Source organism: Poromitra crassiceps (assembly GCF_964638095.1).
Source record: "Poromitra crassiceps genome assembly, chromosome: 4".
In the NCBI taxonomy this organism is placed as follows: domain Eukaryota; kingdom Metazoa; phylum Chordata; class Actinopteri; order Beryciformes; family Melamphaidae; genus Poromitra; species Poromitra crassiceps.
The window spans coordinates 68,769,890-68,830,927 of NC_139626.1; the positions used below are offsets into that span (position 1 = coordinate 68,769,890).

The window sequence follows — 61,038 nt, forward strand, 5'->3', positions numbered from 1 at the left end:
ATTGTGGAAACATGTATTTTTCTTTTCAAGGTTCAGTATCAGGGTCACACACTTCCATATCATTTTCAACAATATTTTCTTAAAAACTCAAACAATCACTCCAGAACTACTAGACAATCTAAGTTCCTGCATATTCCACTTTGTCGTACCACCAGAGGGCAGTTATCCATCAAATACAAAGGTGTTATCCTATGGAACAACTATATCCACCTGATGGACAGCTCACCCTCCCTACCCGTCTACAAAAGAAAACTAAAAGAACATCTGTCCTCAATGGAATTGTGTTAATTTTTTTTCTGTTGCCATTGTAATTTTTATTTCTTTTGATGTATTGATCAATTAAGTCTTGTTTATTTTGTTTTATTTTTTATTTTTTTGTACTATCTATGTATTATTATCTGTACTATCTCCTTGGTTATAATATATATATCTTTTAGAAATATATATAAATATATATTTTTTACATGGTGAGGTTCTCGATAAGCCCTTCTAGGGTTTCTTACCTCTCCAAGCACTGAAATGTTTTGTATTTTATTAATTTCCCCTCCAGGTGTAATACGCTTGGCATGTATTGTCTTTACAGTGCAAAAATCAATAAATCAAATCATCAGATGGACCAGGATTAAATTGAGGATTCCGCGGCAGCAGGGTACAAGGGCACGTTTTCAGACAGCAGCCCGTCTTTATTGTCACACGAACACCACAACACATGCATGCGGCCACTACACACACTCATGCTGACGGTGGCCGGTGAAATATGTCCTCTGCATTTGACCCATCCAGGCTTGTCCTTTCCTCCAGGGGGCAGGCCAGGAGCAGTGGTCGCTTTTTCTTTCCAGCGCCCGGGGACCTTCATTGGACCATCATTGGACCAACTTCAGATGTTGTCGTCACTGGTCGGATGACGATCTTCTGCATGTTTTTAGTGGGGGGTTATGTATGGAGGAACCCCCTGGGGGGTACGGGGAGAACATGCAAACTCCACACAGAAAGGCCCTTTCGACGAGATAGCCGACCTGGGCAGTGGGCACTGAAGATATGGGGGGGTCACAACTCCAGCGCCCACAGCGTCCCAGGTGAGAATCGAACCCAGGACCTTCGAGCTGTGAGGCGACAGCGCTTACCACTGCACCACCGTGGTGCATGTTTCATTTCCCGAAACATTCTTAAACAAGAAAGGAACATAGTGCACTGCAAAATATTTTTAATTACATTTGTATTTTTTTTTTTTTTTTTTTTTTTTTTTAATCTAGGGGGTGCTGCAGCACCTGCAGCACCCCTACTTCCCGCGGCCCTGGCCTTACGCCAAAGAGGCATGGCACAGTGCCAGAATAGGCCAGAATGGGCATTTCGGCCTTAAATACCGACCTAATGATATCTTCCGCCCTGGCGTTTATTTAGCGCTTAGCGCTTTTCAAAACCAGGCCTATTCAGTGCGCCGGATGCGCGGAGCTCTCCTCTGCCATCTCACTCTCTGTATGTCCCCCTTCTCTCTCTCTCACTCCCTCTCTCTTGCGCATCAGACAGGCACAATGACTGATGGGAAAAAAGTTGGCCGGTTCTATTATTGTGCGTAATTGCATGGACTCTCCTCTGCCATCTCAATCTCTGTCCCCCCTCTCTCACTCTCACTCCCTCTCTCTCGCCTCGCACATCAGACAGGCACAAAGCCACACATGTTGAAATCTCCCAGTATGCATTGAGGCCAATCCGTTTGACAAGAAATAGCAACCAAATCAGCTTAAATAGGGTAAGTGGTAGATCGAAATAATGTTTCTCTTAACACAACATGCAATTGTGGAACATTTCAATATTGGACAAAATAAAATCGCCAAATCAAAACACAACCCTATGTGAAACATATATGTAATCCTGGTGGTATATATATCACTCGCAGATTTAACGTGATTTAGATGAGTGACAGCTGTAACACGGTTCTACTGTGACTTCCTACTGTGATGTTGCTCCTCCAATACTTCACATTTACTTTTACAATAAAAACACATTTCTGACTTTACATTGTAGTATCTGGCCTTCTACTTTATACTATTTTATAGTTTATACTATCTTATAATTGTCTTTTATTCCTAATATTAAGTTATGTACAGAGAGAGAAGGACTAGTTAGAGAGGTCAACTAGCTGAGAACAGATGGGGACAGCATGTAGACATTCCAGCTCCTCAGAGCCTGGGAGATGAGCAGTAAAAGCAGAGGCTGGAGGGCACACACAGGAGTTAACAAAGGGCCTGATTAGAATCAGGGTGGGGGGATAGGAGAAGATCACACCTTTACACACAATAGACCCTTCTCACGGGGGCCATTTTGTGTCGAGAAGCCAGGGTAAACACAGGTGCAAGCAAAACACTAATGAGGGTTTCCAACTTCCATGATTGGAATTTGGAAACCCTCATTAGGGTTTTGCTTGCACCTGTGTTTACCCTGGCTTCTCGACACAAAATGGCCCCCGTGAGAAGGGTCTATTTACAGGGTTCTTGGGAGGACGAAAAACAACAGCTGCATTGTTTATGAGAGGACAGGAACTAAGGGGGGCTTTGTGGGTAAGAAATCTTAAAAGGAGATAGGCAAATGGTCAGTCTTTTGATTCAGTAAGAACAAAGGGGCCAGGATGGGACTCAGAGGTGAGATAAGGATGTTGGAACAAAAGGACACACACAGAAAACGAACACATACACATTTTTGAGCAGCATTGTGATTGGACAGAGAGCGAGGAGAAAGTGAGGTGATTGGACAGAGAGAGGGGAGGAGTGAAGATTGGTAGGAGGTGACTTGGGAACATCAGAGTTTATTTAAATCGATGCGTGCCAGGGAAGGCCAGAGTAAGACTTTTTTGGATCCTCTCGATAGACTTTTTCTTTTTCTTTTTAGGCTATCTTAGTCCTTCAATGCTGTTTATTTCCTTTCTCAAATAAAGCCTATTTTTTATTGAGACCTGAAACATTGCCTCTGGCTTCTTCTTTCTTCATTTTTGAACACTTTTCCACACACCACTACCTCAAGAGAAGACAACATAATGTAGGCTATATTTATTTGCATCATCCTACCTGTGCAGCAGGGGAGGGAAAACGATATCATTCTGGACAAGCTTTCACCAATCTAATCTCATCATGACATAGGAATAGGCTATATTTTTCTAGCCAATGCATTTAGAACATTCTTTTCACTTTGATCTTGCTATAGTGTAGCGTATTTACATGCTTGCGGTATTTAAACTGCAGTTAGATTGGTTTGAGAAGCATAATACTATGGAATAATAGCCTATATATGGAGACAGACGGGGATGAAAGGGGGTGCTCAGAGCGCTTGGCTTTTCTGATTGGACTGGATCGCTCAGTGGAATTGGAGCTTAAAAGGGAAGCTTGTGATTCGTTTACTGCACTTCTCCAATGACCAGATTGTGCATAATTTTATGATTAAAAAGCTTATAATGCTTGAGGCCGCCTGTAGCGCCGACACCAACATATCGAGTGGGCTGGTCCACGCCCACCAATCTGCGCTGCACCGGGCGCTGGACGCAGCTCATAGGGCGATGCAACGATAGAGCCTGATGTGTATAGTTTTTGGTTCTAATCATAGACTGTCACACAATCCTAATTACTGATAGATGGTTCAAGCTATACGGCAAGTAAAAACTGTGAAGATTCTTGGACTTTGGCTTGACAATTAGTCAAGTCAAGTCAACTTTATTTGTATAGCCCTAATTCACAAGCATGTCCCAGAGGGCTTCACAGAAAATATGTCTAGCTAATTCTAGCTGACACAACAGTAGCAGATTACAGTAGTAATGATAACACATTGAACAATTGATGGAGAAATATAGAAAATATAGAAATATAGGAGAGAGCAGAGGAGAGAGCAGGAGAAGGGAGGGAGAGCAGAGGGGAATGTGAGAGAGGAGAGAGCAGGAAAGTGATGAGGTGGGGAGGGAATGGGAAGTGCTGGGGAGTATAGGAGGTGGGGAAGGAGCAGGGGAAGGGGGAAAGAGGAGAGAGCAGGAGAGGGGAGGGGGGAGGGAGAGCAGGGGGATGTGGGGGAGGAGGGAGCAGGGAGAGGGAAGAGGTGGGGAGAGAATGGGAAATGTGAGGGAGGAGAGAACAGAGAAGGAGAGGTGGGGAAGGAGCAAGGGAAGGGGGAAGGAAAGAGAATGGGTGCCATGCTTTAAAATAGGATGGATGCCATGCTTTAGAATAGTGGGGGGGGGGGGGGTTCGGGAAGGGGAGGAGGTGGGGAGGGAGAGCAGGGGGAATATGAGAGAGTATATGGAGAGAACAGGGAAAGGAGGGCTAGGTGACACAACAGTAGCAAATCAAACAAGCATATGATAGAGAAATATATAAAAAATAGTTCATTGTCATGGTCGAATCATATCAACAGGGTAGTTGCCAAAATCGGCAGAGCAGTTGCCATCACCCGAAAGTGCGCACCGTATCGTACATCAATGTTGTTTTGTCAAGTTGTCTGTTCTATGATTTTATGTCACTCAGATTATTGCTCTGTAGTGTGGTCATCTGCATCCAATGGTCTACTTGGAAAGTTGCAGGTTGCTCAAAACAAGGCAACTAGTCTAGTCCTGGGCTGCTCACCTAGGTCTAGCATAGTGGAAATGCATGCACGGTTCAACTAACCTACTTATATTTTCATAGAGTTATTAATACTCAGACACCTACATTTCTTTATAATAACCTTATTTATAGCTCAAGTACTTCTACACACTCCACTAGAGAAGCAAGTGGTGGTCTAATAACTTTACACTTGCCTAAGACCAATTATATGAAGCTTAGCGAAAATTATATAAGAGAGACTTGTAGGCTAATGTCATTCATTCACTCTCTTTTCATTCATTCAGTCTCCTAGGAGAAATCCTCTAGTTGACACACCATTGTTCGTTATTATGTTAATATATATCCTTGCTGCCTGGTAAGGTAATGGTCGAGTCACCTCTCCACTGGTAAGGTATATTCTCATTCTTCTTTTGGGGGATATTCAATCCTACGCTGGCTGCATCAATTTACCCCTGCTGATCATGATGTCATAATCAAACTGACGTCATGATGGGGTCTAATCGTCAAAAATATATCTATATTTATGTGCCTACAGGCTCATGTATCTAATCATCTAATAAATCATTGTCATTCAAGAAATGGTCTCTCTGGTTGAAATGAAGCTTAGTGAAAATTCTATAAGAGAGACTGTAATGTCATTCATTCACTCTCTTTTCATTCATTCACTCTCCTAGGATAAAACTCTAGTTGTCATACCCACTCCTTAATCACCCTGCATTTTCCTGCTTCTAGGAGAAACCCTTAGTTGTCACGGGCACTCATTCATCCCTTCTGTCGTCATTCACATCTTTCCCGGTTAGGAGAAAACCTTTAATGTCACGCCCACTCATTAACCCATTCAGAACTCAGCTCATGCATGGGATGCCTCAATTAAAAAACGTTTATCAATGAGTTTGTTCAGTCATCACGCAGCGCCTCTCAACACAGCGCCTGGCTCGATGGGACTTATGGGAGATGTAGTCCATCATTCCCTCTATCAAAGCATTCCTCAACTCATTGCTCCGTCCAAACACATCACTGAGTCAAGTTTCTCCACTCAAGAAGAACTTCAGCTCATGCTGTTTCAGCACCACTACGCAACTTGTGACGTCATCATCTGCAGCCCCAGTCCACCCAGCACTAAGCACGCTGGGAGATGTAGTCATCACTCCACTCTATCAAAGCTGAGTATTCCATTCCATTTCGCACTAATAAGCAGGCTAATCATTCACGCTCATTCACATTGCTTGCATCACATGATCAAATTGCTTGTTTAAATTTCTATCAGCTGTTTGCCAAACTCTGCCTCAATTAACAGGATATTTCTCATCGTTAATTTAATTCATATCACATTATTCACTCGAATCTCATTCACATGGCCAAATCTAGTTTGTTCTTGATCTATAAATGGTATTTACATTAATGTCATCATGTAAAAATGTTCATGGGTTTAAATCAACGTAAAAATCTGCATGTGCATCACGTGCGTGATAAGCTAAGATCTGTTGATAGATCTAACTTTGGAGCAGTTGTTCGCATGCACGTTCTCACTCAGAATGCTTAATCAGCCCATTCAGTGGCAGGATGTGCGTAAGCATGCGCATGAATGAGTGTACTGCGATCACAGTCAAATTAGGGCTGGGCGATATATCGAATATACTCGATGTATCGCGGCTTGTGCCACGTGAGATGTAGAAATGACTATATTGCGAACATTCGAGTATAATTGTCACGCATTGTTTATAACTTAAGCCGCCGGCATGACTCGCTTCACGTTTCCTCTTGCCAGCTCTCCCTCTCAAGGGAGAGCTCAAGTCACACTCAAAAGGGAGGGGGAATCACATGGATATGTCAAACGCGTCAAACCGCGTCAGACACACCCATCCTTAACCTATGTCTTAACCTATGTGCGATTCGAAAACACGCGTCCGCACCATAGACTAGCGAAACATGGCCGCCCCCCAGTGTGGCTGTTGACAGTTTCAAATTATAACAAAACAACCACTATTGCAATTTGCAATACATGTCCCGCAAGGTTTCTGAGATTAGGGGAAAGTCTGAGCTGGCGTTACGCTAAACCAAACCTGGGGAGGAGTTGCAGATTTGTTTGGCGTTAACGTTAGCTGTTTTGGTGGCTAACGTTAGCTAGCTGGTTGTGGCCTACCTAGTAGTTCAGCAGGCAGCGCTCTTGTTGTGACCAAAATCCCCGCATTTAAAGCACTTCATACTCCCAGAGCTGGCGTAAACCATAGATAACCTCATCCATTAGCCTACTCAAAATGAAACGTCCAGGGTTTGTGTCTCCAAAAGCAACTAACGCTAACGTTACATGCAAGCTAACGTAGCTAGCTGCAGCTACATAAAAGTCAACATCACATACGTGTCTTTTCTTTAATCTAGACTAGAGGCATCATTTTTCAGTCAAAAGTGAGACGACACAGATATGATGGCGTATAGTGAGGCTTTCCATGCCTCACTATAGAACTGGCCCCAATGCAAAATTCACAGCTTATATGTTGCCGTCATGCCAATAAGAGTCTAAATAAATAAATAAATGTTTTATCTGCAGACTAAGCAGCTAGGCTTTCGGTTCTATAAAAGCCATTATTTTTTGTATTGACTATTGAGTGATACACTTTACTAAAATAATCATATTATATCACAATAGTGATGTCAGATTTGCTTAGGTCAGAGCTATGGAATATTAAATCATCCATCTTTGCTCACTACATCTGCCCTTTCTTTCTTCTTCTTTTTTACCCCAGGTGTGCATAAAATACAGGTTAAGAACTTATGGAAAAGTCATGGAAATCCATTGGTCAAAATGTGTATGAACCCTGAAGGGTTAAATTGAGCATTTATGAGAGATTTAAAAAATATCGAGATATATATCGTGTATCGCGATATAGCCGAAAAACATCGCGATATTCTTTAGAGGCCATATCGCCCAGCCCTAAGTCAAATGGCTCGCTTCAAGGTTCCCTTCATGGCTACCGGGACCATGTGTTGAGACTATGATGTTTAATACGCTCAAGTCAGCATAATCAAAGAAGCAGGTGTTCTTGGTCTCAAGTTGGGACTTAAATTAAGGTCATGTAATATATTTCTGTCAGTCACATGTGTCAGCCATTTTGTAACTTTCTCATAGTCAGCCATTTTGTTCAGGCTGGTGTATTCCGTTGTCCTCTGGCGCTGTTGCAGAGGGTTGGCAGGGTATGGCTCATGGAGTTGGGCTTCCTACGTGGGAAAGCTCACGTTATAGCTGCCTGTCCTATCTCTTGTCTTCCTTTCCCCTACAGGTAGCTAACTGATGCTCGGTTGATGTCAAATGCTCTGTTCTGCTTGCATGGGTCCCAAATAATTTATGTACCCGGCAGCAGGTTCATTGTCATGTCTTAAATCTTTTGCATCATTTCAATTTAATTATTATTTATGTAACCTAGCTTGCTTCTGAACCATTTAAACATGTCAGCATTCGTCAGTTCTGTCCAGCGTATTTTAATTCAGTCATGTTGTCTGAGCTGCTTTTCCCTCAGATTTGACTGGCTGGAATGCCAGTGGCGGATGGCGTGATGGTTGCAGCTTTCCTCTCCAGTAGCTTTCACCAGGTCTCAACAGCAGCCATTGCACGCTTCCACGGAAACTTCAGCAAGTATTCATTTGCATCTGTTAACCTAATCCATTTGCATTGCTTACCAGTGTTGGGGGTAACTCATTACAAAAGTAACATATTACATGTAATATATTACTTTTAGCAGTAACTCAGTAATATAACTTATTACCAATAGGATTTAAGTAATATTATACCAGTTACTTTGTCAAGTAACACAAGTTACAAATTTAATTACTTTTTTCTAAATCAAAGCACATATTTAACACTGCCGTGGACGAGTTAACTGGTCAAAAAAAATCCAACGGTTGACTGCCGTGGACGAGTTAACTCGTCAAAAAAAAAAAAAAAAAAAATTGACCGGTGGGACGTGCATCTAACCCTTTTACATCTCCTATAAAACTATGGGAGCCACCGAACGTGTACAACCCATTCCACCGACCCACTAAGTGGCGACAGTGCTCTCCAGACTAGAGGAAGCCAAGCAAAAACAGCAGCTTGAGGAAGCCATTCTCATGAAAATGGATTGGCGAAAACGCTTACGCTTTCGCGCTGGGAGCTGGCGGTGGGGGATTGCAAATTTGCATAATAGATTATGGGTGCAACACACTTTGAAACACCAGCAGAAAGCCCAGAATCGCACGCAGCTTCATTCCAGCTGAGCTCACAACCGAAAACCCAGAAACGAACGAGCCTCATTCTCATACTGTAGGCGAAAACGCTTTCGCGCTGGTGCACAACGGTGGCGCACAACGGTGGGGGGTTCCAAAAATAGACTGAGTGCAAAACACACTTTGAAACACGCAGCATAAAGCCTAGAATCGCACAAAGCTTCATCAAAGCTCTCAACCGAAAACCCAAGAAACGAGCGAGCCCCATCCAGACTCGCCGACGAGGGGCCGCCAGAGAGGGATGCTGCTCAGACAGGCAGCAGAAACTCCTTGTGACAAATGCTGCAAAGCCACCAGAGACACGCCCACGGAGGGAGGAGTTTGAAGGAGAGGGGGTTCAGAACTATATTGTTTAGATGTCTGATGTCTCACTGATGCCAAAAATAAATGGTTAAAGTGACTGTTCTGCCTGTTTGATTGAATTTCACAAAACTGCGATTATCTCAGCTTTCTGTCTCAGACGCTGAAACCATGCTGTACTCAACGGCTAATATCTACATAACTACTAACTCTACAAACTAACTCTTTTAGACAGAGAAAGCACACATTCTATTAGTACTTTTGAGATATTTTGTGTTCACAAAGTCCAAGCAGAAAATAATCCTCGGCTCTTGTAAGATGAGCCAGAATCCTCAAAAAACCCTTTGGCAGAAGCTACCTACAGTAAAAAAAAAAACGGCTGGCAGTGAATGTGTTTAATGTGTTAAAGATAGTCATTTCCTAATCAAATTGTGTGTTTTGATGCAAATAACCAGATGACAACAACAAAAGAAAAGAATAGGAATTTTGGATTGTTTACACTGACTTCAAGTCGGTTGAAATTATTTTTCGGGATGGTTCCGGGGCAGCGATGTCATTCTGCTGCTGCTGTTGTTTAAGTAATGCAAAAGTAGTGTAATAAGTAACGAGTTCCTCTACACAGACAGTAATATTGTAAAGTAACTTATTACTTTAAAATTAAAGTAACTAGTAATATGTAGTATATTACATTTTGAAAGTAACTTGCCCAACACTGTTGCTTACAGGCAATACATAAAGCAACATCAAATGGTAATGGTAAATGGCCTGCATTTATATAGCGCTTTTATCCAAAGCGCTTTACCCATTCATACACCGATGCAGGGTGCCTACACACCATCGGGAGCAAGGAGGGTTAAGTGTCTTGCCCAAGGACACAACGACAGCAGCTGGGAGGGAGCGGGGATCGAACCGCCAACCCTTGCGTCATTGGCCGACCCGCTCTACCTCCTGAGCTAAAGCCGCCCATCAGCCAAAATAAGCATTTTCCTCCATCCTGTCTAACCTAATTGCTTACTTGAATATAAATGTACGTATATTCATGTATATATGTGCTGATGTTTTATGTGCCATCATGCTGTTTCGATGCTCAGCTCAAGCCCAGTATCCAAGCGTCATGCTTCCCTCAGACGAGCTCACCCCGTCACGATGATGCCATTCTTTTATTGTTCAATTATGCTTCATTCATTCACCCGGCTTCAGTCGTCCCCCAGTAACCTGCAGCTAATTGCAGTAGCCTACCTTGCTCAGAGGCATGCCAGTACTATTAACCATTCTTGTGTTTGTCAGGAGCAGTAACCCTGGCATGCTCCGCTTTGATGGTGAAATGAGGCGGAGCAAATGAGGGACCCCAGGTGACATGAGGAGATCATCCTAATAATCCAGTCATGTTTAATTCTGTCTGCTCATCAAGGTGCATTTTTCAGTCTACAGCTGTTCATCTGCTAATATCTTGTTGATCAGCTCTGAAGTTGTTCTGGCTGATCACTCACCTCATGAGTTGTTTAAAGTGTAACTTACCCCCAAAACACTTTTTTTCAGCTTTTAACCAATATATATGACTTTGGGGGTGGTGTGTGAAGAATTCTGGTCATAATTTCCACATTTGAGACCAAACTGTTGCCATTCTACCATTTGTATCATTTTTCAGCAGCATAACTGGCATAAGTGCCCTCTATGGGTGGAACACTGCTTTTGTTTTGCCCTCAAATGAATGGGAGATTTGGTACCTGATGTCACGTTGTCCCCAAAGACTATGGGATTTCAAGATAGTTACTCCCCTACTCCCCCTGTACCCTTTCCCGGCTCCTCACAACTTCAAGCCTATTGGAGGGAGGGAGGGGTTATTGAGGGGTTATTGTGTGTTTGCAGCAGCAGCCTCCGAGCCCCCGCACCAAAGTGAGCCTCCCCTGACGGCATTGACTTTCATCCCCGCCGTCATTTCCGCAAACAAATCTCATCGCAGTTTAGCGCACATGTAAAATATAACGCTATACTACGACGTGACAATGTGACAAAGCTGCTCTAAACACATCGGCTACTATAATATATTTCTATAATTTATTTCCTGCATCTCATACTGAGATTAGATCGGTATTAAGTTTGGACAGACTGAATGGATTGAGCCGAGGAGGAGGAGGGGGGAGCTCTGCAGCTCTGCCCTGCGCCCGAGAGGAAAAATCAGAGGTGCAGTAACTTTTAACAAGAATCACGAAAAGCCCCCAAACGAAAATTAAAAACGGATTTCATGGCGCGGTATATGGCAAGTTGGACGAGGGAATGATGTGGAGAAATCTCGCATTGTGATTACATGAGCGTGAGAGCGGGGCATTTGTATTGACTATTGTGCTGTGCTGCGGTCTCGCGTCACTATCTCTTTTAACGATACTTACATAGACTACATGGGAGTCAATGGAGTGAATTTCTAGTTTGCCACTGAATGACAAAATTGATATAACTTTCAACTATTTTGAGCAATGCTGTTTCCATACAGGCCACCAGCGTTGGCTAGTTGTTGATATTTATAAAGATATTGCAGCTCTCATATAAATTATTTTCGAGGCGGTGGGGAAACTGTAATGGCGTCGATTTCCAGAAAAACATTCCTGAGCTGAGCACAGCCAAAGAGTATAGTATAGACAAGAGGAGAGGTCATTTCTTGGTTTTTTCCATAGGTTTTTTCAAATCACCGTTTTGTTACATATCTGGGGGGTAAGTCCCCCTTTAATAGTGATTCAGTAATTCATCACTGTTCAATAGTTTGTTTCAGGTTTTCCAAGAATAACTCGGCTCTCAGCACCATGAGGCAGTTAATTCAGTGCCATGATGCCACAGTGCCAGTTACTGTGCAGTCCACTGTCCACAGTTCTTCAGCATGTTTATGATTACCTCCACCATACTGTTGTCCACAGCCATGCTGCCTCATCCAGGATCTCACACTCATTCTCCTTGTTCACAGGTCATCCAGCTATGTTCGTTTCATTCAGGATCTCACACTAATTCTCCTCATAAAAGCATTTAAAGGATGGCTTTTCCGGTGTGAATATGAAGATCTATTAAATGTAACGCACCTATGGAGTTGGAATCCGTTGATTTTTTTTTAATCGGTGGTTCCTAGCCAGAGAAATCAAAGAAAATCCACTCTGTGGGGTGGGGTGGGGGGCAGAAATCCTCCACTCCCCACAATGCACTGGGCTCGTGGCCTTCTAAGTCCACGCCCAGCCAGCTTGGCCAAGTTGGCCGGTGATTTTACGGGCACTTGGCTGTCATAAAAAAAACATTCTTCACACAAACTTGCTACTACTCAGCTTTACTTCGTTTGTTCATTTAACGATAATGGCAAGGGTTGAATGTGTAGTTAGCTCGCGCACGGCGAAGAAGAGGAGAGGAGCAGAGGAAACGGGCAAAGCGCTTATTTCGCATTGTTTCCCAACAGAGCGCTGTAAAACACCACTACGGCTAACGAGTCCCAAACAGGCCCGTGGCTACATTATAGCTAGCTTGGATCTGCGAGTTTGCAGTCGCCATTTCAAAGAGGAGGACTATGAACGTTCTTTTCTAGCCACGGAGAAGACTGAGGGAAGACTGGTTGCAATAAAAATCTATATCTCTATGTCGATAGCTGCAATGTACATATTTTATTCATTTTGATTTCGTTTTAAAATGCTTGATTTTACCTGTCTTCTTTTCAAGGTTATGGATGTACTTGAATTTGAACAAAAGGGCTTGATTTGCAAGATAATCTGGTGTAACCCTTACACATATTTCTGGCTAAATTCTCTGTGTGTGACTTCGTAGGATTTGCAAATGTTCCCCTTTAGGTGACCGTCACCTTTTTCTTCCCAAAATGTGAGGATTTCTGAGTGGTTTTATGTATGCCCTTGTCACCTTTTCACCATCCTCGCTGGCCAGCAGAATCTACTCCGTAACTACATTTTCACTTTCCAGGACTTGGCATATATCATCAATTTCAATTTGTGAATTATAAAGTTATATTTTTTTTTTACATCACTTACCACAGCAAGTCAAGGATTTGAAATCATTATGCCTCCGCCGGCGATAGCCAGGCCGGAGGCATTATGGATCCGGGTTGTCTGTCCGTACGGATGTCCGTCCGTATGAGGTTCGTTAACGCTATATCTGAGGAACGCCTTGACGGAATTTCATCAAATTTGCCTTAAACATCCACTTAGATTCAAGGATGATCTGATTAGATTTTGGTGGTCAAAGGTCAAGGTCACTGTGACCTCTCAAACGCCATTTTCAAGCTTGTTAACGCGATATCTCAGGAATGCCTTGGCAGAATTTCATCAAATTTTCCTCAAACATCGACTTGGACTCAAGGATGAACTGATTAGATTTTGGTGGTCAAAGGTCAAGGTCACTGTGACCTCTCGAACACCATTTTCAAGCTTGTTAACGCGATATCTCAGGAATGCCTTGGCGGAATTTAATCAAATGTGCCTCAAACATCGACTTGGACTCAAGGATGAACTGATTAGATTTTGGTGGTCAAAGGTCAAAGGTCAAGGTCACTGTGACCTCTCGAACGCCATTTTCAAGCTTGTTAACGCGATATCTGAGGAACGCCTGGACGGAATTTCATCAAATTTGCCTCAAACATCGACTTGGACTCAAGGATGATCTGATTAGATTTTGGTGGTCAAAGGTCAAAGGTCAAGGTCACTGTGATCTCTCGAACGCCATTTTCAAGCTTGTTAACGCGATATCTCAGGAATGCCTGGACGGAATTTCATCAAATTTGCCTCAAACATCGACTTAGACTCAAGGATGATCTGATTAGATTTTGGTGGTCAAAGGTCAAAGGTCAAGGTCACTGTGACCTCTCGAACGCCATTTTCAAGCTTGTTAACGCGATATCTCAGGAATGCCTTGACGGAATTTAATCAAACTTGTCTCAAACATCGACTTGGACTCAAGGATGAACTGATTAGATTTTGGTGGTCAAAGGTCAAAGGTCAAGGTCACTGTGACCTCTCGAACGCCATTTTCAAGCTTGTTAACGCGATATATCAGGAATGCCTTGACGGAATTTAATCAAATTTGCCTCAAACATCTACTTAGACTCAAGGATGAACCGATTAGATTTTGGTGGTCAAAAGTCAAAGGTCAAGGTCACTGTGACCTCTCAAACGTCATTTTCAAGCTTGTTAACGTGATATCTCAGGAATGCCTTGACGGAATTTTATCAAACTTGTCTCAAACATCGACTTGGACTCAAGGATGAACTGATTAGATTTTGCTGGTCAAAGGTCAAGGTCACTGTGACCTCTCAAACGCCATTTACCAGCTTGTTAACGCGATATCTCACGAATGCCTTGACGGAATTTCATCAAATTTGCCTCAAACATCGCCTTAGACTCAAGGATGATCTGATTAGATTTTGGTGGTCAAAGGTCAAAGGTCAAGGTGAGCTCTCGAACGCCATTTTCAAGCTTGTTAACGCGATATCTCAGGAATGCCTTGACGGAATTTAATCAAACTTGTCTCAAACATCGACTTGGACTCAAGGATGAACTGATTACATTTTGGTGGTCAAAGTTCAAGGTCACTGTGACCTCTCACACACCCAATTTCCAAGCTCTGTAACGCAACATCACAGGAGCGCCTTGACCGAATCTCTTCCAATTTGCCTCAAATGGCGATTTGGACTCCAGAATGAACTAATGGCGGAGGCATAAGTCCGCGTTGCGGTCGTTCTAGTTTGTCATTCACACTGTCTACAGTCTGCCCTAGCGCCCACAACTAAATCGGCAGCTTCCCCTCTCGAACCCCCGGATCTATCTAGTGTTCCTGCGGAATACCATAGTATAGGAGAAGCGTTCAGTAAACAACGTGCACTGTCTCTGCCTCCACATAGACCTTACGACTGTGCAATTGATTTACTTCCTGGTGCTCCTCTTCCCAGTAGCCGGCTATACAACCTGTCTAAGCCAGAGAGAGAATCCATGGAAACGTACATTCATGAGTCCCTGGCTACAGGCTTAATCCGACCCTCGTCCTCTCCACTGGGGGCAGGTTTCTTTTTTGTTGGAAAGAAAGATGGATCTCTACGCCCTTGCATTGACTTTCGGCACCTGAATGACATCACAGTGAAAAATAAGTACTCTCTGCCACTCCTTGACTCTGGTTTTGTTCCTCTGCACTCAGCAACTGTGTTTTCAAAGCTGGACCTCCGAAAGGCCTATCACCTCGTCCGAATCAGAGAGGGAGACGAGTGGAAAACGGCATTCAACACCCCCATAGGTCATTTTGAATACCGAGTTATGCCTTTTGGTCTCTCGAATGCACTGCCGTGTTTCAAGCCCTGGTGAATGATGCTACGTGACATGCTTAACCGTTTTCTGTTTGTCTACTTGGATGATATCCTCATTTTTTCCCAGAACTTGGAGGAACACATTCAACATGTCCAGATGGTGCTCCGCCGGCTGCTGGAGAACAAACTTTTTGTGAAAGCGGAGAAGTGTGAATTCCATTCCAAGTTCCTGGGGTTTATTATTGAGCAGGGGCAGGTGAAGACAGATCCAGCTAAAGTCGAGGAAGTGGCAGAATGGCCTACTCCAAATACCCGCCAGGCCCGGTGGGCGTTATTTCTGGGAAGATTCAATTTCATTATCACCTACCGGCCTGGTTCTCGTAATGGTAAGCCTGATGCCCTCTCTCGCCAAACTGATCCAGAAAAGACCAGTTCCCTGCCTGAGCTCATCCTACCTCCTTCGTGTGTCATCGGAGCAGCTACCTGGCAAATTGAGACGCTTGTTCGAGAGGCCCACCGTGTTCAACCGGACCCAGGTAACGGTCCAGCTAACTGTCTCTTTGTCCCAGATTCAGTTAGGTCTCCAGTGTTGCAGTGCGGCCTCTTTTCCAAGTTGTCCTGTCATCCGGGCATCCAGCGCACCCTCGACTTCCTCAGGCGACGGTTCTGGTGGCCCTCCATGGCAGCAGATACGAAGGCCTTTGTGTCTGCCTGCTCGGTCTGTGCCCGCAGCAAAGCCTCCCACCAGCCTCCAGCTGGGTTACTGCGGCCCCTGCCTGTGCCTCGCCGCCCTTGGTCCCATATTGCAGTTGACTTTGTCACCGGGCTACCTCCCTCTGAAGTTAACACTGTAATATTAACTATTGTTGATCGGTTCTCAAAGGCGGTACACTTTGTTGCTCTTCCTAAACTACCCTCTGCCGCAGAGACTCCTGAGCTCCTCGTAATGCATGTGTTTAAGCCCCATGGACTTCCCCGGGACATTGTGTCGGACAGAGGGCCCCAGTTCACTGCCAGGGTCTGGAGGGCCTTCTGTACGGCTGTAGGGGCCACAGTCAGCCTCTCCTCTGGATACCATCCCCAATCCAATGGGCAAACAGAGCGGGCCAATCAAGACCTGGGAGCGGCTCTGAGGTGTATCACCGCTCGCCATCCATCCAACTGGAGCAAACAGCTGCCATGGGTGGAGTATGCGCACAACTCCCTCACCTGTTCAGCGACAGGTATGTCACCCTTTATGGCCTCTCTGGGCTATCAACCACCCCTTTTCCCCAGCCAGGAGGAGGAAGTGGCGGTTCCCTCCGTCCGGGCTAATCTCTGGCGTTGCCGCCGGATTTGGAGAGAGGCACGGGCAGCGCTCCTCCGGACTGCCGCACGCAACCAGCACCTGGCTGACCGCCATCGCACCCCTGCTCCCCCTTACCAGCCCGGCCAGAGGGTTTGGCTTTCGTCACGAGACTTGCCTTTGAATGTTGAGTCCCAGAAGTTGGCCCCTCGCTTTGTCGGCCCGTTTGAGGTGGATAAGGTAATAAACCTAAAAGATTCATCCTACTTTATGTGTCTCTGCTCAAGCCTGTGTCTTCCAGCCCTTTGTGCCCTCCGGCCGAACCCCCACCACCCCCCCAGTACGTTGATGGCGGACTAGTCTACACGGTGCGGCGGATTCTGGATTCCCGCCGCAGGGGCCGTGGTTTTCAGTTCCTGGTGGACTGGGAGGGTTATGGTCCTGAGGAGAGGTCCTGGGTCTCCAGGAGCATTATTTTGGACAATTCCCTGTTGAGGGATTTTTTCCAGGACCATCCAGATAAGCCTGGGAGAACGCCAGGAGGCGTTCGTTGAGGGGGGGTGCTGTCAGGGGACAGCAGTGTCTTGTCTTGTGTGTCTCTTTTCTCCCTGTGTTTCCCCCTCCCCTGAGTGTTTGTGGGCGGAGATCTGCACCTGGTTCCTGGCTGCTGCACGGCTGGTGGTGATCAGCTAATCACCAGACGCCTCTACATATACCCTGGTTCTCCAGTGACTCGTCACCAGATTGTTTAGTCTCCATACGTGGTAGTACGCCTAGCCACTCTCGTGTTTGCTCGTTCCTGTATTTCCCTGGAGGAAACATTTTTGACTCATGACTTTTCCTGTGTTCAGGTCTGCTGATCTCTGCTGCCAGCTGTCTACAGTTCCTGTGTTCAGGATCCCACGCCTGCTGCCTGAATCTTCAGCTTTGCCAGCCTGCCTGTCTCCTGCTCATGCCTACAAAATTACCTTGTGCAAATTAAATCTTGTTACTGTTACTGTTACTGTCTCCGTGTCCGCTTTTGGGTCCTGCTCTTTAAGCTTGTGACATGTTGTATGTTATGATGTTGACTGATGTCCATTCGGCCCAAAGCTAATTATCTACAAACTCCATTCACTTCAATAGAACGTTAGCTCCATGTTAGCCGTTAGCGGGTAGACTGGACATTTTATTTCGGGTAAAGCATGAGAGGTTTTTATATGGATTACGCCAGGTCTGGGAGTATGAAGTGCTTTCAATGTGTGGATGTTTGCCACAACAAGCCGTTTGGGGAGTGCTTACACGGATTGTGCGAACACCACTGCTGCGCTGCCTGGAGCGATAACCACTGGTGAAAGTGGGCCGGAACCCTCCGGTGCGCAGTTCCTTTAAGACTTTCTGTGCCTGAACGCCGTTGGGGGAAGACATGCAGCTGCCTCCTGCCTGTCAATCAAAAGCTGATTGCTGAAACAGCTCCCGCTGTAAAATAATTCTGGGAGCAATATCCGGTCTAGAACGTGAGCAGCTGTGTTTACGCTGGCTTGATGCTGCCTGGATACTACTCAGCACTGCAGCCCATGACTGCAGTGCGTGCCTCCTCGCATCACATTTCCTTGTCGAACTCTGACGTTAAAAGTTTGCTCGTCACAAACTAACACTCCTTTTGGGAATGTAGCCTAATGATGTTATGGGTGCCCAAACTTTTTTGACCCAAGATCTACTTTTCAAGTAGCCAGCCTCCCGAGATCTACCAGTCCAGTTTCAACATCGCAAACGCACACACATCGTTTCCAGCCTGCAGTAACTAACCTCACAACACTTTCTCGTTGTCCCACAACCACTTGACATTAGGGCTGTGAATCTTCACTGGCCACATGATTCGATTCGATTACGATTCAGAGGGCTACGATTCGATTCGATTACGATTATCGATGCATCTTAAATCGATGCATCACTTTTTCCCCCAATACATGATTTATTTTTTCTCACTTTACAATAATTGCATTGTATTATGATCCATAATTAAAATAAACAACTGCATGTACTTCCATTATATTTTATGTCATTATTTAAAAAGAAAAAGTCCCCCCCCCCCCAATGTCATGCGATCTACCACACTACCTTCGCGACGTATTGGGCACCCCTGAATCTATCACATCCGCTAACCTGTTGCTCGTTGAACAAGTCGGCATTTATCACCTCAGCTGCACCGTTTACAGACGGGTACATTCGACGGGCTGTGTTGTGTCAAGCTAGACGTAACGGGGGAAGAGGACAGCAGAAGGAAGCAGAGAGAGAGAGCTTTTACGCATGGTTTCATGGCGCCTCCGATGCGTAAAAGTCCTTCATTGTTCATTCAGGAATGTTTTCAAGATGGCATTTGATTGTCTTGTCTGCCCACCCAGTGTCCAATTCGGTGTCTGTTCTTTGATTCCTGGTGGGAATCTTTTGCTTTGGATAAGGATTTCTCTGCTGACTGCATGGATTTCTTCTGTGCACACTCTACTGTGCTTTTTTCCCTCTGTCTCCTGCATTATGAAAAGCTTTATAAATCCAAGCAGTAGGCTAATTCTCAGTAATTTACTTAGGTTACTGTAGGCTACATATTCACCTTCCAGACGGCTTCTAGAAGAGAAAAATGCTTTTAAATGAGCCGTTGATAAAACTATTCATAAACCTTATTAATAAAAATGCTTATAAATGAGCCATTTAAATTAAATTAATTAAATTGACAAATGGAAGACTGATGCTGATTTGCAAAATGCAATTTAAAATGTGCATTTTTTAATCCATTTTCATATTCTTGCTTATACATTTTCATATTATTTGTCCTTTGCATAATTCATTTCGCCTTTACTTTACCTGTTTACCTTTAACTGTTTTACTTAAAGCACAATTATGCCACACTGTAATATACAGGTTAATTAAGTAGGCTACTAACTTGCACAATAAATAATTAAATAAATAATTTGCTATAGACTACATGATGTCAAAAATATGCGTGTTCAGGAACGCATGAAGCTGGGGCGGGAGGACAATGACGCGATGAAGGTATATACAGGTAGTTCCGGCAAGAATTTCAATCTACTTTCACCCCTGCCGATAACGCCAGCTAACCTAACGTGGTTCACTAGCCACAGCTAGTCTCAGCCACAACTAACATTAATGCTAAACAAATCTGCTGCCTATACTCGTCGGGTTTGGTTTAACGTAACGTCAGCTCAGGCTTTTCCTTTCCTCTGGGAAAACCTTGCGAGACATGCGTTGCAAATCAGTAGAGGCTTTTAGCGTTGTCGAGAGAGGACAGAGTGAGCGTCCTGTGTTTGCTGTCAACTTGCCAGCAACGGAAGTGAAATTTGGTCCGCCATGTAACTTGGCCGGCCAGTCGTTTGAATGCAGCAACGTTCCGTACAAACACAGATCAGTCCGTGTAAACCATTGCGGGATTACTCCCTTTATAAATTGAAAATATGCGGGAATTTCCAAAAAGATGCGCGAATCTCGCAATCCCGCGCTGAATTTTAAGCCCTGGTATACTATGCTATTCTTGCATAAAAACGTGTTTTTATCCTTATAGAAAGATTTTCCAACAAAAACATACATTTTCATGCACACAATACTGTGGCAGTTGATAGATTTCTCTCCTCAGATCTATGGTTTTTTGATTAAACATTTCCCCATAGGTCCAGTTTGGACTCAACAGAAGGCGGATACTCCAGAATGGCGGCCCAACATGCTGATATGAAGCATATGCATTTGTTAATTCAAATATATCTTTATTTATGTTTTAAATGTTCTGTTCTAGGTCATCGGAGGAGCTGCTGTGAGTGTATGTTTAGATAAACGTTCTCCCTTTCTCACAGGGGGACAAAAGGCCTTGGAGAGGTTAATGACCCAACTGCACCAGGATGTCAGTTAATGGATTCAACAGATGGTTAAATGGTTCTGGTTGGCAGTAAGACTTCTTTTAGACTGTTATCTAAGGATGGTCTGTTAACCTTTAATGGATATATGGTCTCTCTTCAGTCACTTTGGGATAGGACTGGGAAACAACATAGAGTTTATGGCGTTTCTCTAAGATAAATGGTTACAAGAGCATCAGGGGAACATTCCACAGGATGCCTCAGTAGGCAGAAGCTATCTGGAAAGGAAATCAACACTATGCATTTAACAATCTAAATGAATGATGGTTTTCTCTCATGCTTGACTGTTGTTGCTTATTATTCAATATATCCTACTGATTGACTGAGTGGTTTTGATATCTGATATGAAATAAAGTTTAGACTATACATTCGATGTGCTGACTTTTCCCCCCAGAGGAGACAGGATCTGACACAGAACACAGCACAGAGCAGAGCAGAGGAGAGGAACCAGGGTTTGAATCTCAGATGGCCCGGCGGTGGTCTTTGGGAATGTTGGATGATTTGTAGAATGTAAATAGGTTGTCTTATGAGAATAGAGTGTGTTTAGATCAGTCTGATGTTGTATTTCTGTGTTTTGAATAACTTCAAACTTGCATTACTTGCTACACAAGGAGAGTGCTATAATATTTAGATAAATAATAGCCTATTGTTATTACTGCAACTATAGAATGGAAAATAAACCAATAGTCAAATTAGTTGATAATGGTAATAGATAAGAGTTTTCTCATCCGGTTTAAACAGGGTGAGTTTTTCTCTGATTTGTTGAATTTAACATAAGGAACTATCTTCTTCTCTTTTTACACTCATAGAGTGGTTTTAGACCAAGAGATAGTAAGTTTGAGCGGTATGAAAAATTGTTCCAGCCTCAGACTGATTAGCTGAATTTGATCTTATCCAGGATGTAGAATTAGTTTATATAGTCTAAAGTAATTATAAATAAAGTGCTATAGGATTTCTAAATAGGTAAATAGCTAAATTAGCTGACCAAATTATAGGAGTTGAAAATAGGAATTTAAAGTAAATATATTGACAGTTGCTTTGGTAGACAGGGGAGCTAATAGATAACTATTTCAAGGGAGGGTTAGTGCTGTCACCTCCAGTGGGAGAGCCAGGTCACATGATGTGGACAAAGAGGGGGAGAAAAACACGCTTGCCAAGTAGGAGTGACAGAAGGAGAGATCATATGACCACCAATGACAAGGCAGCAGTGAAGGATGTCCCCAGATGGAGGAGGAACCTTCGGGGAGAGACCAGCCCACAAGGAAATGCACTTTAAAAGTCCACGCAAAATATTAGAATGGGTCGGTTTACAAGGGTCTATTTCTTGACCTGCTTCATATCAGCTGTGAGGGAAAGACCACTGCAAATCCACCTCGGAGATCTCTGAATGGGGTAATATATAACTTGACCTGCTTTGTACTAAATATGCAATATTCTCTATATAAAATAATGTTCTAAATATCAGAATTGCTTGTTGTATTGGTTTTTCATATATCTGGAATAATTGGACACACTTGAAAGGTATTAACATATGTCACACCTTCTGATTGGAGTGGGCAGTTTTAACTAGGTTGAGCGAGGCACAGAAAAATACTTTCCATCACAGTGTGTTTATGTGGACAGACACAGCCCCATGTGTGTATTTTCGTGGTTAGACATTGTTTACATTGTGTTCTGTGTTTATGTGGTCAAGCGAGCTTGACAATGCATTGGGAGAGAGAGCACCAGAAAACCGGGAGGGATTAAATGTTTTTTTTTCTGATAGTGTCACAGCGGTTATGGTATAAATAAACAAATAAACACAACACAATAAACACACACCTACCTTCAAACGAAAATCAAAATCACGGGATGAGCTGCTTGCAGCTCAAAAGCTGATCTTGGAAGAAGGTCTATTTCCTTGTTTCATGTCCACTCTACTGCAAGTTCAGCTCAGAACATGTTAGCGATGCTATTGGCTGGCTGTTGCACTGTGAACATTGTTATTGGCTGGGCCCGACGTGGACTTATATATCCGCCCAAAAACATCCCGGGCACAGCCAAACAAAGTGTAAACAGCGCCAGCAGGCAGGGGGTAGCGTCTGACAACAAACACTCTGCCAATGTATTTAGTGTGTGAGCGTTGATGTTTTTGAGGGGAAAGTTTTCTATAAGGATGTTTTTTTTATATATATATAGTTGAGTATACCTTTTAAGCCGTGGGTTGATCCTGTGCGCAATTACGCAGCTGAGCCTCAAGTTCAGCTCACCTGATCCAGCGCCTTTTATCTCTGTTACAGTCCCCGAATCACATGCTAAGCTAAGCTGAGATGATTAAATTGTATAACGCTGTAACGCTCGTTAACAGTGTGTCAGAATACATTTGGCTCGGCAAATTCGCAGTATTCTGTGTGTTATGGAACGCATCTGTACCAGCAGCCAATAACACATGTTATACCATGGTCTGGGTGAATACTCGATTCTGATTGGCTGCAGGGTGTCCATTAAAAAGTGATAATGTACAGTTGGTAAAGTCGTTCAGCCAAATGGTCTGTTCACCATTCATATCAATGCGCTATAGTTTCAACAGTGTTATCAAGAGAGCAGTTTGAGCTCTATACCCCCGTTAAGGGTTAATATGACACTTTTGGCACAAACTTTTTATGACACAAAAATTGAGTCGGTCAAAGTAAGTATTTAAACCACCCCTGTGTGCTCAGTTTATCAAAAATAACTCTTATTTACAATTTTGATTTTCGTTTTGGAGATTTCCCTCTCCTGACAGAAGCCGGCTCTGAGCCATTAAGTGACGTGCGCGTGCAAGCTGAGCAGTGGCGAGCTGCGCCCTTCGTTCTGGTCAGCTGAGAGAAGCCGGGCTCTCAGCTGTCAACTGTCAAACTCTCTGTTTACAACTTACAGCAACCAGCAGCCAGGCGCTCTGGGAGAGCGTGCGCTGCCTCTATCACTGATACAAATCAGGTCAAAGAGGAAAAAAGACGAGATCAACAAAAACAAAACAACGAAATGGGGAGTTAACAGCAACACACTGAGAGACGTCCTTGTACAAAACATAACTGGACTCCAACATACTGAAAGCAGATAGTTTTCACTCGACTCCTGCCTCACGCCATTTAAGTCTAAGACCCGCAGACGTAAAGGCAATTGATTGATTGATTGATTGAGTTCTTTATTGATAATGAATACACAGTATATACAATATACATATATACATACACAGGCCCACCATTATCAAAAGGATAAAAACGCAATAAAGCTAACAGCTTATTTCCATTGCGGTCCTCATGATGACTGTTATAAAATGTGTACTGTTGTGTGTATGTCTGGATGTGTGTAAGTGTATAACAGTGTGAGTGCCACAGGCACTTGTCAGAGTCTGAGGGTAACGCGTCGGTGTGCCTGCCACGCAGGGGGGAGAATGATATGGGAAAGTGGGGCACAGTGAATAACCAATAAAAATAAGCATAAAATAAAATAAAAGACAATTTGTGCTATTAAAAAATAAACCCATCAAATCCTAATAAAAAACATACATTAAAATATAATCAAGTAAAATAAATAAAATAAAATAAGATCTAATAAATACAGGGTCGAGTGAAACACCGGCTCAGTTACTGGCTGGCCGACAACAGGTCGCCCCCCACCTCAAACACCTTGGCTACCATCAAATCCAGCCTACGTGTACCTATACTGGACAATATATTATAAGATACTATAGTACTACATATCATTACCATACAATAGTATATACCATATAATAATATATATATAATATAATATATAATATAATAATATAATACCACAATATAACACAATACATTAAATCCAGGTTCTGCTTCTCATGATCCAATTCTTGACTTTTATTTTGAAAGAAGGATATGGGCTGATTATCTTAATCTCAGCTGGGAGACTGTTCCAGGCTACTGCCGCTGAGTATAGAAATGAATTCTGGCCAATGCATCTTTTGCATTTTACTGGGACCAAGTCTGTAGGGCTCCCTCTAGTGCCGTGACTATGTACGTCGCTGACCTTGGTGAAGTAATTTATGAGGTATTTTGGGACTACATTATTGACTATCCTGTGTACCATGCCGAGTTTGATTTGTGTTACTCTTTCATCTACTCTGAGCCACTTGAGGCTGTCGAAATGAGACTGTAGTAGGTGAGTCCTGGGGTTCAATTGTAAAATGAGTCTAACTAATCGATTTTGCGCTGTCTGGAGCCTGTTTTTCAGTGACAATGTGATGCTGGTGTACCATGATGAACATGCGTAATCATATTGACACTGAACCAGGGCCCCCGCTAGAATTTCCAAAGCATATCTGTTAACAGAGGTTGAAATCCTGGTGAGGAACTTCACTCTCTGGTTAACCTTTTTGGCTACCCTCTGCGCCATGCTCTCTCCTGATAAGGTGTTGTCCAACACACAGCCCAAGTATGTAACCTCCTCTCTGGCTGAGACCTCAACTTCTCCCACCACTACCCTGAACCCCGGAGACCTCCTCAATTTGATGGTAGAACCAAAGAGAATGGCTTCTGTCTTACCTAAGTGGAGGGACAACCTGTTATCGACCAGCCAGCAACTGATCCTGAGCAGCTCTCGGCTGAGGATCATTTCTACCTCCCCTTTTTCTTGGTGTGAGACCAGTAGAGCAGCATCGTCCGCAAAAAGAAGCAGATCACAATCACAGGCAGATTTCATGTCGTTGACATATAGAAGAAATAAGACTGGACCTAAAATGCTCCCTTGAGGCACCCCACAAGTTGGCTCTAGTGAAGATGACATGGTGCCATTCACTTCCACCACTTGCTTCCTCCCCCTTAGGTATGACTCTACCCACCTTAGCGAAGCACTGTTGAAACCCATAGCCTTCATTTTGAATAACAGTATATCATGGTTCACAGTGTCAAAGGCTTTTTGTAAATCTAATAAAACCATTCCACAATATTTACCTTTGTCTACTTCTGTTCTGATTTGGTCTGTCAGGTACAGCAAACATGTGTCTGTGGAGTGAGATATTCTGAACCCCGACTGATACTCATACAGGATGTTGTTTGTTGACAGGTATTCATTTATTTGCTCAAAGATAATTCTTTCCATTACCTTTGACACCGTGCTGCGAGTTTAAACGACCCAGTTACATGGCGTTGCATTCTTAGACATTGCCGTTTTATTTTGTATGTTGTTACATAGGCTACAATTGGCCAAATTATTAGTTTGCTTGATTCTAGAATTGTGCCAGGTGTAGAAACTAAGCAGCCATTCCAATGATAGCTTAATCTTGAGGGGACTATTTTGTCTCGCCGGTTCTCAACTCATATTCAAGGTTATGAAAACTAGATTTTGATTGCAAAATGCATGGAAATATAAATGAATGGTCTTGTTTTGTTTCTTTGGCAAGTGACCATGGTATAAGCGGGTTAATGCACTTCGAGGTGTCCATTATCACTTTTTAAGGGACTTTGCGGAACCCTTACATAACGACAAATCTGGGCCAAGTTGGGTGTTTTCACACACAGACGCAAATTGTTTTGTTTTCCAGTTGGTTCGGTTGGCTTTCACACCAGCCAAACAGCAAGCGGACCAAATAGGGCTGCTAACCCTCCGAGATTAACCAGCAGACTCTGGTCTCCCGGGATGGAAAATATAAATTCCCAGGGATGTTTTTGCAGGTTGAAATTATATGAATGTGTGTGTGTGTGTGTGTGTGTGTGTGTGTGTGTGTGTGTGTGTGTGTGTGTGTGTGTGTGTGTGTGTGTGTGTGTGTGTGTGTGTGTGTGTGTGTGTGTGTGTGTGTGTGTGTGTGTGTGTGTGCGTGCGTTGCCTCTCCCCCTCGTCGGTCGGGACCGGTGTGTATATCCTACTGGACGGCTTTCTAAGGCTTTTCTTTTTTCATGAGAAACAATACACTGGGTCATACCAAACAGTTTCCTCAGGAAGGGTGTCATTGGGTATATTTTCTGAATTCCAAAAAGCATAAATAAATGAATAAAAAAAAGTAAATATATTTGATTAATTAAAATTTGTACAACCCTCCTCTGGACTCAAATTAATAACAGTGTATCCTCCCTGAGACTAAATTTTAAAAAGTATCATTCCCTATTTTCCTCCAATGACCCCTTCCATAAATAGCGAACGGTCCCTTATAATAAAGATGTCTTAAACAAAGATTAAAAGTCCTTCAGAGCGGATAAAGACGTTTAGGCTCTAGCCTCTATGTGGGGAGGCTACAGGCCCGGTTTTACATCAGTGCATAAGCATGCATTGCACCCTTATTTTAATTGTCTGCATACTCAGTTGAGAGTAGTGGGAAAAAAGATAAATGAAAGCTAAATTATGACATAATAATAGTGAACATTAGCAATTAACCATATTCTAGACTATTTGCCAGTTTTGATTTGACAGTAAGTTTGACTGAAACAAAGTGAGTCCAAGATCTGAACGATTTAGCGACAATATTACTGTTATTTCAGTGAATAAAAACTAATAAATAACAAATACAAATAATTTATTAGGGGGAAATTATTTCCTTTTCAATTTCTTCTTGGGCAGGTATTCAGTGAATACCTAGAAGGCCCTGATGGTTCGCCACTGCTAGATAGATACAGCGGGAGAGGGAGAGAGAGAGGCAGGCAGACAGATACAGATAGATTTATAGTTATGCTAAATCTTTATGCATTTGTTTTTTGGGTTCAGAAATTTCACCTGGAATGTTTTGCAGTGTTTTTGCGTGTGTGTGTGTGTGTGTGTGTGTGTGTGTGTGTGTGTGTGTGTGTGTGTCTGTGTGTGTGTGTGTATATTTCTGAAGAAGGTCCTTGTTGACCGAAACGTTAAAAATAAATGAACTGGGAGCAAGTCGAGCAGTGTGCGGACTCTATTTCTTTTTATATGTTTCATTGCTTTTGTCCTGCACCTGCATTTTGAGTGGATGTGCGTGCTCTACTTTTTATGTGTGGATATTTAACTTTTTCATGCATATCTGCTTTCAAATCCTAAATAATCTGGTTTATTTCAAGATAGAAAAATGTGGCTATTGGAAATTCTGTTTTGGGCTGGTAACTAGCCATCTACTAGCTATATTGGCTAGTAGTTGACTGGTATCTGTTAGAGCCATTTCTAAGGATCTCCATATAATATTAGTTTTAATGGTAATCGTTTGGCATCACCTGGTGGAGGATTTTGGTGCTGCATGCAAAGAGCAGAGACGTCACCTGAACCACAAATCGTGAACCCCTTTAATGAAGGCAGGTGTGCTCAGGAAGGAGTTGAATTGTGGAAGACGCCATGGAGACACAGTCTTCAACCGGACGCTCTGTGTTTTTGTTGGGGTTCTTCTGTTTTTGATGGTCTGTTTAATTTGAGGAAAGTTTATTTTGTTGGTTTGGGTTTGATTTAGTTTTACGACGCAAAACCAACACCAAGCAGTTTGCCTCACTTCACTCAAACAACAATAGCCTAAACTACATAACGCTACCAGCCAAACCACCACCTGCTCAACGACCCGTATCACCCTGGAAGAAGATCATCAACAGTGAGTAGCAGCCTAAGCTAACCAAGTACAAGTGCGAGTTGAATGTATGTCATGGCGTCTGTGGGCGGCTGTTTACATTAAGCCTACAGGCAGCCGGGCATGTGCACTTTGAAAACCCCTGAGTTAGGCACAACTTAGTAACTCCTAACCGTAATAACTAGTCATGACACCGTAGCCTTTGGTTTTTTTGTAACAGGTTGATTTCACTTGATGGTGAAGTAAAAAGGTGTTTTGTGTGTAGCTGAAGTCAAATGTGTTATTTCTTTACACACCATAAATATGGAGTCCAGGTCTGTTTGATGCTCCTGGGCAGACGGATCACTGGGAACCTCTGACCTCTGCTCGACTCTGTTGAGATGACATGATGTATTAGGTCAGATAATGTCAGCACACGCACACACACACACACACACACACACACACACACACACACACACACACACACAATTTGCCGTTTTTTATTTTACATTTTTTAGCCATATTTATCTCATTTTAAATTAACGTTAGGATTATACTGTTGTGATGTAATTATTCAGTATTTTCTCATTTTCTCACTCATTCAGAGCAAAGAGGGAGATATATAGCATGATGATAATGCTCTATATCTCCCTATTTGCTCTGAATACACCAGTTAACTCATTCATGGCCAAATACGTCTTTAACGTCTTATCAGGAATGTGCCTCCCAGCCAAATACGAGTTTGACGTGTTTTTGTTTTTATTCGTGTTTAGCGTAGTTCAAAGACTTCCCCAGCCTGTGACATGGTATCAGGTCCCTGGCCTCAAAGTCAAGCCGACAACATTTGAACAAACAACTACCGCAGCTGTTTTGAAATGGAGCAGGAGGAAAGAACAGAAAACGGAGAAACGCTTCCCTGTTGCAGAGAGGAGAAACGCCATTGAAACGCCCCTCGGCGCGCTGCACGAGCTGGTCGCCTTGCTGCAGGGCAGCGAACATGGATGAGTTGTTCGCGGTAGTCAAACCCGTGACCAACATGATCGATCCTGGTCCCAAACCCAAGCCGGACCCCGTTCCTGTGTGCCAGCCCGAAAGAGACGAGACAGAGTCACAACTTTGTGAGGAGGAGGAGAACGAGCAGCCTCGCCACAGAAATTGCTTTCACACAGAGCCAAGCAGCACGGCCACTTTCCATGTCGAGGGCGATGAAGACTGGACTCCAATGCGACAGGACCCGGATGATCTCGCGGTAAGGAGTAATTTTGTTGTTGATATATATGCATTGCCAACGATGCAGAGGCAGAGGAGGCTAGACGCTGATCTCAGACCAGTTTGTTCTCCTCCTATACTAATTTGCGGGGAGATCAATAGTGTTCCCTGGGAAGGAGGTGCGATCCAGCAGCAGCTGTGGACAGAACTCTCTCTCTCAGTGTTGATGTCATCAGTGATGTCACTTGAGAATTGTGATGTCATCAGTGATGTCACTTGAGCAAATTGTGATGTCATCAGTGATGATGTCATCATCGATGTCACTCGAGCAACTGTGATGTAGTATGAGCCGATGGCACACAGTTGCACGATGGCACCTAGGTGGGTGGGCGGTGTCTGTCTGTCTGTAGCGCACGAGATTCCTAGTACGGTAATCCAAAATTGTCTCGTTGGCTAAAAGGGGTGTGGTGGGGGGAGGGGGTGCATGGAAGGGGGGGGGGGGGGGGGGCAAATTTCGAAATGCAGGATGGCAGGGACAGAGAGCTGAAATTTGGCATGGAAGTGTGTGTGTGTGTGTGTGTGTGTGTGTGTGTGTGTGTGTGTGTGTGTGTGTGTGTGTGTGTGTGTGTGTGTGTGTGTGAGTGTGAGAGACTACACTGTCTCTCTGCATTCTATGATCGTATAGTTTACTGAGACACTAGTACACTACACTGTCTCTGTACTAAATGTGATTATATAGTTTACTGAGGATATGTTGCTTTTATTTCAGATGAGGAGCCGATTGTGAGCCCACATCTCAGAATGAGGTCAGGACGGCCGAATCCCTGCCCATCTTTCGCCGAAGATTGAAAACTCCTTTTCTTTTCTTTTTTCAACTTTTTATTTTAGTTTTCAGTTACTCTACTGCTGCAAGGGTGTACAGATGCAGCCACTCCCGTCGTGACAGATTTTTTTCATTACCTTGTGCTTGACGATGCGGTGACGTTTTTGAGATGGTTTGAGATGTGAATAATGGCATTCAACCACTAGGGGCCCTCATAGTACCATAATGTGTCTCTCACTGTTGCAGCAGTTTCAAGCTGCGGGGTCACAGTCCACGCAAACGTATTTGTTCTTCCGGTTCAGCGCTAGTAGTTGTCCTATGTGGCTTACTAACATAGCTGCTAGTTATGTTATATGGCAGTAAAATGCTACAGAATGACCAAATTGATATAACTTTTAACCATTTCGAGTAACAATGTTTCCATACGGATCACCAGCGTTAGTTTGTTTATAACGTGGCTATATTCATAACGTTTATATCTCGGATGCGTTATATACTGTCTGGTTAACGCCAACCTACAGTATGTGCCCTATCGTTACGTTACGTTCGTTACGTTATTGTACAGTACACTAAACAAAACAACATGATAGCTGCAGCTGCGTCACTATACGTGTGGGCGTTAAGTTTTAATTTGGTTCAAGCATATTGTATGGTGACATTGAATCAGTGTTAGCTTAGCGCTAGCTAGCTAGCAAACACTACAATCTGTGAATAGAATCTAGAATTGGCCTGCAGCCATTTCTAACTACTGTACAGTAGCTAGTTTTTCTCGAATTGATATAACGTTACAGTAGCATGGACCCATCTCGTTATGACAGTGGGGAGATGTTAGCTTTTAGGTTGATATACATTCAGATCTTTACTACCTAACATCCGAAAAGCTAGTCACAATACTGTATTAATACCGACTAGTCACCTTTAGCTGACAGCCAAACTTTTCACCCTGAAATAGGAGGATTTACTGTATGAGTAGCCTAGTTTGATTTCTCCCCTGGTATCTATTCATTGTCACTAGCCTATGCATACAGTACATGAACCACCATCATTCAGTCAGTCAATCAATTGATCAACAACTTTATTAATCCAACTCAGGGAAATAGGTCAAATGTGAAAGAGAATCTATACTGTAAATGTTGGTCTGTAGATAAATGAAGATAAAATAATTATAGAGTTTAAGTAAACTTCTGTGGGCACTGGGCAGGGCTCTGCTAAACACTGCAGTGTATGAGATTATCCAGGCTGTTAGAGGATTATAGATTATCTAACATCAGCCATTGATAGATATTCCAATGTCTTTAAAGCTCTGTCATTGTTACTTAACCCTTAGTTAATATGGAACAATAAATGAGCTTGAATCGTCACAACTCTTATGACATCTGTATATCAAATGCTTTGTCACAGAAGAAGCTTTCTAAACCCAGAAAAAGTGCCATAAATTCACACACACAGTGCTAAAACATGCATCATCACACCAAGTTCTGTCAAAACGGTCACATTTGTACAATCAAAAGGATCTGTGGGTTGATTTCCTGCCCACTACCATCTGATATTGTCAGTGTTCCTGCAAAAAAAAATCATACACAATTCATTTAAACAGATGGACATTGGTTTGACGTACAGCACACGGTCGTTATACGTGAAAATGTTTGCTGGGATGCAAAGCCACTTTTGCCTGCTCCTTGGTTGACCCATTCAGGAAGCGCTCAAAGTTCATGTTTCCAAGACAACAAGCAACAAGCACCACAGCTGTTTGTTTGCGGAAGCCGAAAAATCCATTGAGCAAATCAGCGCAGCGTATTTAGACCACGTGCATGCACATTGTGACATCAACTGGGTTGACAAGTGACAAGTGGTTACATGGACACATGGACAGTTTCAATCCTCTTTAACTCAGAATTCGATCCCAATCCTCTTCAAATTTATCTTGTAAACACCTAAAGCAGAATGAAAACGGCCAATTCGATGTGAAGTCAAATTCGATGTAAGGGGGTGGTGTAGTTCGTTTCTCAATGCGATTGAAGTATTTTTCTATACAGTACATGCGCACATTTAGGCTACATAAAAGTCAACATCACAGTGTCTTTTCTTTAATCTAGAGGCATCATTTTTCAGTCAAAAGTGAAACGGGCATGCGCAGAAAGACTGCAGTGAGTTAGAGGATTGAGATTGGATACTATTTTCTCTTGTAAACTCGCAGGAAATAACGATCAATGCGAATGATTTCATTTCGAATTAAAAGGCCTCATGTAACCGCAGCCTCAAGAATGAAATTTGTGGGGGGAAGCAGGAACGTGTTACTGTTACCTTTCAGAACCGGTTTGACTGCTATTCTGCACACAGCACACAGCATACAGTGATCAGCTAATTAGATGCATCACTCACCCCCCCTCCCCCCCCCCGCACAAAGGACACGCACACACAGTAGGCTACATAAATCGAAATCGTTTTGATAGCATGCCATGCAGTGATCTCTTGCATTTGACAAGCATGATATAAAATGAACATAAAAGTCCCATTTTCAAAAGGCTAATAGCCTATTGTGTCATTGTATTATGTAGTTATTATGATATGTGTGTGTGTGTGTGTGTGTGCAGTTAATACAAATCTGTATGTACATTGCTCGTACACACTACTAGACATTAATACACATTATGCAGTTAGAATAAATAACGAGGAACACATTTGCTATGTTACTAAAGTTTTATTAAAACGTAAGAGAAAAAAAAATGTAGTACAGTACAGTACAATTGAGTACAGTAGGCCTATCACAAAAAAAATGTCTCTCTGTACCTGTTTAGGCCTAAAAAAAAATGCCATGTGAAAAGGCTATCAGAAAAGTATCAGGCTGTACAGTATAGGCAACAGTAAAACAGTCAGTCTGTTTAGCGGAGGGGGTCGTGACGTGCCCTCGGATCTACGTTTCTCGGGTTACGGAGACGTTCATTGATCCGATCACGAATATGTTTTACAACATAAGTCGCGTATTTCGCCTTCACCATGTCAAGCACCTTTGCCTTGAGGTTCTTCGGCAATGCGTGTTTGCCGTGACCTCCCTTCCAGTTCACTTTGTGAACGAAATCCTGATGGTACACGTTGAAGTCGACCAGTAGCATGAATATGTTTGCTGCATATGCGTCCGGGTTCTGTGGGTACTGATTGAACAATGCCGACTCCTCATCCACTGTAATACTCTGCAACGTGATGTCAGGCATTGTTTCAATAGCCGCATGTCGAGTGTTTCTCCTCGTGGGCGTGGGCGTCGGCGTCGGCGACAGTGCCAAATGGAAAGTGTCTCTCACAGGTGACAGAAGCTCAGTTCTCACAGGTGACAGAAGCTCAGTTCTCACAGCGGGTGACAGAAGCTCAGTGTAACTGAGCTGTAATGGGCTATTGAAAAGCTCGCGTGAACTTGCTGAACTTGCTGAGGGCCGGTGAGCCTGTACAGTACAGTTGTCTCTGCGGGCCTCGAGCTGCTTAGTCAAGTCTTCTAGCCGCCCGTGTTGCAAATCAAGCTGTGTCTGTTGCTTGCTGGACGTGACTTTCAAGTCAGCTATCTCCTTGCGGAGATCTTCTGTAGTTTTGGTGGACGTGACTTTGAAGTCCTCCAACTGTTTGCGGAAACCATCTGTTGCTCGCCCAATTGCTTGTTGAATTTTCAGATCCACTCCCATCATGGCGTTGTTGCGGCTCTGTCTAAGAGCTGCATCCTGTTCATTCAGATGGCTAGGGGGTAGGTTCTCGGTATTCTGCACTACGACAGCCTGTAGGAAAAACATGAACATATGTATACATGAATATTCAAAACAAAAAAGCCTATAATTTTTGTGCAGTGTTGGGCAAGTTACTTTCAAAATGTGATACTGTACTAGCCTATTAGATACTTTCATTTGAAAGTAATGAACTAGCCTACTTTACAATATTACTGTCTGTGTAGAGTAACTCATTAGGCCTACTTATTACACTACTTTGTGTGTGTGTGTGTGTGTGTCAGTAGCGAAGGGACACGCCGCCAACATCTTCACTGTGCGTGGCGTGCATTAGAAAGTGCGTTTCACAGTGATACATGGGGGCTAATACTGTTAACGCTAGTTAGATAGTACAGTAGTGTGGCAGTCTCTAATATGCTACCGCCGTTCATTCCCCCAAAAGCACACACAACAGCGCTAGAAACAATCACATACATGTTGTGACTTGTGTACTCACCATGCGATCATCAAATAATAATCCAAAGTACGCGAAACTGTCATTTTCATTTTCAGTAAATCCATAGCGAGAGGAACCAGCAAGAGTGGTTCGAAGAGGGTTACCTCTCTGCAACGAAAATCACTTCCTTGTTTGCCTGAGCGCATGGGTACACATGCGTCTCAGGCAAACAAGGAAGTAATTTTCGTTGCAGATGGGAACGCTCTTTGCTACTTATTTTCTCTATGGATTTACTTGCAGGCGGACAGTTTTGTGTGCGTGTGTGTGTGTGTGTGTGTGTGTGTGTGTGTGTGTGTGTGCGCATGTGTGTGAAAGGAAAACTGTACTTACAGCTTTTTTCTTTACAAGACGGGTGGTGATCTTTGGTTTTTTGGCTGCGGCAGCCGGACTCAGCCCTGGACGATCCACACTGCACAAAGCTCTCTGTAAACAAAAAACAACAAAAAATACTGTAGAATAAACAATCAGCGACTGTTGTAAGCAGGGTTTGTGCTTTTAAGAGTACAATTCAAGCACTTTCAAGGTACTTAAACCAGGCCCTCGAAGCCTTTATTATCACATCTAAATATATTGAAAATGTGAAAACAAATAGCATTGTAAATATGCATTTACACCTAGACGTGAAAATGTCACAGTGTAAAATAGGAAAATGCGTGACGTTCGCCGGGCGCTGCTAATGCGCTCGTATGAGCCAGAAGCGCCCGGCTAGCGGGGTAATGTAAATATATACGAAAACATACCTTATTGGTTGCTGGTTGGCTGGTGTAAAAGCTCTTTGTCGCTGGCATCTTCAAAAGTGTTAGTAACAGATCTTGAAGGATGCGTGGCAATGACGAATGCTGCTTATTTATAAGGCTACTGTACCTGGCGCTGAAAACCACGCCCCATGCCCACGCCCCCCCCCCAAACAAATAAACTGAGAAAGTGAAGATAATCTTGCACATTTAATTTCATTGTTTATTCTAGGTGAAAAGAAAAAATAGAAAAGGAACAGTTTGAGTTTTGTTTTTCACTAAACAGTTAACATTGACAGCTAATGTTCATAATGACATGTTTACTTGATGTTATTAGTCACAGTTAACCCACAATGACACCAAACATTGATCCAAAGAAAGAGACAATCGTGTCACTTTATTTGAACAGAACATGTGATAGAAAAGAATCAAGAATTCTAACTTTCATTTATTTAACCAATGATCTTTATCATCACCACTATCACAAATATAATATGGTGGAGCAGCAACCAGGATAAATAAATTAAATTAGCACTAATGGGGGATAAAAATGGAATAAAAAAAATCGGGGGGGGGGGAGAGAAAAAAAAAAGGGATGGAAAAATGGATGTTGTTGACAATTTGAAGAGCCCATGTGACCTCTATGTTTATTAGACAAACTCACAACTGTGCTTAAAATAACCTATGAGTCTACCCTTTAAAATTAGACCAAACATACCTTCATAAAACATGAGTAAAGGTCCTGAAAATGAGCCTAAAGTAGGATATGCACCAGCGCAGATACCAATTTATTGTAGGGGGTGGTTAACTTGATGTGCTGATAACTGTGACAACTGGATATGAGCCGTTTTTTCGCAGTAGCATCTATCAAAAACAGCTTTAGCAAATTTGTAACCAAACAAAAACAAATCAAGTCATATCTGACTAGTTTTAAATTTATTTAATTTTCTCCCCACAAAAGTGAAATGTAGCAGGCACTCATGGAAGGACATTGAGACATTGACTGTTGAGTGGTTAATTTACATGGACAATCATGGCCTTTGAGAAGGAAAACACCTGGCTGGGTGGGGCTGACGAGTGTACATTCCGTACATACCGTGTGGCCCTTCACTTACTTGATGTAAGTCAGTATGGCCCCCTGGGAAATAATGTTGTAATCTGAAATAAAGTTTTCTCTAAACCCACATTCATTTATTTATTTTTTTACAGTTGTTTCATCATCAAGAAAGGATCAGCAAATCAAGTTCAAAAGTCAAGCTTTATTCACAGCAAATAGCCACCTCACACTAAGGAGACAGGAGTCATACTGTACAAGTTTCCATAAAAATGACATTGGCTGTTACTGTAGATTGGCTGTTAGATATAATAAGAAAGCCAACATCTTAAGTGCCTTTTAATCATGAATTCTGGATCATGTCCTGCTAGAGAGAACAGGATATTTTCAGGTTTTGCCTCTCTAAACATGAGGGGTCTTTGTTAAGAAACAACTGGATATGAGCCGTTTTTTCGCAGTAGCATCTATCAAAAACAGCTTTAGCGAATTTGTAACCAAACAAAAACAAATCAAGTCATATCTGACTAGTTTTAAATTTATTTAATTTTCTCCCCACAAAAGTGAAATGTAGCAGGCACTCAAGGAAGGACATAGAGACATTGACTGTTGAGTGGTTAATTTACATGGACAATCATGGCCTTTGAGAAGGAAAACACCTGGCTGGGTGGGGCTGACGAGTGTACATTCCGTACATACCGTGTGGCCCTTCACTTACTTGATGTAAGTCAGTATGGCCCCCTGGGAAATAATGTTGTAATCTGAAATAAAGTTTTCTCTAAACCCACATTCATTTATTTATTTTTTTACAGTTGTTTCATCATCAAGAAAGGATCAGCAAATCAAGTTCAAAAGTCAAGCTTTATTCACAGTCATATCTGACTAGGCCTAAAGAACATAACATTGTTTCACTCTAAGGTGGCGTTCACACCCAACGCACTTTTTCCAGTAAGAACGCTATGGCAAGTGGTCACACTGTAATCAGTCTTGTAGAAAACATCATATTGGAACATCGGTCAGCAGTTCAGAATGAGTGTACAGTATGTATGTGTAAAAGATCAAAAGAAGGCCCACTTGAAGTCCGAAAGCTTCTTGATGAGCGTACACACAATTGCAGTTGTTGATGCCGCTTTGAGACCATCTTGCCACTCTTCTTGCTTTGGACGACACTGCTTACAGGCAGGCTCTGAAAAACAATGTAGAAACACAAAAATATTCTTCTTTCAGGTGACATAAATTTATGAATGTGACATACTGTATCCAAAGCGTCTTATGTTGACTATTTGTGAAGTCCCTCGGCGTGACTATACTGTATGTGAAAAGTAAATGCAGTCCATTTTACCATTCCATTTTACATGCTGGATATGGGTTTGTCCACTGAGTTATTCATTTGGAGACTGATCAACAGCGTTTCTATTGCCCTAGGGGATTTGATATTTTCGAGAGCTTCGTGGCTATATAGGAAGTGTCTTATTTGTAAAAACCTAAAATAGTCTGGTTATGTTTAGACAAGTAAAACAATTTGGTTAAGGTGACAGTCCACCAAAAAACAATGCTGATTTATTTGGCTGTAAACAGTTTTGCAGACATTCAGTTAGTTTGACAGTTATTGAGAGTTGATTCTGAGTTCATGTGGAATGTGTGTAATTAGTGCATGTTTACAGTTCTCAGATATGTGTCAGATTACAGTATGTGCAAAAGAAATCAGTAGTTTTTTGGGTGAGTTCTTCTTTAAGGTTAAGGTTAAGGGTTATGGTTTGGGTTAGCAATTAGGTTAGGCTTAAAACAATGAAAATGTTGTACAGTACATTTCACATGGCGTGTGAAAGGTAAAGACAACCCTGTCACTCTTAAGGCCTAAACATGGTCGTCCGTCAGAGCCTCGCCACGTGCTCCCCGTATGACGGCGGGTGGAGCGCCGTCCTACGGGGAGGGGGCGCCGTCGGCTGACGGGGGCTGCTCGAAAATGTGACTCAGCGTTGCCTTGGCTCATCGTCGTAAAGTCGCCTTTCAAAGCATGACGTTAGATTATAACGAGCTAGTTGTGTGGCTTAGCCTTCCCAAATTTTGAGGGTCGTTTTTTTGAATTTAATACATAGAATTGGGAACGTTACATTCAATTTCATTCAGACTGCTGTGCCAATGTTCTTGTGTCAGAGGAAGAAGAAGGTCCTACTGTACCTCTCCAGAATGCATGCTCCATCATGTTGGTACTGCAGGTTGAAGTTATAGTAGGAGGAGAAGACTACAGCCAGCCCAAGCACAAAGGCCGTTCAACCAGCACCTGTTTTTCGATGGACATCATCCAGCGTGGGTTTGTCTGTGTTATTGGACCTGGTGTGTGTGTGTGTGGGGGGGGGGGGGGGGGGGGATAACAGAGTAGAAATATATCAGTCTTTTTCAAACTGGAAAAGACTGACACACATATTAGAATTTAATATATAGAATTGGGAACGTTACATGTACATTCAATTTCAAGATGCTGCCGAGTACGGGTGTCGAATCCCACAGTAAGAAAACTGCAATACTGTGATTGCAGAATGCAGATTAACGTAACTTGTGGCTTTATTGCAGGAACTCCCGACTAGACAGACAGTGACACTATACAGTATCAAGGTGAGGTACTCACACAGACTGGGACGTGGCTGTGGACGTGTCCTCCACGCCCGGGCGGGGTCCGACCAGCCGCCCACAGTACCGCAGCAGCGTTCAGGCGATCCGCTGACCCACAGCGCTCTGGCTCCGTCTCCGCTCCGCCGCCGTCCGCTCCCTCAGAGCTTTGAGACCATCTTGCCACTCTTTTTGCTTTGGACGACACTGCTTACAGGCAGGCTCTGAAAAACAATGTAGAAACACAAAAATATTCTTCTTTCAGGTGACATAAATTTATGAATGTGACATATCCAAAGCGTCTTATGTTGACTATTTGTGAAGTCCCTCGGCGTGACTATACTGTATGTGAAAAGTAACAAGAGTTCGTCTGTTCCATTGTTAAAAACGACGTGTACATGCAGGGGCGGCTGTGGCTCAGGCGGTAGAGCAGAAAAATAGACTCTGGGACAGCCCTACCATTTTCCCCAGCTTCCTGTACAACAAAAGCACTCTATCTCTAGTTCCACCTCCAATGTGTGTTGAGTGCGTTTCCGTTCACATACTATAACAAAGCCTCACAAATGCACATTTTGTTTCACAGTTATGACTGCACTGAAGTTCGCACTGAAACATTTTGGGAAATAAAAACAAAAAAGAGCTAAATTAATTGGGAGTTATTTTTCTTTTTACGGTAGACTTTTCTTTGTGGGAAGCGAGGGGGGGCGGGGGGCGAGGCCTGAGCGCAGCGCGGCACGTCCATGGAGATTTTTCTATCAGCGCGTCGGGTTTTGCTGCCTGTGCCTGTAAGATCTGCGTGGTAGGCTATCAGTGGATATCTGCTGTGATTGAGTCCTCACCGTCCTCATCATCGTAAAGTCGCCTTCAAAGCATGATGTTCGATTATAACGAACTAGTTGTGTGGCTTAGCCTTCCCAAATGTTGAGGGTAGTTTTTTAGAATTTAATATATAGAATTGGGAACGTCACATTCAATTTCAAATTGCTGACATGCACTAATTTTAGCTGCCTATAACATTTGCAAAGCTGAGCTTTTCAATAGCTTTGTAAATAGCCTACTGTTCTAGAGAAAGCCTCACGTCTTTTTCTGCCTCCCCTTTCCTTCAGTTTTATCCCAATTTAGAAATGCTTCTTTCTCTACACTTTTGTCTGTCTCTCACAGATCTTTGTTGTCACTCGACACTATTATTTGGTGTTGCTTAGCTGGAAACGATCATATTTTCACGCACGCACACTGTGACGAGAGAGGGACCATGAGTGTAGCCTATAGGCTACTACTGTATGCCCTGTCTGACAGCTTGCCCGCCGGGCGGAGTTGCCTCCTCCCGCTGGGTGAGACAGCTGTCTCGGTATGAACGGGCGTGCAGTGGGGGATGAGAGGAGCGCGAGCCATGTGAAAACAGACGCGGGCACCAGCATTCAGGCGATCCGCTGACCCACAGCGCTCTGGCTCCGTCTCCGCTCCGCCGCCGTCCGCTCCCTCAGAGGCGGCCTTTAAAAAGAGAAAGGCTGGTGAGTACGGGTGTCGAATCCCACAGTAAGAAAACTGCAATACTGTGATTGCAGAATGCAGATTAACGTAACAAGGCTCCAGCCTTTCCCAGTAACGGCAATGAGGCCAGTAGATATAGTGTGTGTCGGTTCACTGCTCCTCCTCTGCTGTCGGCGGGGACGTGGCTTTCGGCGGCTTGCTCTGGCTTCTCTCCGTCTCTGAGACATCAGAGTGAAATCCTGCTCAATCTGCAGACAAGATATACCTGTTAACATGGGGGCCAAAATTAAAAACAGTTCTGCAGCGCACACGCACTGCTCACGCAGACACTGTTTCAGCTGTTAGAATAAGAGCTTATATCCGGCTTCTCCAGCTGGGGGGAATGCATTCAAAATATTATGTTTGAATCAATCTGGGAACCGAGAGTCTATTTGTATTTGAAAAATAGACTCTGGGACAGCCCTACCATTTTTCCCAGCTTCCTGTACAGCGTGCCTTCCTGCCACTTCTGGCGCTCTTGGAACTTCTCTCGTACAGCCTGCATCCTTGATGGCAAATAAATTAATAAATGATCATTTCAATTGCATTATCACAAATATACACAGCAATTTAGTCATTTTAACAGTTACTAGTTCACATACAGTACTGTACCTACTAGGGGTACTTGAGCAGCTTGCAGGGGGTACTTGGAATGATTGGGGAATACATTTTACCTCCAAAATGATAAATAAATAAATATATATTCCAAGTCATTTCATAAGCCCATTGTTAAAATGTGATGTGTGTGCCGCAACTAGTTCTGCTGGCAAGTGTCAACTGCTACACTGTTCTGCTACTGATAATGGCAAAAAACAACAACTAAAAAGCCCAAACACCGGCAGTTCAGTGAAACATATATTTTGTATAGATTTACTTGTATGTAATCATCAACACGCATGAGTGAGGGGTACTATTGTCATGGAAAAACAGCTCAAGGGGTACATAAGACAAAAAAGGTTGGGAACCACAGTGCTGTGTACACCATGCAATACACGCTTCTGCAGTGGGTTGCACCAGCTGTGCAAAGTTGAAACGTAAGCTAGTTTGAACGTAGCAGTTAGTGTGGACTTTACACCCTAACTTAAGACACAGCTGCAGTGGGCATTAACGTTAGTAAAACGTTAGTCAACCCAGTGCAGTTCTCCGTTCAGGCGTTGGACCGACCAGTGTGTCAAATTAACGTTTATGTCCATCTGCCGCTAGTAAAACTGTCACCCTACAGTCCTCTGTAATAGACTCAGTCAACCACACGTGACAAAACTGCAACAAAAGTCGCCTACCCACGCTCTGTTCAGAGCAAAACACACGTGTCTCAAAGTCCGCTAGCAATTTAATACTCGTGTTGCACCGACCCACCTGGCGTTAATAACTTACTGTCGATAAACCACTACAAAGAGGTTTAATTAGTCAGTCCGATGCTAACGTAGCGTTAGCATGCTAACGTAGCGTTAGCATGTTATCAGCCCAGCCTGTTCAACAGATGGCTAGCATTACATGTAGGTAACTACTACTACCTGTAATGTTGCAAATCAGTTTAACCTGACACATGTTAATCAATAGTAATAAACTTACCTGGCATTTGATCCATCAAGTGAAGAAAAGGGCTTCCCAACTGCTTAATTATGTCCGTCATATTAACGCTACTGTAGGCTATAGGGGGAGAAAAATGGCGACCGAATCGGAAATAAAGTGGGCGTTAGTAGGCGTGACCATGCTGTTTACTCCAATATAATTTTGTCTGGAACTTTGCGCTCACTCTATTGCCTGCAGGTAATAATTATGCTCCAAAAGGATTAAATATTACTATTTGAGAGGAAAATAATATTTACTCTGGGAAAAATACCCTCCAGTTTTTCCTGTGTACTAGGCTACTGACGGTGGACTGCTCTGAGAGGCAGGCGAATCACAGGGCGAAGTCAGTCTTTCAGAAAGCTAATCAGACGGTGTGTTTTTGCGCCTCCTGGTGGGTGAAAACAGAAGTGGACTTACAGGTGAAAAAAAAATATTCCCACCGCAGCACTGCCGCACCTTGCGCGCAGGACAGTCGCGGGGGAGTGGTCTCAGTTTGGCTGGCTGCATCTGTATCTGTGTAGATCAGGGGTCACCAACCTTTTTGAGGTCGAGGGCTACCTGAAGGGTAGAGAGTCATGTGGGGGGCTACCTGTTGAAATTTGCTCGATTTACCTTTAAATAATGAGTATTATGCGTTTAATCGAGACATACACTCTTTTCTTTCACTGTTGTGAAGAAGAACTCTTCCTCCCACTCCTCTTGAAATTGGTAATGTTTTTTCTTCAGCTGGCAGTCGCACTGTTGCAGAGTGAATGACGTAGTGACGTAACGTAAAACTAAACTTTGACCCCAGCCCAGGTGGATCAAAATAGTTAATCAATAATTAATTATACACAGAAAATAAATTATACACAGACAATAAACGTTTTTAAAACGTATGCATTGTTAAACCAATTATTTTCTACATTTGTGTGTTATTGTGGGAAGGGAGGAGAAAAACAAATACAAAATAATTTTTCTGATTATATTTTTTTGTTTTGTTTTTTTCCTTTCTTTCCCCTGTGTCTGAGCCTGTTTGTCTGTTTTGTCTTGTTTGTGTAAAAAAAAAAAAAAAAAATTTTTTGTTTTTTTACATCTTTCTGAATGTGGCCTGCGGGCGCCACTGCGCCACCCTGCGGGCACCTGGTCGCCCGCGGGCGCCGTGTTGGCTACCACTGGTGTAGATGATGTTCCACAGTTGATTCCACTAATGTTGACAGAATGTGACATTGTAAGTCGCTTTGGATAAAAGTGTCTGCTAAATGACGAAATGTAATGTAATGTAAAGAGACACACATGGGCCCCGCGCACACACACACACATTCACACTCACTCACACTGAGTAAACTGTATTGTTGAATGTAAAAAAAGCACTTCATGTATATATATATATATATATATTTTTTTTTTTTGTCATTTGTGTCATAACGAATAGTATTTACATGTCTGATGTCAATACAGTTCAAAATAAAAGAATTGAGAGCGAGTTCTGCCTGAGATTGTGTCCTTTACAAAAATGCCCTTTTCTCCAATTTCTCTTCTCAGAGAGACCTTTTTGGTGAAAACAGGGTGTATATAAATGGCTATAAGTAGAGTACAGAACATGCTAAAAGCTCACTTTTTTTTCTGGTGAACCCAGAGACGTACATCTTCATTTTGAGGTATTGCAAATCACTTTGGTGCTAATAGATAATTTACTGTGGGTCTTGAATGATGACCAACAATTATGAAAATCTTTGGCCTGAGCTAAATATTGGCAGTCCTAAACTGGCCATGAATGAGTTAACATCACTGATGACGCGTCCCAGCGCATGCTGTAGTATGTATTTTGAATTGTATTATTCTGGCTCCCCTGGCCAGTGACACTTAGGAATAGTCTAGGCGACAACCAAGTATAGTTTGGTGACAAGCTGGAGAGACAGTTGACGGTCGGAGAGACGCCACCCGGTACGGGATGGGTTTAGCACCCCAGCCTGGCTCTCTCGTGAGGGAGAAATCCACAAACGCTACGGATTAGCCTCCTGAAAAGCTCTGTAAAGATTGGCGCGGCCTGAGGTCCTTCAGGCTAGAGCGAGGTGCTCGGCGCAGGCGAATGACGTGCAGCGCACAGGCCTTCTTGAGGCATCCTCTTTGCCAATGGTACGCCATGATGGTACGGCATGGTAGGATTGCCTTTTCCCCAGGGAGGGTCTGGTGAGACGAAGGAGGAGCGCGGCCTGGATTCACCCACAGGGCCTTAGCCCTCCATGCACCGAAGGGTCTTTCAATGCTGCGGTGTAGCACTAGCTCTATTGCAGCGGATTGGGCATGATCAACCCTTCCGCGGGCAACGTTGCAGACAGAGTAGGAAGGCTGATCCGTGAGCGGCTGCTTCCGGGACGCGGGTCGGGGTCTTAATCGGCCTCGGCTGGGTCTACTGGGCGAGGGTGTATGATGTTCGATAGACCCGAAACACCACTGATGACGCGTCCCAGCGCATGTTGTAGTATGTATTTAGGGGTTCAAGCCCCGAAAGGGGCTGAAACCCTATTGTTTTTGTGCTGCTTTATTATTCCCGTTCTTGTTCATCTCCCTCAACGCAAATTCCCGTGAGTTGGTAAATGGCAGAGACCTAAAATTTGGCACAATGACAGATATTGGTGGCTGATTAATGCTCAAGAAAGTTTTTTCGAATCGGCCTGAAGGTGGCGCTATAATTGAAGGTTTTACGTTAAAGGCCATAACTTCCACGCCGTTTGTCCGATTTTCGAACTTTTTTTTCCAGATGTTCAGGTGAACCTGCTCTACAAATTTGCCTCAAGGAGCCTTAGGCTGGGTTCACACCAGCGACCCAAGCCTTGCCTATGCCTTGCCTTTACCCACGCTTTTAAATAGGCGTCCGTTTTAGTCAACGAGGCTGTGTACACCGGCCGCCTGAGCGTGAACCCTGCGTGTACCCACGCCTTGCCTGTGCCTTGCCGATTTTATCGTTTAGGTGTGAGTTCTATTTTAAAGCCGACAAGGCGCGTGCAGGCAGGCTTCTTCTGTCAAGCCATGAAAGAAAAACGTAACAATATCTGTGGGAAATGGCAAAGTCAACTGAATTTCAAAATAAAATGGAGTTACTTCAACAGTGTTGAGCAGAGAGAGAGAGAGAGAGAGATTGACGGGTGGCTATCACGTGGGGCTTTCTCCCTGTCTGCAAACAAATCTTCATGAGAGAGAATAGCGACCGAAGAAGCAAGATGGACAATGTTGTTGTGCCAGCACATATTCTTGCAAGATCACCTCTCTAAAATGTCCGACTATAGTCAGACCTGGTTATACATATCCAGCATCAATAGAACATTAAATATATCAGATTTATTTTACCTATGATAATTCGGGACCACACATGAAAAAATACAGTCGGGAGAGAGGAGAGGCACTTGTGACTCGGCTCCAGGTTCAGCGTGCAAAGGCGTGCGGTGTGATCGCAAAAGCTTGTAATAGGTTCACGCTCAGCTCAAGGACTGCAGGCGTAGGCGTGGGTTGAGGCAAGGCGTAGGTTCTCTGTGTGTGTGAACTAAGCGTTACGGTCCATCTGGAAAAAATTTGAGACATTTTGAAAAGTCCCAAAGGGTCTTTCAATGCTGCGGTGTAGCACTAGCTCTATTGCAGTGGATTGGGCATGATCAACCCTTCCGCGGGCAACGTTGCAGACAGAGTAGGAAGGCTGATCCGTGAGCGGCTGCTTCCGGGACGCGGGTCGGGGTCTTAATCGGCCTCGGCTGGGTCTACTGGGCGAGGGTGTATGAGTTCGATAGACCCGAAACACCTTACGACCCCAGTTAACATCACTGATGACGCGTCCCAGCGCATGCTGTAGTATGTATTTTGAATTGTATTATTCTGGCTCCCCTGGCCAGTGACACTTAGGAAATTTGGCACAATGACAGATATTGGTGGCTGATTAATGCTCAAGAAAGTTTTTTCGAATCGGCCTGAAGGTGGCGCTATAATTGAAGGTTTTACGTTAAAGGCCATAACTTCCACGCCGTTTGTCCGATTTTCAAACTTTTTTCCCCCAGATGTTCAGGTGAACCTGCTCTACAAGTTTGCCATTAGGAGCCTCAATGTCCATCTGGAAAAATTTAGAGATATTTGGAAAAGTTTGGAAAACACATTTTTGACATCTCCTCCTAGACCGTTGCACCGATTTGCACCAAAATCGCCAGGAAGCATCTATGGACCAAGCTCTACAATCCTGAATTTGGAATTTTTTAAATCTACTTTAGTTTCTGAGATATTAATCGTTAAAGTTGTGAGAGGGCGTGGCCTATCAGCTAAATTGTCATAACTTCATTACCGATGAAGGAATCTTCACGAAACTTGCAGGAGGTCTTCGGAGACCATCCCAGACCATGCGTGTCAAATTGTGTGCAATTCGACCAAAAAAGGGCGCTATAGCAGCATTCAGTACCTGTACCTTCTAAATTGTTTGATTTTGAAGGGCGGCAGGAAGTGCTGATTCATTGGAATTATGGCCAGCCTGACGTCTTGTATTGACACTTGACACTTGACACTTGATGCACGCACGCTATTATATAGACTTCAGACATACCTATACCTGTATTACAAGTGCTATATCACTCATGGTCTCACTCTCATACATTTTACATATTATCTTTGGAGCAGCTGCAGCTCTTCTCTGTTAAAAACCACATGCTAAAATTGTACTGGAAACAGGAATCCGGTGAGATTTGACCAGATAAATAGAGCTTAAGAGCAACTCTGAGCAGGAGTGTTGCATGTTGGGTAGAGAGAATGATGTTGAGAAAAATAACGCATTCAATTAGCTCTATCTCAGAAACCAGGTACAGCTACGAAACTTGTTACAGAGGGGTCTTTTACTATCCACGAAAAAAGTCCACCAATTGACAAGATGGTGGCGCTATAACAGCCCTCTTCATGTTTTTGTTCATAACTTTTGAACCGTAGGGTCTATAATCAAACTTATTTTTTGCCTGGATTCCTTGGGATGTTCCCGCATCTACTCACATAGGCTGACCCATAACTACTTAAAGCTACATTCAGCGATGTTTTTGTGTTCAAATAAGTGTTAAATGGCTCTATATTCTGACAGCAATCACTGAAATAGAGTGTTTGTTCAGTGACTTGAAACCCCCAACCCCCCACTGTCCTCTATCTCTCTCCTGTAGTCCTGCAGGCTGGGCGGAGGTATCTCCGCAACCGTAACTCAGAGACTCACGGATGGTGACATTGGATTTAGGGTGAAAAAATACATAGTCCTTTACAGGATAGTTTGAGGTCGGCGCCAATTTTGATCCAATCAGAGAAAAGTTGACATTTTCTAAGAAACGGAAATGAATGGCCATGTCCCCGCTATTTTTATCAGCCTGTCCTTGATGTATGACTTCGTGAAAATCACAAACAACATCATGGCCAATTTCCCAGAGAGAGAGGGTGTGAGTTGTTTCGTTGTGTATCGTTTAGATGCGGCTGCAGCTTAGTCTCTTAGAACAGACAAGTTAATTTCCGCAATTTTCAAATGCTTCCACCATACCGTCTGTAATTCGTGGGGGAGAAGCATGCGCCAACCGGAATGGGAAGCAGAAAGGCGGGTCTTCCGCTCATTAGTCCAATCAGAATTTTCTTAAGGCGGGTCTTCCGCTCATCAGTCCAATCAGATTTTTTTTTCGTGGACACACGTGTCGTGATTGGTCGGATTCTGTCGAACTTCCTTCCAGTCTGAAGGTTTTTTTCCCAACTGATGTGCATGTTCTGGGGGTGTAACCTACAGACCGTTTAGCTGCATTCGCCGGATGTAGATGAGACAGTCTGTTTTAAGAGACTAGCTGCAGCTAAGTACCTTACATCTTGCCTCTGAGATGGTTTCACGGTGAACGTGCTCTACAAATTTGCCTCAAGGACTATTAGGTGTTCAATTTGCGCAAGGCTTGAACCCCTGCCATTGCCGCTTGCGGCTATATTTATTATTGTTCATCTGCCCCGACGCAAATTCCCGTGAGTTGGTAAATGGTAGAGACCTGAAATTTGGCCCAATGACAGATATTGTTGGCTGGTAGCTGCTCAAGAAAGATGTTTCGAATCGGCCTCAAGGTGGCGCTATAATCAAAGGTTTTACGTTAAAGGCCATAACTTCCACGCCGTTTGTCCGATTTTCAAACTTTCTTTTTCCACATCATCAGGTGAACCTGCTCTACAAATTTGCCTCAAGGACCCTTAAGGTCCGTCTGGAAATTTTTTGAGATATTTGGAAAAGTTTGGAAAACACATTTTTGACATCTCCTCCTAGACCGTTGGACCGATTTCCACCAAAATCGCCAGGAAGCATCTATGGACCAAGCTCTACAATCCTGAATTTTGGATTTTTAAAATCTACTTTAGTTTCGGAGATATTGGTCGTTAAAGTTGTGAGAGGGCGTGGCCTATCAGCTAAATTGTCATAACTTCATTACCGATGAAGGAATCTTCACTAAACTTGCAGGGGGTCTTCGGAGACCCTCCCAGACCAAGCGTGTCAAATGCTGTGCAATTCGACCAAAAGGGCGCGCCATAAACGCCAGAAATGGGCGTGGCCTAACACAAAAAAGGCCATAACTCTGCACCTGTTTGTTCAATGGTCGCAAAACTTGGCAGATATATCAGGGAGGATGTCCTAGTCAAGATCAGTAGTTTTGTCATCATTGGTGAAATTGGGCGGGGTCTATGGTGTAAGCATGATAGCTGTAAATCAAGTCCATTCGCATAATCGGTTTCGAACTTCTCAGCCTGATCTGGAATGGCATTTCTAACATGCTATTTTGCAAATTGAGCAAAAGAGGGCGCTGCAGACCCTAAAAGTGGGCGTGGCCTAACACAAAATATGCCATAACTTCACACCTATTTGTAACTCCTACGCCATTTCTCCTATTTTCAAGAAACGTTTTTCCACATGTTCACCTGAACGTGCTCTACAAATTTGCCTCAAGGACTATTAGGTGTTCAATTTGCGCAAGGCTTGAACCCCTTCCATTGCCGCTTGCGGCTATATGTTAGATCTACCTTTATATCTATTTCGGCTCATTTGGTTGCTATTTAGTAGCGAAATGGATTAGCCCAATGCATGCTGGGACATTTCACATGCCAGGCAGTGAACTTACAACTTCTTTTTTCTATGGGACGTGTGTTGTGTCTGTCTGAGCGAGGGAGTCAGAGAGAGAGAGTCGTATTGTGCCTTTCAGACTGATGAGCAAGAGAGAGAGAGTGACACAGAGAAGGGTGACAGAGGAGAGCCAGAGGAGCACTCCGTGCAACTGGTGCAGTGAATAGGCCTGGTTTTCAAAAGCGCAAAGCGCTAAATTAACGCCAGGTCGGAAGATATCATTAGGCCGGTATTTAAGGCCGAAACGCCCATTCTCGCCCATTCAGGGAGTGGGCCACGCCCATTTAGCCTAAAGCGCATTTGGCGGCCTAAAGCATTACATTACATTACATTACGTCATTTGGCAGACGCTTTTATCCAAAGCGACTTACAATAACACATTTTTGTCAGCAATAGAGCAATCAACTATGGAGTACAGTCTATGACAACTACAAGTTCTGAAGGAACAGTGGTACAAGTTTAGGTTAGTGGTACAAGTTTAGGTTAGTTTTTTTTTTAAGAGAGAGAGAGAACGAAGTTAGATCAAGAAGGGCCCAGATGGAGCCTGAAACATCAAAGCCATGTTGATATCTTCCCGAGGCAGGCGCAAGGCACGTTTTTTTTGCGTGTAAGGCCAGTTTTTGCGCCGAAGGCCTGTGGGAGAATAGGGCCCCATATGTTCATCCTTTAAGACAGAGATGTCAAACTCAATTTCATCCCGTACCACATCAGCATTATGGTTGCCCTCAAAGGGCCGGTTGTAAATGTAACACGATATTATGTATCTAGCCTACTTGTTATCATCTATACTATAATAACGATACCGTCTATCTGTCTCTCTGTCCTTCGTGTATCTCGAGAACCGTTGGTCGGATCGACTTGAAACTCGGGGGGTGCGCTGATGGCGACCCGTTTCTGTGCGATTCGGACGCGTTCAGTTCTGCTCCTTCAGTTCTGCTCCTTCAGCCCTAAGCCGCAGCTTTAATTAGGGCCGTTCACACCTACTGAGAGAGTAAACAGAGGAACGACCCTGTATTTAGGGGGGGCAGCATCTCTCCTCAGGTTCCAATTAACTCATTCATGGCCAGTTTAGAACTGCCAATATTTAGCACAGGCCAAAGATTTTCATAATTGTTGGTCATCTTTCAAGACCCACAGTAAATTATCTATTAGCACCAAAGTGATTTGCAATACCTCAAAATGAAGATGTACGTCTCTGGGTTCACCAGGGAAAAAAAAGTGAGCTTTTAGCATGTTCTGTACTCTACTTATAGCCATTTATATACACCCTGTTTTCACCAAAAACGTCTCTCTGAGAAGACAAACAGGAGAAAAGGCCATTTTTGTAAACGACACAATCTCAGGCAGAACTCACTCTCAATTCTTTTATTTTGAACTGTATTGACATCAGACATGTAAATATTATTCATTATGACACAAATGACAAAATATATATATATATATATATATATATATATATATATATATATACATGAAGTGCTTTTTTTACATTCAACAATACAGTTTACTCAGTGTGAGTGAGTGTGCAGACAGACAGACAGACAGACAGACACACACACAGACACACACACACACACACACACACACACACACACACACACACAGAGAGAGTTCTGTCCACCGCTGCTGCTGGATCGCACCTCCTTCCCCCGCAAATTAGCATAGGAGGGGACCACCAAACTGGTCTGAGATCAGCGTCTAGCCTCCTCTGCCTCTGCCTCGTTTTCCTCCTCTCGTTCGGGCTGGGACGAATGCTGCGACACAGGAACGGGTCCGGCTTGGCTTTGGGACCAGGCGCTGGAACCGGATCGATCATGTTCGTCATGGGTTTGACTTCCGCGAACAACTCAATCCAGGTTCGCCCTGCAGCAAGGCGACCAGTGCAGCGCGCCGAGGGGCGTTTCAATGGCGTTTCTCCTCTCTACAAGGAAGCGCGTTTCTCTGTTTTCTGTTTTTCCTCCTGCTCATTTCAAAACAACAGCTGCGGTATGTGTTTGATCGCGTGTTGTCGGCTTGACTTTGAGGCTAGGGACCTGATAACATGTCACAGGCTGGGGAAGTCTTTGAACTACGCGCTGCAGTAATAAAAACAAAAACACGTCAAACACGTCATTGGCCCTCTGGGCTATTCCTGATAACACGTCAAAGACGTCTTTGGCCATGAATGAGTTAAGAGGAGAGGGTGAAGAAATCTCCTCCTATGTACAGTATGTGCCTGTCCAAATATGCATGTCTGTCATGAATAAAATCAAGGGGAAATAATCAGTAGAGTTCAGTTTTTTATGTGGCTATAATGGTAGGCTATAATGAGTCACGCATTCAGAAATAATATCCTCTAGGGCAGGGATACTCAACTTAATAAACAAACAGTATACATTTTTCTGTAGTGGATTGTAGTTTTTTGGGGTGTCAGCCGGAGTTTAGTCTGACAATGTTGTGCACATCGGATAGTTAGTTAAGTTAAGTACATACTGTACATAAGTGCCTGGGTAGCGAGCAGAGGGCGGTATTTGACAATTTAACTGGAGCTCAGCCAAACTTTATTTCACATTAGTTATTATTGTGAATTAGATTCTAATTCACAATGAAAACTAAAGTGAAATTATTAGGAAATGGTCGAGGGGCCACTCTGCACCCTGTCGCGGGCCGCATCTTGCCCCCTGGCCACAAGTTGAGTATCACTGCTCTAGGGCCATGCCACTTCCGGGAACCCCCATCCTGTGTAAGTAGGGTTGGGAGTGTGCCCTATTGTGCAGTGCAGTGCCCTGTTTCCGTGCAATTCGGCATAGCGCCACCTACTGGCAACATACAAAATGCTGTTTATCTCAACAACCGTTGGTCCGATCGACTTCAACTTTGGGGACTGCGCTTAGGGGGACTCAAGGGAGTGCAGGGAGCTAAATTCCGTGCAATTTGGCATTGCGCCACCTACTGGCAACACAAAAAGTGCTTTATCTCCATAGCCATTCATCTGATCGACTTTAAACTTGGAGAGTGTGCTGCTGGGAACCTGACATAGAACAGTGCAGAATGTTGTGCAATTCGGCACAGCGCCACCTACTGGCAACACAAAAAGTGGTTTATCTTTCGACTTCAACTTTGGGGAGTGCGCTGATGGGAACTCGACACAGTGCAGTGCCGGATTTCGTGTAATTCGGCACAGCGCCACCTACTGGCCACACAAAAAGTGCTTTATCTTGAGAACCATTCGTCCGATCCACTTCAAACTTGGGGAGTGCGCTGCTCGGACCCTGATGGTGTGCAGTGCCGCATTTCATGCAATTTGGACTTATTCCAGGACTGTTTGTATGTATTTTCTTCGCATATCTCGAGAACCGTTTGTTGGATCGACTTCAAACCTGCGCTTAGGGGGACCTGACAGAGTGCAGTGTCTGTGCAGGGGGGAGCGCCCATGGGGTGGTGCATGGGGGAACGGGCACTGCACTAGTATTACATAATTGCCACTGATTCGATCAGTACTGGCAAAGAGACAACTAGTAGCTAACAGACAACTAGTAGCCTACAACTATTAGAACTAATTGAATTAGAATTGTATTGCCCAAATTGTATTATTTGCTAGCTCTCGCAGGCTACATAAAATGAGATGCCGCCTGGCCGGGTTTGGCCCACGGTCCTTGAGTTTGACACATGCTTTAAGGCAGTGGTTCTAACCACTTTTTTTTTTTTACAAACTACAAATATAAATAAACGTCAACTTGAAACTATGTTTCAACTACCACACAGCCTATAATATTATAGCCTATGTTTTGGTTTTTTGTTTGTTTGTTTGTTGGTTTGTTTGTTTGTTTTTTATTAAAATTAACAACCGGCCCGCGACTTTTTTCCCCATCTATCTTCCGCGGCACAAAAAAGGTTGGGAACCCCTGCTTTATGGTATCATATAGGGCAGACTATTCCTATAATATTATTGGGATTATGCTGAATTGTTGGTGCTCAGTAGTGATTGAGACATTGTTTTGACTATACCGCTAGTAACACTCCTCTTACCTAGTGGCTGAAGGTCCAGGTTCATTACTGAAGTTTAGAGGGAATCCTTTAGAGCGATCACTCTTCATAGACAGACAGCTGGGTACTGGAGACTCTGCTCTCTGCCTGTGGTACTGACCTCTGGAAACACAAATTATTAATACCATCATTAGTTCTAGTAAAGTACCTTAATCATTGTGAATCCGGTTTTATCAGGTAGGCTGACAGTATAAACAGTCCTCTTACTTTGTGTCTGAAGGTCCAGGTTCATCACTGAAGTTTAGAGGGAATCCTTTAGAGCGGTCACTCTTCATAGACAGACAACTGGGTACTGGAGACTCTGCTCTCTGCCTGTGGTACTGACCTCTGGAAACACAAATGTTTTAGACCATTATTAGTTCTAGTAAAGTTCCTTCATGACTTAGGTTTTATCAGGTAGGCTGACAGTATAAACAGGCGTCTTACTTTGTGTCTGAAGGTCCAGGTTCATCACTGACGTTTACAGGGAATCCTTTAGAGCGGTCACTCGTCATAGACAGAGAGCTGGGTAGTGGAGACTCTGCTCTCTGCATGTGGTACTGACCTCTGGAAACACAAATAATTTATACCATCATTAGTTCTAGTAAAGTACCTTAACACATTGAGTGCCACAGCGCTTCAGTAAAATTGTCTGCAGCCTGTGCCAGATTCACTTCCATTCAGTTGAAAACAGCTATAGAATTTTTTCTATTAGGGCTATATTGACAGGGCTGGACTTTAATGAAACATTGAACACTCCTGCTTCTTCCAAAGAAGAAATTTTGTTTCTAGACAGTTCCATTATGAAATGACAGCCTCTGAAAACACTTTCAAGGGTTTTCTGTGGGGTTTTTTTACTTTCCAAGATATAGTCACTTTTATGAATACCTTTTGCACTCTAATTTCGAGCACATTCACTGACTCTGGCTGGTGTTTTCTGATGTGGTGGCGTGGTGTGGTTTCTGTGCAGCCTGCGTGCCCCCCCCCCCCCCCCCCCCTCCCCCCCCCCCCCCCCTCTCCACCTCTGAGCTGCGGGCTCCTCCCCACACGCACAGAGTTTGTTTTCTCACAAATGCCAAACGCGACTGAACGAAAAGGCTTGGCCGTTCGGCTTCGGATGCTGGCTTTCTGGCAGGGAATCATGTGGAGATAGATAGAACCAGAAGAGCTCAGTTGTGAGCGCGGATGCAGCCGAGCCCACTGTCCGCTGCAGACAGAGCAATCTATACGGCTCTGGCTGAAGCATGCCACGGTTTCCCCTTTGATCACGTCTTTCCCTGCTGTCTCCTGCACAAAGTAAAGGATCTGAGGTGGGTGGCGCAGCTTCCGTGTCAATGTTTAAGGTGGCGCCGTGTGATCCCTTGAAGGGATTCATGCTCACTGGCTAGGTACGACCTTAAACAGCAGAATTATGGAATAATATGAATTATGATTTTAGGACGTCCACAGACGTCCTTGGCACTCCTCGTTACATTTTTTTAGGACGTCCAGAGACGTCCTTGGCACTCAATGTGTTAATCATTGTGAATCAGGTTTTATCAGGTAGGCTGACAGTATAAACAGTCATCTTACTTTGTGTCTGAAGGTCCAGGTTCATCACTGAAGTTTAGAGGGAATCCTTTAGAGCGGTCACTCTTCATAGACAAACAGCTGGGTACTGGAGACTCTGCTCTCTGCATGTGGTACTGACCTCTGGAAACACAAATAATTTATACCATCATTAGTTCTAGTAAAGTTCCTTCATCATTATGACTCAGGTTTTATCAGGTAGGCTGACAGTATAAACAGGTGTCTTACTTTGTGTCTGAAGGTCCAGGTTCATCACTGAAGTTTAGAGGGAATCCTTTAGAGCGGTCACTCGTCATAGACAGAGAGCTGGGTAGTGGAGACTCTGCTCTCTGCATGTGGTACTGACCTCTGGAAACACAAATAATTTATACCATCATTAGTTCTAGTAAAGTACCTTAACACATTGAGTGCCACAGCGCTTCAGTAAAATTGTCTGCAGCCTGTGCCAGATTCACTTCCATTCAGTTGAAAACAGCTATAGAATTTTTTCTATTAGGGCTATATTGACAGGGCTGGACTTTAATGAAACATTGAACACTCCTGCTTCTTCCAAAGAAGAAATTTTGTTTCTAGACAGTTCCATTATGAAATGACAGCCTCTGAAAACACTTTCAAGGGTTTTCTGTGGGGTTTTTTTACTTTCCAAGATATAGTCACTTTTATGAATACCTTTTGCACTCTAATTTCGAGCACATTCACTGACTCTGGCTGGTGTTTTCTGATGTGGTGGCGTGGTGTGGTTTCTGTGCAGCCTGCGTGCCCCCCCCCCCCCCCCCCCTCTCCCCCCCCCCCCCCCTCTCCACCTCTGAGCTGCGGGCTCCTCCCCACACGCACAGAGTTTGTTTTCTCACAAATGCCAAACGCGACTGAACGAAAAGGCTTGGCCGTTCGGCTTCGGATGCTGGCTTTCTGGCAGGGAATCATGTGGAGATAGATAGAACCAGAAGAGCTCAGTTGTGAGCGCGGATGCAGCCGAGCCCACTGTCCGCTGCAGACAGAGCAATCTATACGGCTCTGGCTGAAGCATGCCACGGTTTCCCCTTTGATCACGTCTTTCCCTGCTGTCTCCTGCACAAAGTAAAGGATCTGAGGTGGGTGGCGCAGCTTCCGTGTCAATGTTTAAGGTGGCGCCGTGTGATCCCTTGAAGGGATTCATGCTCACTGGCTAGGTACGACCTTAAACAGCAGAATTATGGAATAATATGAATTATGATTTTAGGACGTCCACAGACGTCCTTGGCACTCCTCGTTACATTTTTTTAGGACGTCCAGAGACGTCCTTGGCACTCAATGTGTTAATCATTGTGAATCAGGTTTTATCAGGTAGGCTGACAGTATAAACAGTCATCTTACTTTGTGTCTGAAGGTCCAGGTTCATCACTGAAGTTTAGAGGGAATCCTTTAGAGCGGTCACTCTTCATAGACAAACAGCTGGGTACTGGAGACTCTGCTCTCTGCATGTGGTACTGACCTCTGGAAACACAAATAATTTATACCATCATTAGTTCTAGTAAAGTTCCTTCATCATTATGACTCAGGTTTTATCAGGTAGGCTGACAGTATAAACAGGTGTCTTACTTTGTGTCTGAAGGTCCAGGTTCATCACTGAAGTTTAGAGGGAATCCTTTAGAGCGGTCACTCTTCATAGACAGACAGCTGGGTACTGGAGACTCTGCTCTCTGCCTGTGGTACTGACCTCTGGAAACACAAATGTTTTATACCATCATTAGTTCTAGTAAAGTTGCTTCATCATTATGACTCAGGTTTTATCATGTAGGCTGACAGTATAACAGTCCTCTTACTTTGTGTCTGAAGGTCCAGGTTCATCACTGAGGTCTGGAGGTAGAGCCTGGTCACTCTTCACAGACAGACAGCTGGGTGCTGGGGACTCTATTCTGCCCTCCACACACACACTCATATTTTGGGCTTGAGCAAGCCTGAGAGGAGAAACACAAACACGCACACGCGCGCACACACAGTCACACACACACACACACACACACACACACACACACACACACACACACACACACACACACACACACACACACACACACACACACACACACACACACAGTATAAGGATTTGTAGAATAAAGTGGCTTAACTTTTCATTGATAAATCTAGAAATACTGCATCGTAGATGTATTCCTCCACCAAGTGCACCAACAAGTCAGCAGTCTGCATCATGTCTGTCCAGACTCATACAAGTCAGCAGTCTACATCATGTCTGTCCAGACTCATACAAGTCAGCTGTCTACATCGTGTCTGTCCAGACTCATACCAGTCAGCAGGCTACATCATGTCTGTCCAGACTCATTCAAGTCAGCAGTCTACATCATGGCTGGCCAGACTCTACAAGTCAGCAGTCTACATAATGTCTGTCCAGACTCAGACAAGTCAGCAGTCTACATCATGTCTGTCCAGACTCAGTCAAGTCAGCTGTCTACATCATGTCTGTCCAGACTCATACAAGTCAGCAGTCTACATCATGTCTGTCCAGACTCATACAAGTCAGCAGTCTACATCATGTCTGCCCAGACTCTACAAGTCAGCAGTCTACATAATGTCTGTCCAGACTCAGACAAGTCAGCAGACTACATCATGTATGTCCAGACTCAGTCAAGTCAGCTGGCTACATCATGTCTGTCCAGACTCATACAAGTCAGCAGTCTACATCATGTCTGTCCAGACGCATACAAGTCAGCAGTCTACAGCATGTATGTCCAGACTCATACAAGCCAGCAGTCTACATCATGGCTGTCCATACTCTACAAGTCAGCAGTCTACATCCATTTCTGTCCAGACTCATACAAGTCAGCAGTCTACATCATGTCTGTCCAGACTCTACAAGTCAGCAGTCTACATCTATGTCTGTCCAGACTCATACAAGTCAGCAGTCTACATCATGTCTTTCCAGACTCCACATGTCAGCAGTCTACATCAAATCTGTCCAGACTCATACAAGTCAGCAGTCTACATCATGTCTGTCCAGACTCTACAAGTCAGCTGTCTACATCATGTCTGTCCAGACTCATACAAGTCAGCTGTCTACATCATGTCTGTCCAGACTCAGACACGCACAAATACCTTGAAGCCCACAACGCAGTGGCGTGACAATTCAGCCAATATCTTACACAATGTATGGGAGGACCTCAACACCACGGCTAAATGTTTTCATCATGGAAAATGGTCCTACCCCTACCCCAAAACCAACCACATCCCCCCAACCACTCCCTCTACCCACCCCTCGAATCACGACTCTGTATGCCCTTCCTATCCCTAGCTACGCCCACTTCCCCTAGCCCCGCCCCTTATTAATCATCACGCCCGCTCCCACCACTTAGATCCCCCTAGACCATATACATACAGTATACACCACACCACCTCATATACATTTTGGGGTTTTTGTATATTTGGTTACCTTTTGATTAATTAAAATTGTTACTACTTTCCACTTTAAATCGTGCCTCTCCCATTTTGGTCATGGCTCCACGAGCCGGGTCATGAATAAGTTTAATCACTCTAGCTTTAAAAATAAGCCCGCCACAGCCTCTGACAGACAGTAATATTGTGTGTGTGTGTGTGTGTGTGTGTGTGTGTGTGTGTGTGTGTGTGTGTGTGTGTGTGCCTGCGTGTGTGTGTGTGTAGTTTACATTTCCGAACATGAAATCAGTGTCAAATGTCAGTGTTTTCATAGACTAACATGACGCTAACAGTGTTATGCATTTTGTGTGTGTCAAATCCATGGTGGGCCAAAACAAACAGAGCGAGGGCCAAACTTGGCTCGCCGGCCACAAATTGCTCAGCCATGCCGTATACATTTCCTCAACCCACCCCTCAAATCTCGACTCTCTATGACCTTCATATCCCTAGCTACAGCCCATTTTCCCCAGCCCTGCCCCCTTCCTTGACCCCCATACCCCCTCCCACCACCCACATCCAGCTAGCTATACTCTCTCTAACCAGCCCTCGAAGCATGACCATCTACGACCTTCCTATCCCTATGGACCCTTTTCCCTATAGCCTCTGAGGGTGTATGACATTTTCAATACTATTGTCAATGGGTTTTTAAATACATCTTGCAATAGGGGGGCCGCGGCCAAAGGCTAAGGCTATTTGGGGGGTCTTGGCATGGAGAAGTATGGGGACCTATGTCCTATGTCACCATTACACCATGTTTTCAAGCTATTGTTCTGAAGACTAAATCCACAAACTGCATGCAATAGTTTCTTTCTTAGTATGGTTGGGGATTGACCCGCCCTACTCTGCCTCTGATTGGCTTACCCTGATATTTTCATGCCTAAATCCAACCCAATCAGAGGTAGATTAGGGCGGATCCTGGCATCCGGGTAATGTAGCGGTAGATTCCCTGCCTACCAACATGAGGGTCACAGGTTTGCGCCCCCATGTTACATCCGGCTTGGTCGCGCATCCATACAGACACAATTGGCTGTGTCTGCGGGTGGGAAGCCGGATTGAGGGTATGTGTCCTGGTTGCTGCACTGGCGCCTCCTCTGGTCAGTCAGGGGCGCCTGTTTGGGGCGGAAGGGAACTTGTGGGAATAGCGTGATCCTCCCACGTGCTACGTCCTGCTTCCCGCTGTCAGGTGAAAAGAAGCGGCTGGCAACTGTGCATGTGTCGGAGGAAGCATGGTGCTAGTCTACGGCTCTCCCCAGATCAGCAGAAGGTGAGGCAGCGACCGGGGCAGCAGGGGGGGAAATTGGCCAAGTACAATTGGGGAGAAAATGGGAGGAGAATCAGGGGGCAGTGTTGGGCAAGTTACTTTCAAAGTGTACTACTAGTTACTTTCATTTGAAAGTAATACGTTACTTTACAATATTACTGTCTGCGTAGAGTAACTCATTACTTATTACAGTACTTTTGCATTACTTTCACCAAAACACCAGTAGCACCAGAATGACATCGCCGCCCCTGAACCATCCCGAAAAATACTCAGTCAGTGTAAACAATCCAAAATTCAAAATGTTATTATTTTCCTTTGTTATTGTCATCTATAGTGGTTATTTGCAATAAAAAAACTGTTTGATTAGGAAATGATTGTATCTTCATTTAAATTATGTGCTTTGATAAAAAATAAAAAGAAGTAACTTGAAAGAGTAACTTACTTGACAAAGGAACTGGTATAATATTACTGAAATCCTATAAGTAATGTTATTTGACTGAGTTACTGCTAAAAGTAATATATTACATGTAATATGTCACTTTTGTAATGAGTTACCACCAACACTGTCAGGGAAGGGGGGGGGATTTAGGGCGGGTCAATCCCCAACCATCCTACAGTAGGAAAGGAAAAATTCACACCCAAACAGGATTGAACTGGCAAAACAGTGTTCTTCTGGCAGGCAAGTTGATGCATGTAGGCGTGTTAGGCCTCTGTGAAGCAGATCAGACAGAGGATGTAGGTCTGTTAGGCCGTTGTGAAGCAGATCAGACAGAGGATGTAGACCTGTTAGGCCTCTGTGAAGCAGTTCAGACAGAGGATGTAGGCCTGTTAGGCCTCTGTGAAGCAGATCAGACAGATGCATGTAGGCCTGTTAGGCCTCTGTGAAGCAGATCAGACAGAGGATGTAGGCCTGTTAGGCCTCTGTGAAGCAGATTAGACAGACGGCCACAACCTGAAGTCCTGAGCTGCCTGCATCAAGTCAACAACATATTATTTTCTCTCTCTGTTAGAGGGCTGGGTATTACCATTGATTTCCTGATTCAATTATATTCCAATTCGATATGATATCAATATTTCCGTTACAATACCAATTTAGCTTGGTGTATAGGCCTAGTGTCAAGTTTGAGTCGCTCTCTGTCTCTCTCTCTCCCTGTAACACTGCATTATGTAATAACATGACAACATGTAGTAGCCTACATTTGAATGTGAAGGCAGTCGACCCCGTTCATTAGACAACTGACTCACAGACTTTAGGTACAGTCAAATAACACAAATGTTGTAAAAACACTCACCGCCTCGCCCTCAGCCCGTTTCCCTCCTCTTGCTTTGTCTAAAATGGATTCTGTCTAAAATGGAATCTGTTTGAACTAACTGCGACACATTTTACTTTCACTTTTGACGAAGCAGTTTGCTCCGCCTGTATATGGAGAAGTGTTGGAGAGTGAGCCTCCCCTCAGAGAACATGTAGACTAAGAATGGAGCTCTACTCCCATCTAGTGGAGCCACCCTGCTATTACTGGGGGGGGAAGGAATGGCTCCTGTGTGACCACGTAGATGTGAGGCTGCATTTCTCACCAGATTAGAGCTGCAACGATACGATTAGTCAATTGATTTGTTGATCGATAAGAAGAAAATAATAACGAGGCATTTAGAAACAGAATATAGAAATCACCAGCAATCTCCTTGATGGTGTCATTTACTGATGTACCGGTAGGTCAGATGAGGTAGCCTATCAGTATTACATTTAGACTGTTTCATAACCAGTTAACAGGAAGCTGCTTTAAATGTGAATATTTTCTGGCTCCTTTAGTCTTCAAAGATTCTCTTTGCCA

At 43.8% G+C, this 61,038-nt stretch overlaps 1 protein-coding gene across 1 annotated transcript; it reads right to left on the reverse strand.

Moving 5' to 3' along the window:
• Positions 1-28,332: 28,332 nt before the first annotated feature.
• On the reverse strand, positions 28,333-60,510 carry LOC310775924 (uncharacterized protein; the record flags this gene model as incomplete). The annotated part of the gene is made up of 10 exons (XM_083636046.1): positions 60,499-60,510; positions 56,322-56,456; positions 56,098-56,217; positions 55,873-55,992; positions 54,748-54,867; positions 54,523-54,642; positions 53,398-53,517; positions 53,179-53,298; positions 52,954-53,073; positions 28,333-28,477 (listed from the first exon to the last, which is right to left on the reverse strand). The coding sequence occupies exons 2-10, from the start codon at positions 56,435-56,437 to the stop codon at positions 28,333-28,335; spliced, it is 1,101 nt and encodes a 366-aa protein (XP_083492172.1). The 5' UTR covers positions 56,438-56,456; positions 60,499-60,510.
• Positions 60,511-61,038: the final 528 nt, after the last annotated feature.